Source organism: Pseudochaenichthys georgianus, chromosome 5 (assembly GCF_902827115.2).
Source record: "Pseudochaenichthys georgianus chromosome 5, fPseGeo1.2, whole genome shotgun sequence".
NCBI lineage: Eukaryota > Metazoa > Chordata > Actinopteri > Perciformes > Channichthyidae > Pseudochaenichthys > Pseudochaenichthys georgianus.
In genome coordinates, this window is record NC_047507.1 from 8,138,477 (window position 1) to 8,199,665 (window position 61,189).

At 42.3% G+C, this 61,189-nt stretch overlaps 5 protein-coding genes across 6 annotated transcripts in view; 1 reads left to right on the forward strand and 4 right to left on the reverse strand.

Annotated features, from left to right (window-relative positions):
* tada3l (transcriptional adaptor 3 (NGG1 homolog, yeast)-like) overlaps positions 1-3,510 on the reverse strand; it is a 5,082-nt gene extending 1,572 nt beyond the window's left edge. Inside the window, exons 1-7 of the mRNA XM_034083880.1 lie at positions 3,461-3,510; positions 2,855-3,099; positions 1,348-1,595; positions 1,067-1,172; positions 819-954; positions 463-566; positions 239-345 (exon numbers count right to left, since the gene is read on the reverse strand). Coding sequence (XP_033939771.1) covers positions 239-345; positions 463-566; positions 819-954; positions 1,067-1,172; positions 1,348-1,595; positions 2,855-3,064 — 911 coding nt within the window. The 5' untranslated portion in view covers positions 3,065-3,099; positions 3,461-3,510. The remainder of the gene's footprint in view (positions 1-238; positions 346-462; positions 567-818; positions 955-1,066; positions 1,173-1,347; positions 1,596-2,854; positions 3,100-3,460) is intronic.
* Positions 3,511-3,975: 465 nt separating this feature from the next.
* Positions 3,976-6,614, forward strand: LOC117447208 (actin-related protein 2/3 complex subunit 4-like). The gene is made up of 6 exons (XM_034083881.1): positions 3,976-4,083; positions 4,725-4,843; positions 5,241-5,352; positions 5,460-5,555; positions 5,820-5,990; positions 6,105-6,614. Exons 1-6 carry the CDS (start codon positions 4,081-4,083, stop codon positions 6,108-6,110), a joined length of 507 nt encoding a protein of 168 aa, XP_033939772.1. The 5' UTR covers positions 3,976-4,080; the 3' UTR covers positions 6,111-6,614.
* A 2,929-nt stretch (positions 6,615-9,543) lies between these two features.
* Positions 9,544-21,777, reverse strand: LOC117447205 (6-phosphofructo-2-kinase/fructose-2,6-bisphosphatase 4-like). 2 transcript variants are annotated; one of them, XM_034083879.2, is made up of 14 exons: positions 21,583-21,777; positions 16,528-16,644; positions 16,343-16,439; positions 16,195-16,261; positions 16,023-16,097; positions 15,586-15,642; positions 15,375-15,496; positions 14,814-15,021; positions 14,594-14,740; positions 14,397-14,501; positions 13,255-13,384; positions 12,503-12,565; positions 12,313-12,377; positions 9,544-10,253 (listed from the first exon to the last, which is right to left on the reverse strand). In XM_034083879.2, the coding sequence occupies exons 1-14, from the start codon at positions 21,632-21,634 to the stop codon at positions 10,194-10,196; spliced, it is 1,365 nt and encodes a 454-aa protein (XP_033939770.1). In that variant the 5' UTR covers positions 21,635-21,777; the 3' UTR covers positions 9,544-10,193. The 2 variants fall into 2 exon arrangements, with proteins under 2 accessions (XP_033939770.1, XP_033939769.1); XM_034083878.1 differs by lacking the exon at positions 21,583-21,777 and adding an exon at positions 18,183-18,413.
* Positions 21,778-26,465: 4,688 nt separating this feature from the next.
* On the reverse strand, positions 26,466-56,932 carry mapkapk3 (MAPK activated protein kinase 3). The gene is made up of 10 exons (XM_034083055.2): positions 56,248-56,932; positions 42,249-42,388; positions 38,960-39,024; positions 34,540-34,619; positions 34,326-34,452; positions 34,107-34,182; positions 33,853-33,977; positions 32,854-32,939; positions 32,494-32,574; positions 26,466-27,657 (listed from the first exon to the last, which is right to left on the reverse strand). Exons 1-10 carry the CDS (start codon positions 56,497-56,499, stop codon positions 27,502-27,504), a joined length of 1,188 nt encoding a protein of 395 aa, XP_033938946.1. The 5' UTR covers positions 56,500-56,932; the 3' UTR covers positions 26,466-27,501.
* Positions 56,933-57,177: 245 nt separating this feature from the next.
* Positions 57,178-60,573, reverse strand: LOC117446090 (dynein axonemal heavy chain 1-like). The gene is made up of 4 exons (XM_034082090.2): positions 60,414-60,573; positions 59,565-59,771; positions 58,170-58,404; positions 57,178-57,470 (listed from the first exon to the last, which is right to left on the reverse strand). The coding sequence occupies exons 1-4, from the start codon at positions 60,483-60,485 to the stop codon at positions 57,349-57,351; spliced, it is 636 nt and encodes a 211-aa protein (XP_033937981.2). The 5' UTR covers positions 60,486-60,573; the 3' UTR covers positions 57,178-57,348.
* Between the last annotated feature and the right edge of the window lie 616 nt (positions 60,574-61,189).

A 61,189-nucleotide genomic window follows, 5' to 3' on the forward strand; every position in this document is an offset into this window, starting at 1 on the left:
CTTGCTTTAGAACAAAACATGTATTTCACTGTAATGTAATTATATTCCCAGACAAATCTCTACTCAATGGTTAAGACCAAAGTTGTCAATAAGACAGGATAACTTGCATAATAAAGTCCAAACTGTATTTAATATTATAAGGAAGTCTTTAATAAATTGTGTTAAGGATTTGTATTTTAACATATGATCTAGTGAATGACTAATTACCCAAGTTATTTAATGTAAGTGGATTAAATACCTATAGGCTTTTCCTTGGCTCCGAGGAGAAGTCCCAGCTCCGTCATTCGCATCCTTCCCTGAAATGTCGGGTATGGGTGAATCCTCCATGGGGGATATAATGTTCTCCTGGAAAGATAAACAGCAAAAATGCTTAAGTTCTACTGTTTTCACCGTATTTCACATTAATATTCCAGATGCCACTGTGGTTTTATCAGTGAACATGTTTGATCACAGCATACTGACCTCTACGAGAGCCTGGAGCAGACGCTGCGTGAGAGGACCGAAGGGACATCCGTCTTCTGGAGAGTCGTGTTGGGACTCAGACTTTTTCAACAGGGACTCCACATCTACAGCAGTCCAACATGAAGGTGAGCATTAAAGTGGAAACATGCAACTGACATATTTTATGCTGTAGAAAAAAATATCAAACCTAATTTCTGGCATCTAACGTAAAACACATTCCAAAAACAGCTGACTTTGAGACAAGCAAACCAGAAATGGCAAAATCCTAACTGATTTCCGGGTTTAAGGACTCATTCCTGCACCACTCTATGCCACAGACACAATGACCCGTGTGCAGTATTTCTATCCTCCCTCACCTTTAGCATCCAGCTCAGACAGTGGTCCTCCCATGAGACTCTTTTTCTTGTCGTTGGCTCGCGCTCCTTCCCTCTGCTCCTCCAGCAGATCTTCCTGAGCCCACCGCTGAGAGTAGTGTTTCCCCAGAGCTGGGATCTACAGTAAACATACACATACATTTGACTAAACACGATAAAAACATCCAGAAGGTTGGCCATTCCTTGAGAAAAAGTCGGTGACAAAAGGTAGGTGGATTTTGATGTCTTACTTTAAAATACTCAGCCTCATCCTCCGGGGGTTTCAGAAGCTCTTCCAGCAATCGTATCTCTTCATTTGTGATGTCGGCACAATATGGCTCGACTGACGCCCAAAATCTGACATTTCAAAAGAAACATTTCAAACACCTTGCCAGAACAAAACATATTCACACTACCCTAATTATAACTACAGCACACTTATGTTAGAACAGCCTAATAAGATGGATACAGTCTGAAAACACCCTGAGGACCAAAGAGTAAATAGAGATATTATAATAATGTTGTTACTGACCTGTTGGGTGCATCATTTTTGGGCGTGCGGGGAATGTCTTGTGGATCGTCAGTAAATTCATACTCTTGGGCTTTGGCCTGGAGATTTTTGGATTTGGGTCTGCCAGGACCTGGACCCGGAGTGTGACCGCCTTTTCCGTCCAACTTCTGCTTCTTTGGTTTGTGGCGAGTAGAGGCGGCAGGGTCCGGGTCTTTTCCCAGCTTCAGGAACCGCTTGTCTCCCTTCTTGTCCTGCCAGTCTGTGAGGATCTGAGAGGAAACACAGGGGGGGGAGGAGAGGGGGGAAGTGTCATGTTAGGTGTCTTTATTTGGGATGCACAAAGACTACTGATTTGGAATGAAAGTTAAATGAAGAAAGGGGGTTCCAACCTTCTCCTACCCTGAGGTGGGAAAAGTACTTTGATATGTTACTTAAGTAAAAGTACTAATACTACATTTAAAAAGTTATTTGTTACAAGTAAAAGTCCTGCATTTAGAATGCTACTTAAGTAAAACTACAAAAGTATTGACATCAAAATATACTTAAAGTACCAAAAGTAAAAGTACTACTTATGCATAAGCATAATGGCCCCTTTTAGAATCGTAAATATATTGAGTCACTGGGTTATTATTATGATTATTGATGTGTTTTTATCAGTTTGTAAACGTGGATTACATTTGAATAACTTTATATAGTGCTGCTGGATTGGATGTCAAGGTTTATTAAATACATTATTTATATTTTGAATTAGCTGACAATCTAAACCTAAACAGTACACTAGTGACTGCAAATTATAATATTTGATTCTGAAATGTTGTGTAGTAGAAGTATAAAGTAGCATAAACTGAGAATACTCAAGTAACGTACAAGTATCTCATTAGTGCACGTGTCAAACTCAAGGCCCGGGGGCCAAATCAGGCCCTTGGTGGATTTAATTTCGCCGCGCAGGATAATTTCTAATTACTATTCGATCTGGTCCGTCGGTATATTGCACGCACACCTTCACTCAATCCTGAGGGTTTCCTCAGCTCAGAGCCTGAGCCCAAACATTGATGAACTTGCACCCGAGATGAGATGCCAAGTATCTGAACTAGCATCACAGAGCAGCACACTGAGTTTGATGGATGTTTCCTTCTGCACTTTTTCTCTCACGACAACAGGGCATGTTTGGTTTTTTCTTTGAGGGAAATAGTTTTTTTGGAAGCTGCTGTTGGCCTGTGGGAAAATGTAATCATAGACTCCGGAAGCTGCAGATAGAGCCATAAGAAATGAATGCAACTGATTTTTAACGTTTAATGTTGTTTTTATAGGCAATATTTAAGTTTTGTTAGTTCCAGGTTTAATATGTGCAATAAGTTCATTTCAATACGTTTTGCAATAAACATTGAACCAGTCTGGCCCTCGACTAGTACCGATTTATTTTTATTTTGGCCCACTGGGTATTTGAGTTTGACACCCCTGCATTAGTGTATTAGTGTGTACAGTACTTGAGTAAATGTACTTAGTTACTTTGCACCCCTGCTCCCACCTGTCTCTGCTCCTCCAGGGCTCGCAGGCGGCGGCTGGCGGAGGACAGCAGGGTCTCCAGCTCCAGCTGCAGGGTGTCCAGCTCCTCGATGCCGATGCCATCGTCCTCTGACCGGCCGAGCACCGCAGTGTATCGGGGACACACCTTCACATGCTCCACAGGTTTGAAGTCGTAGTATTTCAGTGGGGGACAGTCCTTCAGCTCACTCATGATGCTGCTGTGAGAGCTGCCAGTGTCTCCAGTAACTGATACAAGAACATGTCAGTATGGGTGTATTATCATAATAAAAACACAAGAAGGTGAGACATGCACATTGTGGTACAGTTGTGCTGCTTTAGGTCTATCTATCATCCCACACACGCATGAAACACACACTCACGCACGCACACACACACGCACATAAATGCACGTACACGGAGGTCTGCATCACAGGACGCGAGCTCGCTGGGCCCAACTTACTCTTACATTTTAATAACGGTCGCTATGATTTATTATTTTTGTACAAACACATTTTACATGACTTACTTTTAATATTACAAGTCATAAAGGGAACTAACCCAACAAATATATGTATATATTTGAATGTATAAGAGCAGCGATATTTACCGTCAGTGAATGGCGTCCATGATGGGATAAACCATTGTAACTAGAGGAGGGGTGTGATGTACAGTCAAAATAAAGGTATAGTTTATTATCGATTTAAGAATAATTGTGAGATCAAACAAAGTATATTCATTGCTAAAGTACTTATATACTCACTTATATAGACATACATAATAACAAATATCAAGAATTTGGATGTGGTTGTATGTTAGCTAAATGCCAGAATGGTAGCACCGGAATAAACCATTTTATGTCACGGTGCATACAAATAATTTACGGCTAAATACATCACAGTAAAATGTTACTCGGTACTATCTAGGTTAAAACGCTGTTTTTAACGTATTTTATGTTAAAATTAGTCTAATCCTTTCTGAACCAACGGTCGCTGACAAACGTGATACCTGCTGATAGCGCATAATGGACTCATCGTAGGGTGTACTCCTTTTACATAAAACCATCTCCACCCGGGCGGAGTGATAGGCGCAATCAGCAGCATTTCTGGTGTGTGGAGAAATCACAGATGAAAAACCAGCGCACCTTATTTGAACCAGACGATGTAGTAGGATTTACGGAAGAGGAGTCCCAGGCGTGGCTGAGGAACTTCCGTCTTTTACAGCAGAAAAATGGTAAGTCTATTGCCCTAAATGTCTCTTTATATTCCTTAATTTAGCCATTTATGTCAGCTAACCGTGGTTACACTGAAGGTGAGATTAGCTAGGTGGCTTCGTGTTTCTCTTGGACGGGTTTTGGTGAAATGAGAGGACGGGCATCCTTGACACGGTTTGCCAAAACTAAAGTGATAGAGCTGAGCTGTCTTTCCTCTCGGCCCCTTTTCTCCTATTGCTGCTAGCTGTCATTGATACAGATCTGTCATTATACGGTTGACACCTTGTGTATATGTTCGGTATAGGCAGCGTGAAGTAAATAGACGTAAATCATTTAGATCCGCCGCAATATCTCATTCAGTACCGTTAATGTAAGCGAATGTATTTATGTTTTAATGACCCCCACATCAATGCAAACAGCTTCCATCAGCTTGATGTTGATTATCATCATGTTTTCTTTCTAAAATGTTGTATCTACAAAATGTAAAGATATATGCATGTGTGTTGTAACTGACTGCATGCCTGCATACAGCTCATTTCGCTTCCTGATCAAACATGACCTCACAGTCCGGTTGAGTCACCCACACTGCACTGGGAGGTTTAGCCTGATCTTAATAACAAAAGCACCACCCATCAAGATCTTGTCTTTTATTTCTCCTCAGACAGCGACTCTGCGCCCCTACCTAAACGCAGTGAGGGCCACCCTGCAGGCGGCCGTCTGCCTGGAGAACTTCTCCTCTCAGGTGGTGGAGCGCCACAACAAGCCGGAGGTGGAGGTCAGGTAGGTTTGATGGCATGTCTTTGGAGATTTCAGTCCTACTGCTTATCCCCCTGCATAGCAGTTTCTTAGCCCTTAGGCTGTTTTGCAGATCTTCTACAGCTGTCACACAAGTATGGACTTGTGCAAACTTGCATAAGAACATCTAGGAGGGGGAAGAAAAGACACAAGCATGGGCAAGGCTGTACAATTTTCCAGCGGGGACTTGCTCTGCTTTCTTTGCAGATGTCTCCCAAATGCAATGTAAAGATTAAGACATTTAAAGTCAGTTTTGTGGTTATTTAAAGCACCATGTAAAGTCCCAAGCACAATGCTGACCCTTAGTGTCTAGAAAACACAACCGTTTATAACAGACAGGCCTGGATTTATGTTTAACAGCTGGATTGTGCTGTGTTTACAGGAGCAGTAAGGAGTTGCTACTTCAGCCTGTGGTGATCAGCCGTAATGACAAGGAGAGGGTTCTCATCGAGGGATCCATCAACTCGGTCAGAGTCAGCATTGCTGTCAAGCAGGTGATTTAATAACAGCAGCGTTTATACTCTTTGTCTAACGGCTGTGCACATTTCCTGATTGTATCGGACAACCGGACATGCAGTAATAAAAACCGTCTTCCCTGTAGGCTGATGAGATTGAGAAGATCCTTTGCCACAAGTTCATGCGCTTCATGATGATGAGGGCAGAGAACTTCTTCATTCTGAGGAGGAAAGCCGTCGAGGTAAGAAAAGATAACCGAATTAAAGACAGCGGTGACAAAAGAGGGATGATTATACAGGAAGATTAAAACAAAACGAGGAACAATGTGAACGTTCCAACGTCAAAGGGCGGCCCATGCGCCGATCTCTTGGAATCAATATACCAACTTAAAATGCCTTAATATTTACAATGTGTATTTCCATGATTATAATTACACAAGTGCCATTTGAGGTGTAAAGCAGTTTCTCTCTCTGACTCACTTTCCTCCCTCGCACTGTGATTTCAGGGATATGATATTAGCTTCTTGATTACCAACTTCCACACGGAGCAGATGTACAAACACAAGCTGGTGGACTTTGTCATCCACTTCATGGAGGAGATCGACAAAGAGATCAGCGAGATGAAACTGTCCGTTAACGCCAGGGCTCGTATCGTTGCTGAGGAATTCCTCAAAAACGTAAGAATGTCTCTTGCTAATATTTTCTTTTTGGATACAACAGAAAGACAAATCATGGTAAATGGTGTACAAATGTTCAGTGATGATAACATTGAGAATGATTTGGCTCCACAGTTCTGATGACAGTGTTGGTCCCACGCAAGCCGTGAGAACGCTCCAAAGGGCCAATCAGCACAGGAGTGGAGTGAACAGCCAATCAGCGAGGAGATGAGAGGAACGTGACCAATCCGGAGATGATGACACCCTTTGCACCCGTCTCCAGTATTTCCCTGTACTCATGAATATCAATGACTGTATATAATGAAATATTTACCGGTTTCATTTTACGCCACTTAGAACAAATCCCCAAACAAAGGCGGGTCCTTAAAGTATTAATCCAGTTGATAGTCATGAGTACTGAGGCACTGAAAACGCAGTGTTGCAAATAAAAACGGCCATGTTGTTTTGTATTTTGTGTGTGACTCTGCGTGTTCACCGTCACTGTCGTTTCAAATTTGTCTCCAAAATGTCTCTGTTCAGGAAAGAGTGGCGTTTAGTCGCAGACACGGAGAAAGAGCCGTCTGTAGAGAAGCCAACAAAACACATGTATGAAAATAATGAGATAATAAAGCCAGTTGTTTATAACTTTCTGTGTAAGTGTTGCAGTCTTTCAGGGTAAGCATTTGTACTATACCTAAAAACCATAGACTGTATATATAAAGCTAAAAACAGATGTGCTCTGCTCTGAGGATGAAGTTGTTTTTAGTTTGCACTTCGACCACAGCTCAGCCACACAGCCACTGTATTATTTCAGCTGAGGAAGGGGAAGTTATTCAGCAGACTGTGCAAAAGCATTTTTAGCTGTTCAGCAGTTACGTAACCCAAATGATTTCACTTAAGGTTATAGAAGTGGCAGTTAAAGAGTAAATAATGTCACTTTTATTTCCTCAGAGGTATTTGATGATCTCGCTATATCTCCACACACCCCTGCTGCACAGGGCGTGTACTGCACTAATAACAGATCCTTATTTTATTAAACTCAACCAATGTGAGAATTCAGAGGATGAACGATTCTTTAAGGCTTACCTTTAAATTGCACGTTACAACTGAAGATACGTCACATTAAACAAGGATTGCATCATGTGTAGCTGAAAGATCATTAGCTAAAACAACATGATTAATACTTCACCAGGAGACTATGCTCCAATTGAAACACTGAGTAAGTGCATTGAACAAATCAATGACTGGATGTGTCAGAACTTTCTCCAATTAAACAAAGATAAAACTGAGGTAATGGTTTTTGGAGCCGAGTCAGAACGTATAAAAGTTAGAGCTGAGCTTCAGTGTGCAATGTTCAAAACAACAGAGCCAGAAATCTAGGTGTAGTCATGGACTCTGACCTGAGTTTCAACAGTCACATTAAAACAGTTACTAAATCAGCCTACTATCACCTAAAGAACATATCTAGGATTAAAAGACTAATGTCACAGCAGGATTTGGAAAAACTTGTCCATGCTTTTATCTTCAGTAGACTGGACTACTGCAATGGTGTCTTCACAGGTCTCACTAAAAAATCTATTAGGAAGCTGCAGCTGATTCAGAACGCCGCTGCTCGAGTCCTCACTGACACTAAGAAAGTGGATCACATCACTCCTGTTCTGAAGTCTTTACACTGGCTTCCTGTGTGTCAAAGAATAGATTTCAAAATACTGCTGCTGGTTTATAAAGCACAGAATGGTTTAGGCCCAGAATACATTTCTGACCTCCTGAACCATCCAGATCTCTCAGGTCTTCAGGGACTGGTCAGCTTTCTGTCCCCAGAGTCAGAACTAAACATGGAGAAGCAGCGTTCAGTTATTATGCTCCAAATATCTGGAACAAACTCCCAGAAACCTGCAGGTCCGCTGCAACTCTTACTACTTTTAAATCCAGCAAGAAGACTTTTCTTTTTGTCGCTGCTTTTAATTGAACTATTCATATCTTAAACTGCACTGTAACTTTTATCCATGTATTTTTTCTTTTAATGTTTATTTTATTAGCTTTTCTTTTTTAATGCTTAATGTCTTTCATTTTTTGTAAAGCACTTTGAATTGCCTTGTGTTGAAAAGTGCTATATAAATAGCCTTGCCTCGCCTTGCCTTGCCTTCACCCTTCAGATTGAATTCCTGAGCAACAAAGAATCTGTGATTGATAAATAACGTAACGTAAATAAAGTGCCAGACTTTGTAGCTTGCAAATAAAAACACTGAGGCTCAAACACAAGATATGTTCAGGTTAATCTCCCTCAAATAAAAAAAGAAGGATATAAGGTTTAGTGTGTGTGTGTGTGTGTGTGTGTGTGTGTGTGTGTGTGTGTGTGTGTGTGTGTGTGTGTGTGTGTGTGTGTGTGTGGCAGTGGGGTTGAAGGAGTAGTCGGCACATCACTGACGGTCATCAATAAGGGCAGGTTTTGAACGATGGAGAAGTGAAACGACCACCAGTCCACAGAGAGGCAGGGAGGGGTCAGAGGTGAGGGGGGACGGTGAGCAGGGCGTCTTGAGTCGAACGATGGATGTTCACATTCTGGAGAGAGAGGAAGGACTCAGTGTTAGATTCCTTTTGGATAAACTGGGCTCTGGTTCCCGTCAGAGGGTGAGAAGAGGCAGTAATGAGAAGAATAGAGCTTGTTGAACGGTAAAGCATGGAAACACGTCCCAGCAGGCAGAGAAGCATAGAGGGCCCCTTTAACAGAAAGTTACACGGAGTGTCATCATGGATGGGTAACTGTCGTGCCCAGAACAAGCCCTCCCTCTTTGTAGGAGAGGCGGTGGGTCTTTACATAATTGTGCAGGAGCTCATTGTCTCATAATCCGCCCGTGCATGTCTGACCTGTGGTTTTTGAAATAGATAACTTATTTTTGTGCAAGTACTGTAGCCTGTATTTGCCATATTAGAAAATGAGTAATTAGAAATCTAAATGGGGTCAGTCATGATTTGGCCTCGTTGAAACGTAATGGATGTTTCCGGTTATTTTATTAAAGTGCAGAGCAGCAGACCGGTTTCATATGTAACAGATGCTGACATAACATCAAGCATCCCATGGTGGCAGCTAGTTATATACAAATTACACTTTTAATTCTTATTTTTCCTGATGACACACCATGCAAACATACGGGTCTAACGCTTACTTAATTTTTTAATCACTACAGAATCGTCTTTTTTCTTCTAGAACTAACCCTTTAACCAATGTCCCAGTAACACTAGCTTTAAGCATTTAGCCATCACTCTGAATTGAGGCAGAATACATGTGTGTGACAGAGAGGGTTGTGTTCAGGCTGATGAATGGCAGCACCCAGTGGAGGCTTCGCATATGAATGAATGGAAATCTGAGTCTTCAGTTTGCAGCGTAAGCAGGAAGTGCTGCACTGAACATCTGAGGAGAGCACCAATAGGAAGGAAGTCATCAGTCTTTTGATCTCTAGCAGGATGAGTTACAAAATTACCATCTCAGTACTTTAGCGTAAGATTTACCACTTTCAGAAATAATGGAACACATTTTCTAAAATGAATCACACGAAGAGGGGGTACGAAAACATGACATTATAGAGGAGTTTATTTAGAAACAAACAAGTATCTCCTCTCAGGTCTGATCAGAGATGAACATACTGTAAGAACCTCCACATACAATAAAACAAAGTGTGTCTGTACTTCGTTAGACAACGTTAGACAACCTAAAGACAAACTGGCAATGAGGCCATTTAACTAAAGTGCAAATATTAAAAAAAAGGCACAAATGTTTAGCGTTGTGCAATTACTGACTTACCACAGAAAAACATTGCTAAAAGTTGACATTGTAAAAAATCTGTGAAACAGACTAGATCAATGAGAAACCAAACATCACTAAACACAAAGAGGTGCCGGAGAGTCACTGCTTCACAGTTGGTCAAACGGCATCAGTTAAAAACAAACAAAAACCGTCATCTGCTTTCCATTCACTCTCCAAAAATGGGAGAATGGGCTCGAGACAATATCTGTGTCTTACAATTAATGATCAAACTTAGAAACTGGATTCCAGTCAATTACCATCATCATCATCATCATCATCATCATCATCATCATCATCATCATCATCATCATCATCTTACAGAGAAGAAACCAGGGATTCGATCAGATTGGGTGGAGGAGAAAGCGTTTATGATTCTGAAGGTGACAGTGTGTGGGCTTAAAGGAGGGGGGGGCGCTGCCTCATTGGTGAGCTGGCACTGTTAGCAAAGCCTCCTTTGACATCCGCGACACTGCTACGTTCTGTTTGATAAACAACAAAAACCACAAGGGGGGGGTCAAAACACATGGGAGAGATCACTGCACAGACCGGGCCGTTCAGTACGCAGGCGTGTTTGTGTTTACCGTTTCCTCCGACAATTTGTTTTGCCCGAAAATACTAAATATCCCACAAAGAGGCTTTCGGTATTGGAAAGTTATCGGAAAATCCCAAACTCCACCTGTACATGTGTATCGATTCTCATCATATAACTTTATCCATTAAAAAAGTACATTTCAGTTCATAACATTTTCAGTTTAAATGAGTACTTTCATCGTAGCTTTTTAGCATTACACCCTGTAAGAAACGGTCACATGACACACTAGGAGGCATATTCATCGAAAGGGTGTAAGGGGGAAAATGTGTATCGGTCTTCAAATGAAAGGTTACGTTGTATTTCTGCCTACAATCACTCAAACCCATGTCTAATCTAGAAAACAGCAGACATTTGAGTGTGATGGACATTTACAGGAGCAGTTGCCTAGCAGCCTTTAAACATTAGATTTAAAACAAAAAGAGCTTTGCAAAAAAAAAAAAGGCCATTAAAGATCTTCTGAGTTTTTATTATGATTATCAAAGAGATGCTAAACCATGGTTACAAAAAGTTACGACAATTTCTGTCAGAGGGGAGTTGGTCCCAAAGGTTGGCTTCTGTATTCAAGCTTTAGATACCGTCGATCATCGCATTTTGAAGCAGAGGCTGGTCAGTGTTGGCATGTCCAGCCATGCAGTGGGTGGTTTGTGAACTACCTCTCTGAAAGGTCCCAATGTGTTCACTTTGATGGGCTGTCTTCTGAGTGGTTAAACATCACTAATGGTGTACCACAAGGTTCAGTTTTAGGTCCGCTTTTATTCTCTGAAAATGTCGAAGGAGCAACCTTACATTTGTATGCGGACGATACCGTTATGTACTGTGCAGGTCCCTCGATTAAAGAGGCTGTTGTTAAATTACAGGCTGTTTTTAACATTATTCAGGCTCAGCTCTCTGAACTTAAGCTTCTTTTAAATGTGGATAAAACCAAGGTAATGCTCTTTTCTAAAGCTAAAGCTAAGAATACACCGGAGACTGCTTTGGATATTGTAACTACGCAAGGAATACAACTTGAAGTGGTTACCTGTTACAAATACCTTGGTATCTGGCTTGATGACTGTCTCACTTTTAAACTTCATGTCAATAACCTGCTTAAAAAGCTGAGGGTTAGGCTAGGTTTCTTTTTCAGAAACAAGTCCTGTTTCTCGCTTGAGGCCAGGAAAAGGCTAGTCACTGACCTTTTGACCTGTGTTGGACTATGGTGATTTGTTATATATGAATGCACCTGCCAATTACCTGAGCAAGTTAGATGCTGCGTATCACAGTGCACTGAGATTTGTGACAAGTTGTAAAGCACTTACGCATCACTGTACCCTGTATGCCAAGGCAGGTCTGCCATCACTAACTGTACGGAGGCTCAGTCACTGGTACTTTTTCATTTACAAAGCCATGTTGGATGAACTACCATCTTATATCTGCTCCCTGATCTCTCGGCGAATTGAAAGTACTTATTGCCTGAGATCGCATGCTGTGGTTTTATTAAATGTGCTAGGACTGTCTTAGGGAAGAAAGCTTTTAGATGTGCAGCTCCACTAACTTGGAACAGTCTGCAAAAAGAATGGAAAATTACCAAGCTAGTACCACTACATGTTTTTAAAGCTCGGTTGGATGCTACAAAATCAGATGCTGTTGGTACCTGTACATGTGGATAGATATGTAAATTGTAATCCCTGTACATTTTGCTGTATGATGTCCTTTTGTTGTTCTGTTGTTTATGTTTGTATGTCTTCTTGTGGAACCTACTGCTGCAGGTCTCCCTTGAAAAATAGATCATTGATCTCAATGGGATTTCACCTGGATAAATAAAGGTTTTGAATTGAATTGAATTCACACCCTACAACGAGAGGATTCATGGAGTGAAGAGTGTGTAGGGTTTGGTTTGGAATGGGTCTTCTTACTGTGTGTACCTCTGTGTGTGTGTGTGTGTGTGTGTGTGTGTGTTATATACCCACCTCTGGCCGTTCTCTGTGTGTGTTGACTGATTCCACGTTTAAGCTGATGGACTCCACCTTACAGCCTACAAAGGATGCAGATAAAACATTCATCTACTTAGTTCATGCAGCATAAGAGGGATTTTGTATTCCTGTTAATCAGAGATACATGTATTGTGTGAATTAGAGGCCAACAGGAAAGCGGTCGTACCGTAGGCCACGGGCGTCAGCTTCAGCACGGTGTGCAGCGGGCACTTCAGGTAGGGCAGCTCCTCTGAGGGGGGAGAGACACACGGGTTCAGGACACGACATCTATTCAGTCATATTTGTGGTTTTTCTAGCAAGGACAGGAATGGTTAGAAGAAAGAGATTACTGGTGTTAACAATAAAGCTTGTTACCGTGTGTGGAATACAATATTTTGACTAGGTGTAACTTCTCTGCCTGTTCAACCTCGAGATAATATCATTATCTGATTTGTAATCTTTACTTAAAGGTAGGGTAGGTAAGAATGGAGAACCAGCTCGAGCGCGCTAGAATCTGAAAGTACGCAGCCGCCCCTTCCTTCAGACTTCCTCACAGAGCCCCTCCTCCAACACACACGAACGCGCACATGACCAATGAGGGCACGAGATAAGTCTGTGCCCAGATGGAAGCTGACAGGCAGGTAGGCCATCCAGTTATTTGAGCCGGGCCGGCTCAGATGATTGGTCGTGCTTTTTACAGCGCCACAGCTTCCACAGATGACATTTTGTATGTATTTATTTAGTCTTTCTGAAGTGAATTACCTACCCCACCTTTTACTTTTTTGCAAAATATTCCACCTTTATGTGAATTTACCTTTCTTTCAAGTTTCTTTATCTACTTCAACTTTGTGATTTCCTAACAGCTTATGTGCTTGTTTCTTTGAGTGATTTAATGTTAACGACCCCAGGGCTCCTCTGAGGTGTCGTTGAAGCACTGACCTGCCGTCTTGTCCAGGAAGTAGGCCAGCAGGCAGCGCATGACGGCCTGGTGACAGACCACCAGAACGTTCTCCTGCCGCTCCAGCTCCATGATGACCGGCTCCAGCCGCTGCACCAGGTCCTCGTACGACTGAAGCACAAGACACAAAGGAAAATCTGAGCAAAATGTGATATTAGGATGTAATGATAAGCGATAGAAGGCTCTATCCATATTTCTTCTTATGAAAGAGCCCATTAAAACCCAGAGTTGAATTTAATGATTAAATACAACAGAGAAAGAGCTGTAAATCTGTTGAAACGTAAACAATATTTTTTCTTTCCCACATTCTGCTAAATAATTAATCGAGGTTAAACAGATTGACTTTTAAGCGTGTGGAAAAATCAATACAGGCCGTCTAGACCAGCTCTAACAGGATTCCCCAGAGCATCCCTGCAGCAGCCGCTAATGCCAGCATCCATCTTCCTGTGGTTCATTAGCGGAGAGGTGATGGTACGGACTCAAGGTGAGAACAGACCGGCGGGCATTCAGACACGCAGCAGACAGTAAACGCAGACTAATGCGAAGAGGTCTTTGTTTACTGTAATCCATTAGCAAAGAGTGAGTGGGCAGTATCTGGAAGCACTTTCATAGTTTTTTGTGTGTACATGTACGCTTCTATGAGGGTGTGTTATTCAAATCACAAAGGAGGGCCGTTTTGAGACATTCCAAATTTCAAACAGTGGCCCACTGTCCACCAGCTGCTGCAACGTTCTACGAAAAGTAGGGCTGGAACCAAATAGCTGAAAGCTTCAATCATGCCATACTTCGATCATGGATGTCAACACTCTTTCGGGTGCAGCCATTATTATACAAGTATATACTATTTGAAGGATTAGATTGTGTAGGATTGTTTCCCACTCATCGTAGGATCGCAAAAATAATTCTCAACTCCATAGCCATGTTTAGCACAAAAAAAAAAGCACCACTATTTTTCAACTCATCTTGTAATCGATCTGCGCCATGGAAACGGATTGTTTAAAAATGTGATATTTTGGGCTCATAAAACAACACTTTGAGAAACTGCGATGTTACAGACAAATGATACATTGAGAAGGTATCACACACACACACACACACACACACACACAGAGTTCCCACTGACCTCTCCTTTGGGGTACCGATAGCGGTATTTGTCCTGGTCCCTCAGAGCAAACTCCAGAGGATAGTGATCCTGGATCTCCTCGTACATCATCTCCTCACACACGCCCTACCATGACATCACACACACAGATTACACTTCATTAGCATCGCACACGTCAACAAACAACTGTTCTCAGCGGTCCAGTACCAACCACTCACTGCGTCGATCTCGTTCAGGACCTTCCACTGCTCGTAGGGCACGTTGAGAGCCTCGGCCGTCTGGATGGTCCTCTTCATCTGACTGGTCCACACCTTCAGGTCGCTGATGCCCTGCGTCTCCAGGAACTGGCTCAGCTTCTTCCCAAACTGCAAAACAAAGGTCATATTAAATCACCAAGTTAGCTAAAGACATATCTCTAATTGCAGACGTTTGACGTACTGCTTTCCCTCTCGGTGTGAGGCCCGAGTCTCCTCCGATTCGCCCGGTGACGTTGAGCTCGCTCTCCCCGTGGCGGCACAGGTAGATGGAGCGCGGCGTGATGTGGATGTTCATGAGGTAGTAGACGATCCGGCTCTGGATGTGGTCCAACACCCGGTTCACCATGTACCGCTGACCCACGTCCATGATTTTAATGTAGGAGAGGTCCCTGAGGGGAGAACACGGACACTTTAGATACATTGCTAAGATCTTGCTAATCAAATTGAGATTTTCTTTAAAGAACAAAAAGGGCAACATGATCTGATTCCAGAGAAAAGTTGTGGTTTCTTTACTGTTCTATCAAAGTAAACTGAAGGTCTTTAAGTTGAGGATAAAATAAGACAGCTTATGTTTGGGATACACTAAATACTCACTTTTAAAAAGGCCAAACAACAGCTCGAGCCCCATCATTCAAAATGACAGAATAAACTTGAAAATGGCGAAAATGGCTAGCTAGTGATTCCGATAATGCTTCATAGCTAGGACGTCTAACGACCCTCTCTCCCAGCAGCTTGCCCTCACCTGTCCAGGACTTCATCCAGCGTCTCGTAGGAGTTTTCATAACACTTGATCCTCTTCAGGAAATCCTCTACTGCTTCCTCCGTGTTACAGTTGGTGTAGTCCGGGCTACTTAGCTTCACTTGCTAAAAAAGGAAACGGAGTGGAGTGAGTACAAGACGGACTGAAGCTCCTTTTCCTTTTTGATCAAATGAACAGAAACTCAAACACGTACCACTATGTTCTCCTGTATGACATCTGGGTCTTCGCACACAGACTCCACAAAGAACACCTGAGAGAAGATGATGAGGAGGAACTTAGTGTGGATGTGAATAAAGCAGTACCGTACTTTTCGGACTATAAGCCGCGACTTTTTGTACAGCTAACGGCCACTGGGGAACCTCCTAAGTCTATGGATTTTACAGGTAAAATTAACCACCTTAAACTCTATGGGCTCTATGACCGGTCCGCGCCCGCCACCTCTAAGCGGCAGGAAAAGCTGGAGGCCGGAAAAGAGTGAGACAGGTCGCGCGCCAAAGTAAAAGTGGAACCGAGAGACAGAACGAGAGCAAGACAGACGGACAATTTAGCTGCTGCGGCTCATATGCAGGTGCGCTTTATAGTCCGAAAAGTACGGTATATGTTCTCCCAGAATATGACGCAACACTTTACCTTAAACCCGTTCTGCTCTGCAAACTGGATGATGGTTTCCCTTCTTTCTCTGGTGGTGTTTGTTGCATCAAAAACCTGTTTACAGACGGAACAAAAACGGATACGATAGTTAGCATTGCACCGTGTTTCAACAACACTTTGAACCCAAAACAGAATTAGACATTTGACTTACCGCCACTTGGCCTCCTTCTTCTGTGAGATACTGCCGCACATCGTTCAACGCTGCTGAGGCACACTGTCTGTAAAGATCACAGATATCATCAGTAAATGATTCACATGGTTGGTGACTTATCGAAAGTTCAGGCTGAGGCCACTCTTACCGTCTGATCTTTAACCCCTCCTCGTTGTCTGGACGGAAGAACTCAAAGGACTTGTAGATCTTCACAAAGTCTCTCCTGTACTGCCCCACGTTGAACTCTATGGGAGAAATGGAGACCATCTTTGTCTTAGCTGGTGACACTCACGCTGAATTCGTTTATTATATTCTCTAGAATGAATTGAGTACCTCTGGTGGGAACTCCGATCCAGTTGAGATAGCGGGTCAGCTTCTTGGAGATGTAGGTCTTCCCCCTGGCAGGAAGCCCCACCGTCACTATCAGCGTGGGGCAGTTGGTCATACACACTGGAAAGGAAATGGAGAAAGTGTAAGTCATGTTCTAATCACATAACAGATCCAATCTCAGTGTAAAACGCCCGACTTACAAACATATCAGTTGATCATTTTCAGTTTCAAATGTGCCTGCATTGGTTGTAAAATCTTCCTGGACCCGGTCTGGCACATTATCGACACGTGAAATAAAGAGTAATCTGCCATGAAGTCACATCACACCACCCCGAGTGTCTAATCAGACAGGAGCAGAGGTCACGGTGGCACCAGGCTGAGCAGTTGTGTAACGCTGTCCACATTCAGACGCAGTGTGTGCACAGATGACTGGGTCAGAGAGCGAGATTTTTTTTATGGATACTTCTTTATATGCATTTTCTGGTCAAATAATGTCCACGTTTGTAACACTTCCTGTCTGTAAAAGGCTTGGGAAATGACTTCGGAGGAGGGAATAACACTGTGGCAGGTTTAGTGCATGTATTACATACAATACCAAAAGCACCTTTCACAACTTCATCCATGAGTGTGTAACTGACTTTGACGACCAACTTTACTCCACCCAAAGAGACCATATTAAAGTCTAATTGATTCAAAACATCCTGTGTCAGTCAGTCCACAGCGATGAGCCACTGACTGTACAGAAAGGTGACCGAGGTGAGATAAAACAGCAGCTCCACGGGGGGCAAATCATCCCTCACATGACTGATGGGATACAATTCCTGTTTACCAACAGCTAGCCATGGCACACAGTAACAAAGAGGTGAACTCCCCCAGTGCCAGCCCTTTCTCCTCCATGCGAGCAGCCTTCATCATGTGAACCCTTACATAACTGTGTGAACCAGATGGCTGCGGAAACAGCAAGACATCTGAGGACTGAGGTCACGCTTTAAAGCCAATGAGCTAACACAACACTCGGATGTATGTAGTGGTGGAGAGAGTATTCAACAAAACATGTACACTTTAGGCTTGTTGTGGCCCATCATGGAAGGGAGCACATATTCTTTGAGTAAAAGTAAAAGTACTATTCTGTAAAAATACTCAATTTAAACCAAAAGTACTGCATCAAGAATAGTACTTCAGCAGCACATCTTCACAATAAAATATTTAACAAAAACAATCTTAATTACAATTAAAACATTGTTGTTAACCCACACACGGTTTTAGATACTTAAATATAACGTTGGATGGTTTGATATATATAAAATAAATCACATTTAAACGATTTTCCTAGGTAATGTATGTCAAAATCTGAATTAATAAAGTAACCAGTAAATACATCTGTAAAATAACCTTAGTAAATGTTCCAAAATGTAGTAGAGTACAAGTATAAAGTAGTATAACATGAAAATACTTGGGTAATACGTCAAAAGTTTACTTGATTAACTACTTTTGCATCACTGGATCCATGCTACACGCAGGTGGACCTATTTGCATTAGCAACGTGCATTTAAATGGGAACAACACGGAAACCAATGACCGATATATATATAATTCAACCTCCCCCGCAGAAACTCAGATACCGACGCTAACAGCTGACGCCACGTCTTCATACGCACCCTTTCTTTGAGAAATGTGTTTTTCAGGAAGGCCATTTTTACACGGCATCCATATCTTCTTCAGGGGGTTTTGGGTGAGTTCCCGCGGTTTGGACGGTGTTTTGTCCTCCATGCCGTCTTGAGGCGAGGTGGAGGTGGAGGCTGCCGCGGCGGGAACACGGGGCCTTTTCCCCGAATGCTGCTCTGAGTGTGACCGGTGTTTCATCCGCGCTGCTCTGCGGGATGGAGATGACACGGCTCTCCTCACAGCTGTAGCGGTCACGTGATCGGGGCTCACCAACGGTCGGCCGTAATAACCGCAGCACGGGCGCAGCACAACTTCCGGTTTACCGTAAATGACGACAGCTGTGCTGAGTGCGCAGCGACACTTTTAGCCAATAGTGTAAGTAACCAAGTACATTTACTCAAGTACTGTACTTAATTTCAATTTTTAGATACTTGCACTTTACTTTAGTATTATAATTTGTTGCTACTTTGTATGTCTACCTCACAACAATTCAGAGATGAATCATACTTTGACTCCACTAAATCCTTCAGTTCCTTTACAGATTTTGACTAATTCTTTCACACACACATAGGGGTATTGGGCCGAGCGCGACACCGTACTTCCGGTATCCGCCGTTTTACGCGAGGTGCAAGCAGCCGTACACCGTCTAGGTGTTGCTAAGCTTCCTGTACTGAATATCATAGTCTATTGCCTTAATCAATATCTAGTCAACTCTAAAATACCACATATATGCAATGGCATGATAATATTATTGTGACAAGTGGGGTATTCACCTGGTGTTTCCAGAAATTAGACGTAGATGCAGCCAAAATCGACGAAGACCACTGTCGTTTTTCCATACATCTGCAGGCAGTCTGTAAAGGCAATCCGACAACCCACACAGCTCTAGTTTACGCTGGTAACGACCTCGAGCACACCCCTCAAGTCCAGAGATGTAATCCGAAGACATGCAGCGATTTCTTCGGTCGTTAATTCAGAAAAAAAACCTAGTGCGCTCTGCCTGGCTACGTTAGCTAGCTGTTTATATTTGCACTTCCAGGATATTTGCACCTCCAGGAAAATAGCGTATTTATATATATATATATATATATATATATATATGGCACGTGTTGCATTGTGGGTAGCTCGTGACGTCACTGTGTGAAAGAATAATGTGAAATATCAACAACCCCTTTTACCAACTGTGATAAACACATTAATGCATCAATAATTATAATTAAACATATGATAATTGATTCTGGAATGGGTTAATTTGCATATTGAGTGCTTTTACTACTGGGGTGCCTACACTGTGGTAGTTTTATTTTTACTTAAGAACAATATCTGAGTAGTATATAATATATATACAACAGCGGGGTGGTTGAGAAATGTGCTCGATACTGACAAAGTGATGGTACTTTAATAGAGACACAATGGACATGTCCAAGGCTGCCTGTGTTCTATTTCTTTATTATTTCCTTTGTCTTGTTATTCTAAGATTCTTGTGGGCAGCAGGAGCTAAACCCAGTTGGTAAAGTAACCCATGATCCACCCACACAGGTGTGTCCACTTGTTATGTTGCCTTGTTTCACCTTCCTCACTGTGGGCGTGTAACTTTGTGCTTGGTTCATACTCCTCTTGTCTCTTGCTGTAGGCCTAAAAAGGGAACAATAACACCATAGCCATTGCTTCTTCAACATTCTTGTAAATGGATAAGATAGCAGTAGTGGTGTGAAATACTTTTCACATGATACTGAAGTTGAACCATCTGGATGTAGATTATTTTATCTTTTGTGCTAAATTTGGCTCTGTGATGCTCTTAGATTTATTGTGACAATATACAAATATCTACATTGCCGCTTATGGTACTGAACGTTTCCACAGATAAATCAGCAATCACTAGGGGATACATGTTGAGAACATTTTATTCCTATTTCTATCGAGGGCATTTAAGGTAATCCCAACAAGCATGATCTAAGAGTGTCCATGAGGGGGCAGCATTACTCTCCCTCTGTCTCTGTAGGTGTGTTGACAGACTTGTAAACTACCAGTGTAATAAAAAAAACCTCTAATGCAAACAACTCATTTCTATAAGTGTTCAGATTTGGTGGGAGAAACATGTCAGAGGATTTGTATAAAAGTGTTTCCAATATGTTGTCCAACTCAGGTAAGTGCTTTTCAAATTTAAACAGGAACTCAATGACTTATAATGACCATGGAGATACATCCTCATGTCAACAAAATGATTATTATAAACTTTACAAAGAGATTGCTTTTGCAGAGGTGTGTAGGTTAGATTGAATTACACTGTGCAAGTGTTTCTCATAAGCAAAGATAATATCTGTTTATGTTCCTTATGGACTATCTGACACACTGAGTATATCAAGCTTTAGTCTAGCAACAGGGCCTGTGACCTAGATATGGCAAGATGGACGTTTCTAATTAAATAGCTCTTTCTCTCAAATCCCCTGACTGCTAGTAGACTGTAATATATGTCAGGTGCATCAAGTCCATTTGAAATGTCACAGTAACTCAAGTTGGGGATAGATTTGTGGCTTTTCAGATACAAATCCAATGTTGTTTTAGGCAAACTGAACTAACTGTGAAACATACTTTGTGTTAAAGTTAATCAGGCAACTGTGTTATTTAAAGTAGCTTATCTTATCTGCATAAAGCTTGGATAGGGTTTTAGAGAACAGCAGCAGGCAGTAACTGATATGCACACTGTTTTAAATAAAGGTTAAATGTGGTGTATTGCATTCTTTACATAGGGACATGAACAGGAAGCTGCAGCTCCTCCTCTTTCTCCCAGCTGCTGCCTGGATCTCTGATTGCAGCTAACAGCCTTTAGCCTGCTCCATATAAGTAATTTCCTATGTTATACACTTGGCAGTAAACCAGCATCCACCACACTGAGGGATGTATTCAGCCCAGAAACCAACATTCAGAGCTCAGAAGATAGAAAGCAATCGCAGTGTGAACTGTACAACAACCATAAATACAACAAACAACTAGAAAATGCAACTCTGCAGCAGCATCTCCATCATGATCAGTAGAATACAAACAAATAAAGACCTGAGAGATCGGTTAATGTTACGCGCATTAATGCATATTTGTATGTGTTTTTAAAAATATCGACAGCAGCCTAAACACATCCGCCTGACAGTTCACCATCCTCTGTGTCAAAGCACAAACAAATGAGGCTGGTTGCTACAATAAAAGCAGAGACAGCCGCCTGTTGTTGTTATGTAGGGTAAAGGTGACAGCGCTACACACCGACCGCACATCGGCTCTTGTTTACGTCTCGGAAGGACTTAATGTCCCTTTCTCTGGCTGTCATCCGGTTAAACATGCACGAGCTAAACTCCCATCATGCACGGGTATATTAAAGAGGTTCACATGGACGTGTCTTACCCGCTCTGTCCGGTTGGTGTGTGAGTTTGGTGCCTGATGAGCCTCTCATCATGGGAGTCTGTCTGATGGAGCAGCGCTGCCTGTGAACGTGCGTCCAACTGCTGAGCAACACACTGATGCTGCTCTCACACACGCACCCTATATTAGTGAGTGTGAGTGTGTGTGTGGGACATGGACTGGGAGGAAGCTTACTCCAAAACTGGATGGAGTGAGGTAGCAGACTGTACCTGCCCCTGCCCCCCCCCCCCCCCCCCCCCCACACACACACACACACACACACACACACACACACACACACACACACACACACACACACACACACACACACACACACACACACACACACACACACACACACACACACACACACACACACACACACACACACACACACACACACACACACACACACACACACACACACACACACACACACACACAAGCACACACTGCTGAAAAAAGCCATGACAGGGCTTATGTTGCTTCATGATGACTCGTATGTGCTACATTGTAGGTAACATAAAAGGACATACTGTGTGTACAGCAGAGGTGCAAGAAGTACAGATCCTTAACTTAAGTAAAAGTACAAACATATGGTCTTAACATCCTGAATTCAAATGTTTGCTTCAGATAAATACAAAAGTGTTAGCATCAAAATGTACTTCAAGTAGTACCAAGCATGCAAATGGCTCTTTCATAGAATTGTATTATTATAGAATATTATAATAGATTATCCAACGTTTGTTAAATCAGAGCCAATTTTAGAGATTTTGTACAAATACTGGGTTTATTAGTAGAACAGTACATCATATCATTATATATATATATATATATATATATATCATGTGTTTTTATATATATAACTGTAACGATCAGTGTTACATAATGGTATAGTGGAGTAAAAAGTACAATATGTGACTCTGAAGTAAAGTGAAGTCCAAGTATAAAATAGCACAGTACTTGAGTACATGTACTTAGTTACTTTCCACCACTTAGGACACCCTTTAATTAATTGAATACAGCACACACTGTTAAGGTTACCTCCTATGCACTGTTATACTATTGCATTGCGAAGCTACAGGAACCAAACGGGAAGAGTTTGGAAGTTTTCCAGCAGCAACTTGCAGAACTTGTTTTGCTGCTGTTTACCATCCTTCCTTTGACATGTTTCCTGTTTCCTGTTTCATGTTTAGATGGGTTACACATAGCATCACTATTAAACAGGCTTTACGACTTAAATAAGCAGAAGTAAGAGACTCTTTGATTTCAAATTCAAAGCCAATCTCTACGCATTGATTCAATATAATTAGATTGTGGATCTCTTCATTATTTTCATGCCTAAACTATTACTGGTGCTGTTCGTCAGAAGTTGTTTTTACATCCATTGGGGTGTGGCAGGCAATTACAGGCATACATAAACATTCAGAATATGATCTGTGATTACTGGTGATTCTTCCGACAAGGGACAAAACGCTTCTTCTTTTTTTAATACAACATTCATTTGAGATTTATATATTTATAGACAAATGTATAAGGCAACAAACCATGTAATGAAAGAGGGTGATTTTGTTAATTGAGTGGCACTTAAAGGTGGGGTAGGTAAATTTGAGAAACCGACTCGAGATCGCTAGAATTTGAAAATACACAACCGGAGAAAATCCGGTTGTGCCACTTCCTTATAGAGCCCCTCCTCCAACACACACGAACGCGCACATGACCAATGAGGGCACGAGATACATTTGTGCCCCGATGGAAGGCTGACAGGCAGGTAGGCCATCCAATCCGATTGGTTGTACTTTTTACAGTATCACGGCTTCTACAGATGAAATTTTTTTATGGATATTTTGTCAAAGCACTTCAGATATTCATTGCTATCGGGATGTTAAGAGCATTCCATGGAATATAACAAAAAGTGTATCTCGAGCCGGTTTCTGAAACTTACCTACCCCACCTTTAAGCAGAAAAAAGCATGCTGTTTTAATTAAATAAATTAAGTGTCCTCAAGTGTCTTGCCCAGGGCCCATGCTGACTGCAGTGGGACTCAAACTGGCTATCCCCTGATTCAAAGTTCAGCGCACTATTCCACTGAGTTATACATCTATATTTATCGACAATGTGTTATTGTTATTATCCGGCCTTCTTGCCCGGGTGGAACAAAGATTTGGTGGCCAGGGAAAGCACAGTCTTGGCTTGAGACTATTTCAGTGGTTCGAATGATACCATTATCAGCAGCACGTTGAAGGGATGGCACTCCTTTTGGACCGCAGGCCTGTAGCTGCATATCTGTGCAGGAATAAGACAAACAATCACAAAAGACAGAGAGGAGGAGGACAATAGGGGGTTATTGAGGTCAGAAAACAAAAATAAAATGAACCACGGAGCTCGGACAGGTGACAACGTGGCCTGAGAATGGCTTTAATGATTAAAGGTCAGATGGCTCTCCACTGACACATTCCTCCTTAAAGAGCAGAGAGATCAACCGCGGTTGAAAAATCACAACAGAGCAGACTGGGCTCTGGTTTCAGACAGAGGGTGAAAAGAGGAGCTGCAGCGCAGGCAGTATGAGAAAAATAAAGAGATTTTTGAACATTAAAGCATGGAGACATGTCACAGAGGCACAACATGTGAACTCTGAAAATGTGCATAATAGGGTCCCTTTAAAACAGGGGTCTCAAACTCAAGGCCCGGGGGCCAAATCCGGCCCGCGACTTAATTTTATGTGGCCCGCAAGAGCTTGCAAATAATATAATACGTTTATAATATAATATGCCCATAAACTACATGTCCAACAATGCATCTCGTTTTGTGACATGCGCACTGAAGAGACTTGCAATTATTTGCCCTGGACTTCTGCTTTAAGTTATTATCCTATCTGATAATAATCCAATTCAGAGGCAATAATGTAATATAATACATTATTTTATATATTATATATTTATATAGTTACAACCGGCCCTTTGAGTGCAACCTTTATGCAAATGTGGCCCGCGATGAAATTGAGTTTGACACCCCTGCTTTAAAACATCACCATTTGTCTCTTCTGAATAATGTGGAAAAATCTAACCCAATACTGAACTTTACTTCTGACCTTTGACCTAATAATAAGTATCTCTGGAGTCTGTAAATCCCTGGAGGAGGAGGATCAGTGATTGTTGTGAGGAAAAACACAAGCAGGAAGCAGACACTGACACTGTTTTGTCCACATCAAACAAGTTTTACAGATGCTGTAATCATGACTGTGCTTGTCTTGGCAAGAGGCCTGCCTGCAAAGGAAAAGTACCATTGCCTCCAAACGAGGAAGTCATTTGCAACACCCTGTAAAATTCCACCCTCAAAATACACCCTGTATTTTCGTCATTTTAGGGGCAAGGCCATTTGGCCTTTGGTGTCACACATTTTTTCAGGGCGCAAAGGGCACATGCCAGGGCACAAAGGCCATTGAGGAAAAATTAGGATTTGGAGCTTACAAATAAATAACTTCACTTTCTAATGACAAAAAACAAATCACTTTTTTAATATCAATAATCGTATCATCATATAGGCCAAGCCTCCTTAGTATTACGTATATAAAATGAAATACTTTACTTTGAATAATTAGTGTTTGGTATGTTTTCCATCTACTACTACTCCCATTCAAAAATCCGAAATGAAATCTAAAAATCAAAAATTCTATTAATATGTAACAAATATATTCCATTTCAGAGCAGGAGAAACCGCCTTCAAGGGTCAAACTCTGCACATACATCATTCAGCAGTGCACAGTGAAGCTCCAACATCCAACTGTATGAACAAGCAATACTTTGAAATACAAAAGTGTGTGTGTGTGTGTGTGTGTCTCTTTAATCAACTCCTCACAGCTCCTCATATCTGTTCAGAAACTAGACAAAAGGTAAACAACTACAAACCACAGACTGTCTGTGTCATGACGAATACAGTCGCTGCTTTAATTCTGTCTTTAGGACGTTGTTGTGAGTTTGGACGGAGCAGCTACAACGTTAGTTTAGCCTGATCGATCCAATCTCCATTCACAAAACGTGCATTTTAAAAGGTTTTGCATGCCGTCTTGTCTGCACACTTGTCAAAGCATTAAATATGGTTTTTACTAACCGTTATCAGTATTTAGTTACTTCGGCATCATTTTGAAACGTGTATTACAATTAAATCACGGTAACATAGGTTATAGTGGTCGTAGTTAGCACAGTATTTACATGGATATAAGCCCCGCCCCCTCTCCAGCGCGTCCTGTTTGAATGACAGGAGTAAACACAGCTGACAGCCGCGGTGAAACTCCAGCGGTTAGAGCGATGAGAATATTCGCATCGCGTCCGTTGTGAACGCAGCATAATGCAGTTCAGAAACCTGTTCTGACGCTTTTAAAGCAACTGTTAACAGTGCGAGGGGCCCAAAGGCCATGGTGGCCGGAGGACGTACAATTATTTGTGGGCCATGGCCGCCGTGAAAATCCCACCCTGCCTGTATAATTATAATTATCTTATTCAACAACTGTTATACTTCAAGTGCATGGAGCACAACACAGCTGAGAGGACTGGCTCTAGTTGGATGTCATGCAATCCTGGCTCCCATATTTACAGCCAGGAAAGCCTGGTTGTGTTTATGATAAGCTTGCCCTCACCCATCACCTAAATACTGCAGGGGTAAGCGTGTGATCAAAGTGGGGTAAAGGTACTCGCCATATCATCTAAACATAATAATGTTGACCTTTTCCAGTCAGGTGGCCGCGTCCCAAACAACTACTTCACTGCTGCTATTATTAGCGGCCTCACAAAGCCTGAAAGGACGAATACAAAAACAAAGCTCCAAGGTCCTGGGAAAAATAACACAAAGCTTTACTTTATAAAGTTTTATTTACAACAGTGTGGACAAATCATATCTCTACGGGGGGGGGGGGGGGGTTCAATGTGAAGTGAAACTGTAATACATGGACGCATTTACACATCCCACATAAGACCTTTCTCAAGAGAAAATGACACAACTCGTACATGTTACAATCCATTACCCCACTGCTGCTTGCATTAGGCTCTGTGGCCGCATGCAGACAGGAAGCAGACCGATTGTTTACTTATTGCTCCATTAGTGGGGACACACTGGTGATCCACAGCAGTGACGCTGAGTCGGACCAGGGTAAAGCAAGTTTAGTTGTTAGTATCCTGGCTCCAAATTGGTTTAAAGACTACTGAAAACTGACATAGGTCAACTGCACCTTGACAAATGTCATAAAGTGTTTGTAGAATTTAAAATGGTTTAGCCTATTTGAAGTTAATGTACTCGCAGGATTCTTGCTGTTCTGAATTTGTATCCTTATGATTAATTGTAACTGGCTTTGGATAAAAGCGTCATAATAAAGGTCATGTAATGTGATGAGTAAAATGAACAGCTTGCATCCAAAAATACTCTCTTAAGTTCAAATGAATGGAGACGTTGCTTTTTTCCGTCAGCAGAAGAGAAACTGGCCACAGTGCACGTAAAGTGAGTTCTGGTTTCAGTCTGTCCACACTCGCTTTGTCTGTCTGTGTTTGGTTTGTACACTAGTGCATGATTACAAAGGAGACCTCAAATAGGCAACAAAGCATTCAAAGACACAAAACACGGTCACCACAAATACTCATGTCTGCACACTAACAGTCTAAAAACCACGTACATAAAAATGAAACAGAAAGAACCACACTTTCTTCCACTGACAGTAGAAACACGTCTTATCACAACCTGATATGTCTTATTAATGTCCAGCTCTGACTTGTTCCTATGTTTCTCCTTATTTTAGAGAACCGTTTCTCATCATCCAGTCTCTCAAGAGTCCCTGACTTCAAATGATTTTCTCCTGCAAAAATCCACCTCTCCTCTTCCTCTGAGCTGCTTCTCGTCTTCACTTCCTGTTCCGCCCGGACAGTCCTCAGAGTCTCACTGACTCTGGCACACCGTGGACCCGCCTTTGGCTCCAGCGGCAGCCTTCTTGCGTCTCTTGTTGAGCAGCGGGTTGCTGGAGGTGTCCAGGTCTTTGATCTTCACCTGGTCGTAGTCCACACGCATGGTGGCTAAAGCGCTGGTCATCTCTTCCTGTGAGGGGCAGAGCAGAGGGGTGAGAGTTCAGTGACAACTACAACAGTTCAGTGAAAACTACAACAGTTCAGTTCCTGCAGCAGGCACACTGTATAACCACCATGGCCCCCGGTAGAGGCCTACACCAACATTGACTGTAATATCATTGATATGCAGTACATAATGTGCAATAAATATACACATTATGTACAATTTACAAAAACAAAAAAAATCTTTCAACACTTTTTTTATATGTTCACTTTCTTTTTCAAATAATGCTACTTTATTTTCTACCATGGTGTACTTATTTGTTTGTACTCTTAATCATTGTATATAACTTTTTTTTAATATGCATTTGATCTGCTGCTGTAGCGCAGTACATTTCCCTGCTGTGGGACAAGTTATTCTGAAACTGACAACAATACATACTCGGTTAGGACCCACCCAGAGCTCTGAGATCATCGAGACAGACTCATCGTTCCCTGGATCAGATCCAAACACGTAGCTATTAGCTCTCTGCTCCGTGGATCTCTAATAAACTTCCAGAACATCTGAGGTGTGCCGCAACCCTGAGTTCCTTTTAAACCTTTCTATTAACCGATGCTTTTAACAACATTTGGTATTATACTTCGGCACCGCTTTTATTTTTTAACTATCTTAATTGTTTTTTAAGAATTGCCTTCTTTACAGTTGTTTTGTTTTTGTTTCTCTTGTGCTTTCATGCTTATGTAAAGTACTTTAATTTCGCAATAAATGTTTTATATTAATAAACAGAATTAATTATATATATCCTTTATTTAACCAGGTAAAAAGTCTCATTGAGATTATATTCTCTATAACTATAAACTATACACAACATCATTTTATATTGAAGGTAGCCGTCTGAGTCCTATTCTTAACCTTTTTTTTGTGATTGACATTGTGTTTGGTTTCAAGTTTCAAGGCTTTCATTGTCATGTGTATGTAAAAAATGTATGTAAAAATGTGTATAAATAATTATTAGTTTATAAATTACGATTTACAATAGGTTGTGAATTTTATCTTTTTTTGAGATTGTTTCCTTTTAATATTTTTGAGTAACGTTTCTAGTGGGAACACTTTCCTGTTGCACATCGTTTTCTACTTCCTTCCTACTTCCCCGGCCGTTTCTCAATCTCGAGGATTCTGGCTTCCAAGCCAATATTTCAAGGATGCTGCGTCATCGAGTGCCGCCGTAGGACTGTTCCAATCTCCAGCATACTTGGAATTCCACCGAGGCCGCGTCCTTGGTTTGGGGGAAATTTCGAGGCTGCACATGGGTAGACTTCGCGTCCTTAAAATCCCCACAATGCTTTGCGAACGGACCAATTTCAAAAACCCTTGCGGAGAATGGCTGAACCGACGCAGCACACATTTAAATGTAAGTATGTAGTGGCGTAGGACATGTGTTGGTAAATATGTTACTTTGTTGCATTTGTTACCACCAAAAATGTGTTCCGTGAAAGTAAAGCAAGTTCATAATTAGATAGACATCGTGAGGTATTTATTTTCGGTACAGTTTATGTTGAAACCGTTAGAGAGAGTGGAACACTTGTTAGCCTGTTCCATTCTCCTTCTTTTTCCGAAGCCGTGGCTTGGAAGCATACTTGCTTAGTTTCTGAAGGAAGTGACTTGGAAGTATGCGACTACCAAGCCAGCATCATCGCGATTGAGAAACACCCCGTGGCTTGGAAGTATACTTGCTTCGTTTATGAAGGAAGTGGCTTGGAAGTACGCGACTACCAAGCCAGCATCCTCGCGATTGAGAAGTGAAGTGAGCACTGCTGAGGATGTGCAACGCGGATGTAAAGGACATTGTGTGTTTGTTCTCAGAATAAATGCCAGAAAACACACTCAGATGCTTCGCTGTCGTTTTCTGATCGATAGCGAGTCGCTTACGGTTGTGACCCGTTACACGTACACAGCTACAGTGTATTTATGACTTAGATCAACAAGCTCCTCCAACAGTGCAACACAATAACACAATATGTTTCAACTAGTGCAAATAGCAGTCGTGCCGCATTTCTTGAAATATTTGCTTTTCTGAGACTTCACTACCTCTCTCAGTTTTAGTTTATAAATATGTACCTGGTGCCAGCAGCCAGTTAGCTTAGCATTACGAATGCAGTCAACAGCTAGCCTCTCAAAAGTAATAAAACCTGCCCGCCATTATTTGTTAAATCTCACTAATTACCTTGTTACATCGTATCTTATATCATATTTCACAGTCTTCCCAAAATGTCGAAGCACTTCTTAAAAGGCTGTTCAATTGTAAGCAGTGATGAAAACAAAAAAAGGTGGACATTGTAAAGAGAAACCTGTCCGAGAACATGTTTACGAGTCGGTGAAAGGCCAAGTCATCGCTGGGGCTGGGTAACAATCCCGGAAATGTAAACCCTCAAACTCTTCATCCTTCATTGCTCAGGATTTGCAGATCTCTTGATCTCTACTCGCTGCATAACGCTTTCTGCTCTTGGAGAAGTGGTTGTTTAGAGTGCAATCATTTTTTACGCAACGTAGCATTGCCTGTTGTAGAAGTGAACAAGTGTCCTTCCATACTTTATCTCCTCAAACTTGCGCAGTCAGCGTGACTTAAAGAGAGCAGGCAGTGCTTTTGTTCCTTGAACACATTTCTTTGAGCAAGTCATAGAAACAGAGTTCGGAGAGAAATGCCAAAGGGCAGCGGAGATCCTTTGTGTTTAGGTGTGTGTGTCAAATGTAAACTTGTGTGTGTTTGTGTGTGTTATTAGTTCAGACTATACTGTGAGTTCTGCTTCTCCCTGGTGGCCATCGAGGGTTTATCAAGATGTTGATACAATAAACAACCTCTCCAGTTTGAAACATTTCTATTAGTTTAAAGTAGGGATGCTCCGATCGCCAATTTCGGGGCCGATCGCCGGAATCAGTATCGGCCGATCCGATCGAGTGGGCGGGGCCTAAATGGAAGATTTAAACATCACGTTAAATCTTCCATTTAAAGTGATGTTTAAAACTCAGTTAATGCTCGTTCACTGGAGCTTCCACAAACAACAATCAACTTCATTATTACATTCAAATTAAGTACATTATTCAAGTTTACATTCACTTTGGATAATAACACGGGAGAGATGAGCGGAAGCGCTCTCTTTTCCTCTCTCTCTCCCCCTCCCTCTCTCCCCCCTCTCTCTCCCCCCTCTCTCTCTCCCCTCTCTCCCTCTCCGGACAGCCTGTCAGTATCTCATGCAGCTCACTGATCCAGTAATGAGTGACCCGACAGTGAAGAATACATATTTATAATGACTAGTTTAGCTTGTTCCAGAGGTAGATAAAATAGCTAAGTGTGTTATAACTCTTGAGTGTTCCGCTCACCGGTCCAGCGGGCGGAGCTGCAGGATTTCTGCTTCACACACGTTGCATACCGCTATTTTACTGTCTTTTTCGGACACCTTAAAATAATGCCAGACCGGTGAAGCCATTTTGGCGAGCTTGTTTTGCCGCACACAGAGAAATGTGTCATGTATTTTACGTCATCTGATCGGCTCTCGCGATCGGCATGTTTAGAGAGCACCGATCGATCGGTAGAGAGTGAGTATCGGCCGATCGGAGCATCCCTAGTTTAAAGGTCACCTATCATGCTATTTTTAGGCAATAGCATAGGTCTCAGATATATACAAATATATAAAAAACATGTCTATGAAGTGTTTTGCTCGAAATACCAAACAGATCACCCATTCTAGCCATGCCTCATATCCCTCTGTTTCACTTCCTGTTTCAAAAGTGCTAGTTTGGGGTATAAAGCTTTACAAATTGATGAAAACGCCATATCATGGATTATTTCTGAAACAGTCTGGAGCTCAAAGGCTTTCTCTCTTGCCGGTTATACCACAAGGTGAGTTCCTTTTTACTTCCTGCTTCTTCACACACATGCTCTCCAGGACAGGTTAGCTCTGAGTGTTAGCGATGCTAATGTAAACACAGACCATATTACGCCCAAAACAGTCGGGCATTGTTTCTGATAGGGCCGTGGGTGTACAGCCAGCCTACATTTCCAATATTACTTCATATCGGACGCAAATCTGGATCAGCTCTGTTGTAGTCCCGTTTTTAGAGATTTGGGTACGGAGGAAAAGAGAGAGGGTTTTATTTTCTGACGCTGCGTGAGTTCCCCGACACACCGGGGACACATTTATGTATAAAAGACATGAAAAAGTGCATTTTGCATGATAGGTCCCTTTTAGATGAAGGGTGTAAAACAGTTTAAATAATTCCCCCTGGCTGTGTAGAAGCTAGTTATCATTAAAGGGGCACTCTGCTGGCTTTACACATGAAATTGTGTGATAACTCAATTCTAAATAAGTTGAAAATTCTAATAAAATAATAATAACTGAATAATAAATGATAATCTTAAAATATATAAACATACATTATAAACGTTGACTTCAGGGAGGTGGGAGTTTTGTAAAGGCTGAGAAAATGGACCCTCATGATGTCACAGTGATGTCTCAGGTGTTTACACTTGGAGACTTTTAACAGAAAGCAATACAAACTGAGCGAGATGCATATGGATGGGTATTTACTATACACTGTATATGGTATTTACCAAGCTTACATGAAAATATGCTTTTGAGTTGCATTATGGGAAACGTAGTATCCAGAACTTCCAGAGGTGTGTCCCTCACTGGAGTCTAAAGTCAGGATATCTCGGCCTCTGCGCTCTTAATTTTGAACATTTGTAATACAAACACTTACATTTGACATGAGTAATATTTATATATGTGGCAGAAAAAGCTTTGACAGCCCTGCAGTAACAGGTTGTAATGTGAACATGTGACCAGAGGGGGGCAGTGTTGTTCTGACCTTCACATCCTCCCACAGCTCTCTGTCTTCAGTCAGCACCCGGGTGGTGTGGAGGGGGGTGGAGGGCACCACCATGGACTTCTGCAAACATACACACACACACGCACACGCACACGCACACACACACACACGACACGCGCACACACACACACACACACACACACACACACACCACACACACAACACACACACACACACACCACACACACCACACACACACACACACACACACACACACCACACACACACCACACACACACACACACACACACGAGGATATGAGCAACAGATGCACAGACAAACAGGAAGCAGTACAGGAAGTATACAATGTCTGTCGGTACTTGCGAAACATATACTTACATTAATCCAGGGGTGGTTCATGAACTGAGTGATGGTCATTCGCTCGTTGGGGTCTGTCTTCAGAAGCTTCTGTATCAAATCTTTGGCTGGAAGAAAAGCAAAGGCAATGTAAAGATAATAACATATAAGAAGCAAAACACCTATGCACGTCTGGTGTTCCGTGCTTCCCTGGGGGACAGACTGTCCTCCATTTTAGGACAAAGAGAGAGAGACAAACTCCCTCTGGAGGCAACTTTGGGATTTGAGACTTTGCAGACCATTTACATGCACACAAACCTTAGCAACGCACTACAGGAAAGGGAAAACCCCCAAAGTATAATATGGCCCCTTTAAGTTATTCTTAAGAAGGAAAACAAGAAGGAGAGGAACTACACCCGCAGGTCATCAAACATAGACCATAGTTTACATAAATCACAGTTAAAACATGTTCTGTTTAAAGAGACTGCACTTAGGTAACGATGCATGGCGTTTAAAGAGATGATGTAAGATGTAAACTGAGGCTAACAGCAAGGCAATGTTTCCTCCAGCTGTAACTGATCCAAACAGAGGTTTTCTACATTACAGGGTCATCCACACATTCAGTGGATCTGTATCACCGGCTTCACAATGAGACCAAGGTCCACACTGAGAGTCAGCCGTTCTCACGTCAGGCAGCGATTTAATACCGGCTTACACGGGGAAAGGGCCAGTTGGTAAAAGTTAGGAAAAGTTACCTATTGAAATATTTTGAGTTGAATTAAGATGACGCATCGGTTGTCACTGACATCTTTGTGAGATGATAGCATAACATGTTGACCTAATAGCTATGGAATACTACACGTTTCATAAACATGTAGTTAAATATGTTATTATTCTATACATAGCCGGTTGGTTTTTTTAAGGATTTTTTATGAAAATCTGCATTTTAAGGGTTATAAATAGGTGGGAAAACTACTTCAACTACAAAAGTGTCAGTGTTGAGGGACTGGTTTTAGTGTTTTTTAACGGGGAGTATCTCACCTTCCTGGGACACCTCGGCCCACTCTGGGTTGGGGAACTCGTACTGCCCCATCCTGATCCTCTTCTTCATCCCTGGAGAGATGGCCTGGCCTGTGTTGGAGTAAAATGGAGGGAAGCCACACAACCTACAGAGACAAAATAGACCTTTCAAAAACATTCACATGCACTTATTTAAGTATCAACTTAACATATTGCATGATATAAAAAACATCACATCCACCCTCTCTTCCACCCAACCCACAGCCAGTACTCACAGGATGTACATGATGACGCCCACAGACCACATGTCACATGACTTGTCATATTTCTCCGGACCCAAAACCTCAGGAGCTTATCATGAATGACAACACACAGAAAAGGAAGCAAGTTATAAATGATAAAAGCTGCTAAGACACTATATTCAACCCGTTTATACTCCCACATGATACTGTTTCAAGCCTTTCTTTAGAACATAGGCGCATAAAGCTACTTACCCACATAGTAGGGCGTGTAACAGGGGGTCTGTAGGGGGTTGTGTAGTGTCGTCTCCTTAGCAAATCCAAAGTCTGTTAACTTGAGGATCCCCTTTTTATTTGTATTGGTGTACAGCAGGTTCTCTGGCTTGATAGGAGGAAGGAAAACAACAACATATGACACAATGGCCCTTAAACACCCGAAACGGATATTCAAGCTTTGATGTTTCCGCACCTTGATGTCTCTGTGTGCGATCTCAATGCTGTGAAGATATTCAATGGCCGTGCCGATGTCCCTCATAATCTCAGAAGCCTCTGGGAGAAAAAAAGACAACACACACACACACACTCTCAAACCAGAAGCATCAACAGTATCATACAACGGATAAAACAGATCATTTAGGGAACAAACATTTCTCAAAACAGTTTCCTATTCTGTACTTCCCTGTGTCATGTTTTCCAAGACTTATATGTTAAAGCTTAAAGTTAGCGCTGAGCTTCAGTCTGCAATGTTCAAAACAACAGAGCCAGAAATCTAGGTGCAGTCATGGACTCTGACCTGAGTTTCAACAGTCACATTAAAACAGTTACTAAATCAGCCTACTATCACCTAAAGAACATATCTAGGATTAAAAGACTAATGTCACAGCAGGATTTGGAAAAACGTGTCCATGCTTTTATCTTCAGTAGACTGGACTACTGCAATGGTGTCTTCACAGGTCTCACTAAAAAATATATTAGGAAGCTGCAGCTGATTCAGAACGCCGCTGCTCGAGTCCTCACTGACACTAAGAAAGTGGATCACATCACTCCTGTTCTGAAGTCTTTACACTGGCTTCCTGTGTGTCAAAGGATAGATTTCAAAATACTGCTGCTGGTTTATAAAGCACTGAATGGTTTAGGCCCAGAATAGATTTCTGACCTCCTGAACCATCAGATCTCTCAGGTCTTCAGGGACTGGTCAGCTTTCTGTCCCCAGAGTCAGAACTAAACATGGAGAAGCAGCGTTCAGTTATTATGCTCCAAATATCTGGAACAAACTCCCAGAAACCTGCAGGTCCGCTGCAACTCTGACTACTTTTAAATCCAGCAAGAAGACTTTTCTTTTTGTCGCTGCTTTTAATTGAACTATTCATATCTTAAACTGCACTGTAACTTTTATCCATGTATTTTTTCTTTTAATGTTTATTTTATTGTCTTTTCTTTTCAATGACTGATTTTAAATAGTGGTGCACGATAATTATCGGTCCAATATTAGAAATTATGACGTCATCCCGATAAAAGTATTAATAGCCCCGATAATATACAATATATTTTTTGGGTGAAAAAAAAGAAAAGAATACTGCGGTGTGGGTGGATTGGGATGAGGGGCGCTTGTTTTTCACTCGGCTCCTCCCGTTTTGCCAGTACTGTGGTATTAGTGGTTTAGGAAGAGGGGAGTTCTTCACAAATCCAGCGCTCCCTAACTCGTGCCTGGCTGTGACGTAAATGGCGTGCGGCCGTGAAGCCAGGACAGTAAACAAACATGTCGCCGGTAGTATGGGACTATTTCAAAGTTTCAGAGTTAGATAGTTCGCTTGCTATTTGTATTAACAGATGCAATGCAGAAGTTCCACGAGGAGGGAAAAGGCAACGAGCTATAATACTTCCAACCTGATGAGTCACCTGAAACATCGCCATGGCTACGATGGTGTGTTAAAAGCGTACGAAGACGCCTGCGCTGCTAAACTAGCGGCGAATCCAAAGCCAGCTGCAAAGGCACCGGGGCTTTTACCTATCGACGAGGTTTTTGAAAAAGGCAAGAACTTTATTTGGTGGTTTGTTACTGGACTTCTGTGCTAGTCATGGATTGGCCATATCAAACACCATGTTCGAACATAAGGATGCTCATAAGTGTACGTGGTACCAGAGCACCCTAGGCAGAAGGTCCATGATCGATTTCGTTATCGTATCATCGGACCTGAGGCCGTATGTTTTGGACACTCGGGTAAAGAGAGGGGCGGAGTTGTCAACTGATCACCATCTGGTGGTGAGTTGGGTCGAGTGGCGGGGGAAGCCTCTGGATAGACCTGGTAAGCCCAAACGTGTAGTTCGGGTGAACTGGGAACGTCTGGAGGAGGCCCAAGTTCAGGAGGCCTTCAACTCACACCTCCGGCGGAGCTTTTCGGGCATTCCTGTGGAGGTTGGGGACATTGAACCAGAGTGGTCGGTGTTCAAAGCCTCTATTGCCGAAGCCGCGGTGGGGAGCTGTGGTCTCAAGGTCTTAGGTGCCTCAAGGGGCGGTAACCCTCGAACCTCCTGGTGGACACCGGTGGTCAGGGAAGCCGTCCGACTGAAGAAGGAGGCCTTCAGGGATTTGTTATCCCGGGGGACTCCCGAAGCAGTTGCAAGGTACCGACAGGCCCGAAGGGCAGCAGCCTCATCCGTGGCCGAGGCAAAGCAGCGGGTGTGGGAGAAGTTCGGAGAAGACATGGAGAAGGACTTTCGGGCGGCACCAAAGTTGTTCTGGAAAACTGTCCGACACCTCAGGAGGGGGAAGCAGGGAACCATCCAAGCTGTGTACAGTAAGGATGGGACGTTGTTGACCTCAACTGATGGAGTGTTGGGACGTTGGAAGGAACACTTTGAGGAACTCCTGAACCCGACAACTCCGCCCTCTATGTTAGAGGCAGAGCTGGAGTATGACGGGGGATCAACGCCAATCTCCCGGGGGGAGGTCACTGAGGTCGTCAAACAACTCCACAGTGGCAAAGCCCCGGGGGTGGATGAGATCCGCCCGGAAATGCTGAAGGCTCTGGGTGTTGAGGGACTGTCATGGTTGACACGTCTCATCAACGTTGCGTGGAAGTCGGAAACGGTACCGAAGGAGTGGCAGACCGGGGTGGTGGTCCCCCTTTTCAAAAAGGGGGATCAGAGGGTGTGTGCCAATTACAGAGGCATCACACTACTCAGCCTCCCCGGGAAAGTTTACTCCAAGGTACTCGAAAGGAGGGTCAGGCCGATTGTCGAACCTCAGATTGAGGAGGAACAATGCGGATTCCGTCCTGGTCGTGGAACGACGGATCAGCTTTTTACTCTCGCAAGGATCCTGGAGGGGGCCTGGGAGTACGCTTATCCGGTCTACATGTGTTTTGTAGACTTGGAGAAGGCGTATGACCGGGTTCCCAGGGAGTTACTGTGGGAGGTGCTGCGGGAGTACGGGGTGAGGGGGTCTCTACTCAGGGCCATCCAATCTCTGTACTCCCAAAGCGAGAGCTGTGTCCGGGTCCTCGGCAGTAAGTCGGACCCATTTCCGGTGAGGGTTGGCCTCCGCCAGGGCTGCGCTTTGTCACCAATCCTGTTTGTAATATACATGGATCGGATTTCGAGGCGTAGTCGTGGGGGGGGGGGTCTGCAGTTTGGTGGACTAAGGATTGCACCACTGCTTTTTGCAGATGATGTGGTTCTGATGGCTTCATCGGTCTGCGACCTTCAGCACTCACTGGATCGGTTCGCAACCGAGTGTGAAGCGGCTGGGATGAGGATCAGCACCTCCAAATCTGAGGCCATGGTTCTCAGCAGGAAACCGATGGACTGTCCACTCCAAGTAGGGAATGAGTCCTTACCCCAAGTGAAGGAGTTCAAGTATCTCGGGGTCTTGTTCTCGAGTGAGGGATCAATGGAGCGTGAGATGGGCCGGAGAATCGGAGCAGCGGGAGCGGTATTGCAGTCGCTTTACCGCACCGTTGTGACGAAAAGGGAGCTGAGCCGGAAGGCAAAGCTCTCTGTCTACCGGGCCATTTTCGTTCCTACCCTCACCTATGGTCAGTCATGACCGAAAGAACGAGATCGCGGATACAAGCGGCCGAGATGGGTTTCCTCCGCCGGGTGGCTGGTGTCTCCCTTAGAGATAAGGTGAGAAGTTCGGTCATCAGGGAGGGACTCGGAGTTGAGCCGCTCCTCCTTCGCGTCGAAAGAAGCCAGTTGAGGTGGTTCGGGCACCTAGTTAGGATGCCACCTGGGCGCCTCCCTAGGGAGGTGTTCCAGGCACGTCCAGCTGGGAAGAGACCAAGGGGTAGACCTAGGACCAGGTGGAGGGATTATATCTCTTCGCTGGCCTGGGAGCGCCTTGGGATCCCCCAGTCAGAGCTGGTTGATGTCGCCAGGGAAAAGAAAGTTTGGGGCTCTCTGCTGGAACTGCTACCCCCGCGACCCGACCACGGATAAGCGGGAGAAGATGGATGGATGGATGGATGGATGGAAGAACTTTATTTAAGCAAAATAAATATGGTCACTTTGAAGAGTCAAAACTGTTCTTGGCTTTGCTTTGTTCATAGTAGTAACGCTCATGTCATTTGCTCACTACTAGTCTTTTTTTTACCACCAGGTGTGCAAAAATTACAGGTACATTTAATATATATATAGTATATTATTATTGGTTATCGGTCTTGAGAAGCAGGAAGTTATCGGTATCGGTTTAAAAAAAAACAATATCGTGCATCCCTAATTTTAAATGCCATTTTCTTAATGTCTTTCGTTTTTTGTAAAGCACTTTGAATTGCCTCGTGTTGAAAGGTGCTATATAAATAACTTGCCTTGCCTATATCACTCTTTCTGGAAATCATGATGGTTTTTCCTCTCTCACTTCCTGTGACACACAGTTAATCAGTCCTCACCTTTCTCAGTGAAGGCCTGGTCTCCTCTGGCCTGGATTCTGTTGAACAGCTCTCCTCCCTCCATACTGGACACACACAATGTACATATGACAATCTATAACATAATGTTTCCTGAAATTACATATAGAATACATTTACATCAGCGTTACCAATATATTATTTAAACACTTGGTACATACATATAAGAAACCCATATATGTTGAGTGTATCCCACATTTGAATCAGAAAGGAATCAGAGCTGGAGTAAAGGAATTAAAGGGGCTTTATCATACTCCTTTCCAGGATTGTATTTTGCGTTTCTACTGTTAGATAAAAACACGTGTGTACAGCTTTACAATGTGAGCCACTGAGTTGGATTTCAGTGGAAGTCTGACACTTTCACCTAAAGCTCTCAGTTCCTTTCAAAGACAAACGACGAAGTGACAGAGTTTCTAAAGAATATTGAGAGCAGAGGAAAACCGGATCAAAAGGAGGAAGAAGGGAAAGTTACCAACGTCTTCTTTCTGAAAAGAACCTACAGGGTTTACAGTATGTGAAATGAAACAGCGCTGCCATTGTTTAACAGTGATAGTACTAATATTTGTCTCTTTCTGGTTTATCAAGAAGATAATACATTTGACAAAATACTATATACTCTAGCAGTCTAGCTGATGATTGATAAGGCCTATAATCTAATTCTTTATAAATTCGGATAAATATACACATATATATATATCCGTTTTAGAAGACTTGTTGATTAAAACATAATTCAAAGGAAACTCAGATCAAACGACCATCAATGAAAACTCCTCCTCCTCCTCCTCCTCCTCCTCCTCCTCCTCAGAAAAAGTGTTTGTTTCCATCATGGTTGAATGAGAGTGAGTGAGTGTGAAGTAAGAGCGTACTTTTTGTGGTTCAGATGAACAGATAACTAAGAGAGAAATGTGTGTGTGTGTGTGTGTGTGTGTGTGTGTGTGTGTGTGTGTGTGTGTGTGTGTGTGTGTGTGACACTACACTGCAATCCTCCTCTGACCCGGGCTCACACAGGAAGAGTCAAACATAAACGCACACCCACACACAAGGTCACTACATACAGTACAACACAAACAGTGGCTCTGTAAATAAATGTGATGATGAGAACCAGTAATTCCCTTAAATAGACACACACACACACACACACACACACACACACACACACACACACACACACACACACACACACACACACACACACACACACACACACACACACACACACACACACACACACACACACACACACACACACACACACCATGTATACATCACTTTAGGGGACATTACATTGACTTACATGCATTTCCTGGAGACTTATCCTAACCTTAACCAGAACCAACACATGCCTAACCCTAACCCTTACCCTAAACCTTACCCTAAACCTTACCCTTACCAAGTCTTCACCCTAAAATGAATAATCCCCCTCATGGAGACCTCCAATTTGTCCCCATAAGGGAGGCGAGTCCCCACACGTGACTGTAAAACAGATTTAGGTCCCCACAAGTATAGTAATGCTAGGCCACACACACACACACACACACACACACACACACACACACACACACACACACACACACACACACACACACACACACACACACACACACACACACACACACACACACACACACACACACACACACACACACACACACACACACACACACACACACACACACACACACACACACACACACACACACACACACACACACACACACACAAAGTGGTCTAGGAAGATGTCTTCACTTTGTCTCGCCTGAGTCTCAGGTTAAATGACCTTTAGCATTTCCTCAGTGGCACAACGTGTACTAGCTTGAAGCTGTATGTTGTGTGAACACACACGGGCACGATAGATCCCATCATATACGTTCAGGATATTGCTTTAGTTCAGGCGTCGGCAACCCGCGGCTCGATACAGAAAGCCCTCCGCTCTGGCTCCCTTGAGTTTAGACATACATAAGAAGGAAATTAAATAAAAGTATTTGTAGGACTATTTAAATGTTGTTGCACGGTTGAAAATGTTTCGTATCTTGTATTTTGCGGTGATACTGTGACACATAAATAAAAAACAAAATGGTTTTAATTAGGTCAACTAACATATGCGTCACATCCTGCTACGGTCTCGCACCAGCGCCTTTTCTTGGAGGCGAATAACCTGACGCCCGGCTCGATGAGCGAACTCGGAGGAACACAGAGGGTTTCTACGTGGTTAGGGTTATCTGCTTTCACAGCAAGCGATGCTGCTTACCGGTATGTTTGACATGTAGAGAGAAGTTGTCAAAGGTGCTGCAGCCTTTACGTATCGAGGAACAACACGGGAGAGGAAGACAGCTGACGATCTTCAGTCATAATTCAATCAGTAAACTAATTTCATTTCATTGTGCAGAGGGCTCCCCAAGTGCTGTGTTGATTCATTTTAAAGTAGGCCTGTGTATTTCTTTTTAATTCTTTAAGTTCTTTGTTTCTTATTAGAGGTAAACAGTTTTATAATGTAATAAATAATAAATGCAAAAAAACCTGTAGTTTTTGTCTATGATATAACAATAAATACAACTTTATAAGCTCTCAAATATGTTGGGTGCCTCCAGACAAAACACATAGTTGGAAAAGGGGGCGAAATGGCTCTTTTGGTCAGAAAGGTTGCAAACCGCTGCTTTAGTTGTCTTTAAAATGCCATTTATTTGGCTGAGAGACATATACATGTTGATAGTAATGAACAGCTTTAGCTTTGAATGTATATAATGATACCTGTTTGATTCAAACATCATGAAAACTGTGGTGAATTATGGAGATGGCAGTATCTCGTTGAAATAAATATTTGGCGTCTGTATTTATTTATGGAAAAGCAAATAATAATAATAATAATACATTTATTTTGGGGGCACCTTTCATAACACCCAAGGACACCTTACAGGGTTACAGATTTACAATTTACATTTACAATTTTACCTTACAAATTAAAACAGTGGATTTAAGTGGAAACCTGTGGAATCGGAGCAGAACTTCCCCTGTAAACCCACATCACCCTCATTAACATCGAGTGACAACGAGCTGTGCATTATGGGAAATTGTAGTCACTGTAAGGTCTGTTGCCAGTTTTGAGCCTGATATCAAATAGCAGGAGTCCTCCTTAGTGTCCACTTTAAAACATAAGAAACACAAACTTCATGCAATATGTTTTTAGGAACAGACATCAGAAGGACATTCCCAGTGTTTGAAAGGATCCACTTAAGTAAGGGTGTGTAATCGTGTGTGTTCATGTGAGCCCTACCACTCCATGATGATGAGCAGGCACTTCTTCCCATGATGCATGTTCTCATACAGGCTGAGGATACGGACGATGTACGGCCCTCCGGACACCCTCCAGTGGAGCTCCACCTCTCGCCTGGCTTTGGGGCTGTCGTACAGGATCTGGGACAGAGAGATAATGAATACAACATGACGGGACTGATGAGCTCAATACTTTGGTTTCTATTTCTAATTTAGTTTCGTTTAGTAGTTTTCCATCTTTGAGTGGAACCACATCGCGTTTATATCATCATGCTATCGGTAGTGTTATCCAAGTTCATGATCAATGTAAAGATATTTAAGTTTATTTATTTCCACAAGTTAAGCTTTTGGTCTTACGTCGTCATAGAAACATATGACTCACTTTACGCATCAACATCGAGTACAAAATGTAAGGAGGGAGCCATGCCTGCTTCATGAATGGAAGAGGACCAGCGCCTCAAGAAAGCAGTCATATCATCCGGTGAGGTCTCTAACATTTATAAATGATTATCTAGGGCTGCCCCGAATACCTATTCTCCTGTCCAGCTGTCCTGGGAGCATGCCTTGATATGTCTCTGTCTGCTTTGCAATGGAACTCCATTTGGAGGTCAGCTATGTTCTCTTCTCAATGTGTAAGATTCAGCGTACATCACCCCTGTTACAAAATCCAAGATGGACAATACCGTTGATCCAGTCAGATCAATAAAGAAGCTTATAATACTTAAATCATTATTTGCAATTGACTCCTGAGTGATCCACCACATGACAGGCGAGGACAAACCTGTAGACCTTCAGGCCACCTGGACACGATGTGACAGGATGTGTGTTTGAAAAAGCAGATGCACACACGCACACACACACGCACACACACACACACACACACACACACACACACACACACACACACACACACACACACACACACACACACACACACACACACACACACACACACACACACACACACACACACACACACACACACACACACACACACACAGCAGGTGGCGGATCTTGACATAGCACACGTCTTCAGTCATGGAGTATTTTTGGATGTGACAGAGATGGAGTGATCTCCTGCTGCTCACCAGGGCTGGGCCGGGAGTACATAACACACAGAGGGACTGAGTCACTGACATATGACACACACACACACACACACACACACACACACACACACACACACACACACACACACACACACACACACACACACACACACACACACACACACACACACACACACACACACACACACACACACACACACACACACACACACACACACACGATTGCCTTTATTATACCATTTTAATCCAATAGGGTGTAAAAGACATGCCATTCAGCTCAGACTGTGTGTGTTTTCGCTCGCCATCGCCAAAGAGGAAGTGAGCGCCGAGTGTTTCGGAGCAGCCGGGTTTTGAAAGTAGAAGTTGAGGGTTTCCCGGTGACACTAGTTTGATCTACCATTATGTGTGAAGCAAAGCCGTGGGCAGGTGTGTTTCTGCTGTGACCTTAATCAGAGCATGCGGCTTGACGGCTGATGTTCTTGATTTCCTGCAGTTAACCAGAACTGGCCACAATAAAAGAGGACTGTGATGGATTAAACACACATATAAAACAATATGGGAGCTATAGAGATGATGAGAAGAACGAGATAATTAATGGACTATTTTTTATGTTAGGCAATATCACAATGACTTAAACACATCCAGCTATAAACCAATCAACCACATCCTCACACTCCGTAACCAATCAGATCTCTTTCCATAACACACACTTCGACCCACACGTTGACCTGATACATCCAGCTGAGTTAAATAGAAACCACACACACACACACACACACACACACACACACACACACACACACACACACACACACACACACACACACACACACACACACACACACACACACACACACACACACACACACACACACACACACACACACACACACACACACACACACACACACACACACACACACACAGTCTTATGGCTCCACCATGTTGACAGTCTATTAAATATTACTCTCTCAGAGCGCCACACTGTATGTCTTGATAAAAAGGTCTACCAATAAAGCGCTGCTCATAACGTCTACAGCAAAGTGGTCTAGGAAGTGTTATACAGTTCATCATTGAGAGTTGATATACTTTTCCTCATGATGGCTGTTTACACAAATCATAGCTGCTTTTCTAACATGTAGACCAATTTAAGATTTAAAACTGAGATTAGTTCAGCTCACTGCTATTTCAAAGTCTATTTGTAACTCTAAGTCTATTTTAAATTCTGTGGTCTACTTAGTACTGATGTCTTCTTGTAATAGCAACATTTAGTAGTTACAATTGTGATGTTGTTGAAAGGTCATGAACTATAACGAAAAGCAGTTTATAAAACCCAAATCCCCAAAAAGCATAATAGGGCCCCTTTAAACTGACGTAAAGCCACAGAGAGGGATCCCCACTTATTCCACTTCGTCCTGAGAACATGAACATCACACATGTGGCTGCTTGGTCAGGGTTTTATAATGACTTTGATTCGTTCTCCGGGCATCTTGTTTCAGGGTGTGTGCAGGAGTCCTGAAGTCACATGTAAGACCTTTTAAGACCTTTTTTAAGACCCTTTCCGTACATTTTAAGACCTCAACGCCACTTGGAGTTTTAACCGGTTACCTTGGCGACACACTTCACCTCACATTGACTATATACAGTATTGAGTGTCCTTCCTCCTTATCTTCCAACCATTTGGACGCAGACTTGCATTTCCCCATAACGACGTTGTTTAACAACCGGCGCAAACGGACCTTCGTGCTATCAAGCAGTGAGCGTGCGATGTCCTGTTCAGATGACGTCCAATCCAACGGGATGCCATAAATAAACTACACAGAATCACACTACACACCTACGCAATGATTACATTCAGGCAGACTGTAGAATACAACCTCTTTGGACCATTTAGATACTTACTGGAAACAAGCTACAAAATGTAATACCTTGGGAAAATGCCGTGTAATACTTTTTAATAGCCTTAATTTTCGCTAAATTGATTGACTTTTAATACTTTTTAAGACCCCGCGGACCCCCTGTGTGAATGTCTGCGCTAAATTTCATGGCAATAAGTCCTGACGTTGTTGAGATATTCGGGGTCTGGCCAAAGTATTGGAGTGACCAACAAATGCCATTCCTGCATCCACACAGCTCGCAGGAAGACTTTAAGAAGCAAGGAAGAAGTTATATAATAATTAGGGCTGTCAAACGATTAAAAATTGTAATCAGATTAATCACAGCTTAAAAATTAATTAATCATGATTAATCACCTTTCGAACTATGTCCAAAATATGTCATTTATTTATGTATATTGTTGTGGGAATGGAAAGATAAATGAAAGAAGGCGGATATATCCATTTAACATACAGTATCTATGTTTATTATAACATTTTTCTGCGTGCCAAAATGAAAGACAGCCCACACACCTATCAATCATCAAACCGTGGGGTCTTAATTCATTACGTGTTGATTTCTATCAACGGGGGAGTACTTCAGGAAAGTCGACAGAGGGGGGGGCTAGTGGAGTACTTCGTGACCACAGAGTGTGAACGTTGTGATCAGCTGTTTTAGCGCAGTTCTCCAGTGAAGGGGGGAGTCTCCCTCCGCAGCCGGTTGGCGTAGTTTTGGCACAGTTCCGTTGTACAGACCGACGTTAACAGCAGCCCTGACTGTGCACACGGAGACCGACTCTGTCGTCCGGTGATCTAACCGCCTTCTGGAGCTTCACAAGTACGTCGGTACGCAAATGCGCTTTGTGACACAAGTGACGGTACGCATTTCAGATTAGGCACATACCCTGCGTACCAGTTATTATGTGCACCCCTGTACCAGAGCCATATTATTACTATTATATGGCTCTGCCCTGTACTACAGCAAAAGTATTCTGCGTCGGGACTTCCTGCAACAACACCACGCCGTTATCAAAGATGTTCTATTGAGAAGACGATCACTACGTGACAAAAGTTTTCAAAACCGTGGCTACTGAAATCAATCTTACTAACTGCTGTCTGTGCAATTTACTCCGCGAGTTGGCAGACTTTATTTTGCTTACTTTAACATCATTGTTCATGGTGGGGCTAAGCCATTTCTTGGTATGGCTGTAGCCTACCCCAGCCATACCCTGGCGCTGCCACTAATGGCACGTATGGGGTGGGCCATTCTGCACATGAGTTAAATGCGTTAAATATTTTAACGCAATTAATTCAAAAAATTAATTACCGCCGTTAACGCGATAATTTTGACAGCACTAATAATAATGTGTCATTGTTTGCACGTTTATAATACAATTCTAAAAAACGTTAAAGCCCCAAAGATCAAACACCTCCCCAAATACACAACTGGACTTTTCCTTAACATCACAGGGAAACTGAAGGGTACTGTAAACACAACCGTATGAGTAGCATGCCCAGTGAATGTTCCCACAATGCAATACAAACATTAACATCTGCGCACTTACTTAACATCCGAGTATTAAGATTCACATCTATCTCTCATAAGATCCTTCCTGTCGACATGTATATATTATGTGCTTACCTTTTTGGCTTTTGTATGCAATTAAGATTTGCACTTAATTGTTATTTTAGGTTTCTAAAATGGCCCTTTGTATTGCAACAGCAGCTCATCAATAACCCTGGAGATATAAAGTGCTACCTTATCTTACGCCCCTCTGTGTTGTGCAAGCCGAACAGACAGCAGTGACGGACCCCAACTCAACATTTTTGAATGATTTAAAGATCTTCAACGACAGAGGAACTCGTTTGAATTCATTCAAAACCACCTCATAGATATATTCAACTTATCGTCATTACACAGTCAGGTAGCATGTAACGGAACGGTTTCTCTGCATTTGACCCATCCTAGTGTTAGGAGCAGTGGGCTGCCATTATGTACGGCGCCCGGGGAGCAGTAATAATAATATATTTTATTTCTATAGCGCTTTTCTGAACCCAAAGACGCTTTACATTTGGGAGGGAGGGTAGACAAACAAAGACAAAGCCAAAAAGAAACAAAACAAAACAGAAAAGTCAGGAGGAAGTTGATTGAGAGGGGGGGGGCTTATGGATACAGAGTTGAAGAGGTGGGTTTTGAGGCGGGACTGGAACAAGGTGAGGGGCTCAGACTCACGGAGATATTGGGGGAGAGAGTTCCAGAGCTTTGGAGTTTGGCCTTGGGGATGGAAAGCAAACCGGCTGAGGTGGATCTGAGGGGCCGGGGTGGTTGGTAGAGGGTGCCAGATGGTGGAGGGCTTTGAAAGTGAGGACCAGCAGTGTGGGGAACGGTGCCTTGCTCAGGGACACCTCGGTAGCACTTGGTCTTTCCGGGACTTGAACTGGTGACCTTCCAGTTGCCAAGCCAAGTCCCTATCGACTTCGCCACCACCGCCCTCATGGGGCTTCAGTTGTGCGGCCGGCTTCTTGCATGCTCTCAGATACAGAGCTTAACACAGTGAGCAGCTAAAGAGAGTCAATGGAGACTCACAAACATAAACCTCTGGGACGGATTAACTTGTTTAACTGCATCAGTTCCCTGGAGTGAGCCAGTGCGAGATTTAAACTGCAGTTTTTTTCTTCACACAAGATCTCTTTCATGGATTGTCTGAACAAACCAAGGAGACAGATTAGGTCCTAAAACCGTGGCATTTCAAGACCAATTTCACTTGGGCGGGCCGTGCTGGGGCCAGTTACATAATGTGTGGGAAAAAAGATCAACATTTCTATTGTATAAGTTCAGTATAACTCATAGCGCCCAAAAAAATAACACATTCCCTCATTTTGTTTCTAAAGTTACAGCACAGTATTCGCTGCAACGATACAACATGCACCGTCATGGGCCTTCTTTTGATGGGAGCCACAAGGGGGTCCGAGCTCAGTGTTACAGAGGCACCGACCCCTGTTGGCCGGCCTCTAGACCCGCCCATGTCTCAGATGAAACCCAGATGTGCCCACAAAAGCGCTGAAGGTAATATGTTGCCTAAGGTAGTCTGTACAGCTTTCCATGCGCTAAGCTGGAAGGCCCTTCAGGCTGAAATGGAACAATCAGCAGCCACACACTGTACGTGCTTCCAATGGTATTAACGCTTAGGGGAGGGGGGAGGATGTTCAAGAGGACAGCCGTGAACTCTCGCAGGTCCTTGTCCAAGTTTGAAGAGTCCTGGTGACTGTAAGTGAATTACAGGATGAGGATGGCTTCCCTCCAGCGCTGCTGCAGCAAAGTGGATTAAAGCTCCACCATCCATTACGCTTAGCGCTCAGAGACACACTTAATTAAAAAGCCCCCCCCCACCTCCACATCAAACACTCTTGATTATTTCCTTTGTGCTTTCCTTTTCCTTGTGATAAAAAGTAAGGGGAAAGGGCAATAAAAACTCTATCATGTGACACTTATTACCGTACGATACAACTCACAAGCAACACAAGAGCGACTGGCATCCTGAGTGCTTCCTTTGTCGTCTCTCAGTCCTTTTAACAGAGCCTTCAGAGAGCCAAAGGTGTTCAGACGCACAGAGTGTTGGTGGGTGTGTGGTGCTCTCTCCAAGCCGGGGTCCCCCTGACCTGCTGCTAGCTTTCTGTGGTGGGAGCTGAAGTCTGTCCGCCACCAGGCTTCAGTCAATATGACTCCGCGGACAAAAGCCTTTGCACAGATTAACCCACACGTTCTCGTAATAGCCAACCAAAATTTTCTACGACAACTAACAGTTATTTGTGATGATACATTTATCAGTAAAGATCTCCATCCCAGTTTCTCAAAGTTCTGACGGCTTTAAATGTCTTGTTTTATCCGTCCACAATCCAAAGACATTCAGTTAAATATGATATTTAAAAGAAACGCAGGTAATCTCCATATTTGAGAGTTTGGAAACAACATTTTCTGAAATGTTTGCATTAAAAATAGTTTAGTTACCTAATCGATGCAGCATTATCTGACATAACAAATAAATAACTATCAGATTAAAGTTAGCAAGTGGCAAAAATTAAAAATGTTGTCACACTTTTTCATCCTCTCTGATCTCATTTCGGAACCACTCGGCCCCACATGGTGCTGTAGAGGTAGTCTTTAAACTTGTGAAATAATCTAAATTTGGAAGACGTTAAAGGTGGGTAGGTAAGTTTCAGAAACCGGCTCGAGATACACTTTGTTATATTCCATGGAATGCTCTTAACATCCCGATAGCAATGAATATCTGAAGTGCTTTGACAAAAAATCCATAAACAAATGTCATCTGTAGAAGCCGTAATACTGTAAAAAGTACATGGCCTACCTGCCTGTCAGCCTTCCATCGGGGCACAAACTTATCTCGTGCCCTCATTGGTCATGTGCGCGTTCGTGTGTGTTGGAGGAGGGGCTCTATAAGGAAGTGGCAGATTTTCTCCGGTTGTGTATTTTCAAATTCTAGCGATCTCGAGCCGGTTTCTCAAACGTACCTACCCCACCTTTAATTTAACAAGGGGGTGTGTTGGAGAGAAACTCCCTCTGACGTGAACAGCTGCACCGCCCTCAATCGTAAGGCTTTACAGAGCGTGGTGAAAACTGCAACATCAGGACGGAGCTGCCATCCATGGAGGACCTCTACTCCCAGCGGCTCAGGAAGAAAGCCCTCCGGATTATCAAAGACCCCCATCACCCCAGCCACAAACTGTTCAGTCTGCTGGCGTCTGGCAGGCGTTACCGCAGCATCCGGACTAAAGCCACCAGACTCAGGGACAGTTTCATCCCACAGGCCATAAGACTCTTAAACACCTGAACTGTTGAAACAACATCCCTAACATTCATCTGCTACTTAGTAATTATTTATCTATTTATCTAATATATCATTCCAATAGCTTGCATATAGACTCTTTACACTATTTCTAAACTATTTTTCTTTTTGTATTTACTTTTTTAATAATTACTTTTTATATTTTATATTTTTCTGTTGTTCTGTGTTATTGTGTCGCACTGTTGGAGAAGCCTGTGACCTAAGATTTTCATCGACATAACTACTCTGCAGTAGGGCTGCTCAATTAATCATATTTTAATCGCAATTACGATTTTGGCTTGCAACGATTATGAAAACAACATAATCGAAATAAAACGATTATTTATTTTAATTAATTTTGTTTTTATTGGTTTTTCAGTTGAATAATAAAGTTCAGGGTAATCAACTGTTAAAAACATACTGTTCAATTTTTTTTTCAATAAATGGATGTTTTCAAAGTAAATGGATAATCGTTTTTTAATAATCGTGATATCAATTATTGACCCAAATAGTCGAGATTATGATTTTTGTCATAATCGAGCTGCCCTACTCTGTAGCTATGTTCGTATGACAAATAAAGAACCTTGAACTTTGGGATGTTAGCCTTTGCAGACCATTTACAAAACCTATATAACACACTACAGGAAAAGGAAAAACCCCAAAAGCATAATAGGGCGCCTTTAAGGTGTCAGGTCAACGAAAATGACATCAAGTACTCTATTCCTCTTGGCATTTATACATTTTTTGAGTTCCCCTTTACTGTGGCTATTTCCTTCACTCGTTTTCACATCCTCTGTTTCTCTTTCTCATCCCCCGGCCTGCCGCTCTGCTGCTGCTGCTGCCTGCTTTGACAGCTCAGATCCGGATGGATTACTGTAAGCCAATTAATCTGTCGGAGTCTGTGCCCCAGTAGTGACAGCCTGACGACCCCTGCGTGTGTGCCCCTACCCGTGTACGAAGGCATGCCCTAGTTTCCACATGCTCCCTGAACATGGTGTCAAAAGTCCCCTTGAAGCAGCCAAACATATCATGGCATATGGCTGGGGGACTGTGTGCCCTTAACCTGCATCTGATCCAGTGATAGGCTGAGATCCCACATATCACATTCAGCCTGTCCACATGTAGAGCAAGTACACTACATGTACACTACATGATGAGCAGGTGCATATGCAGAGCCTTGAATACCTGTCATTCAAAATATAAACACAAGCAGTATTAGAGTAGGTCAGTGCACTGTCACTGGTAGACTATTCAAAGATGTTTTGTTTGTCACGATGACAAGCTTCAGTTTAAGTTTGAGTCCAGTGTTCATGTGATAGAAACCTGACCTCACTAAGGGTCAACGTGTTTAAATCCTTGCTACACAGTAAAGCCCCTTTTCAGCTCTACGATCCAAACACATAACCACATAATGACACCATAATGCTTCCGTATCAAGCTGACGCTAATAACATAGGACACAATTACATTTGTAGAATAAAAATACAACACTAATCATTTATCCGTGTGTTGTCAGTTCTTGGTCTAAATCACAACAGATTGATAACAAAAAAGTTAATACTTTAAATGCTCTGGATGTTAATCCAAGCTGACTGACTAGTTTGCACGTTAAAAACCCTGCTGAAAAAACCAGCATAGACCAGCTTAAGATGGATGCTGGGCTATGCTGGTGAAGCTGGTATTTATGCTGGTCTACCCGCAGTCTTACTGGCGAAACTGAAACAGACACAGACAGACAGAGAGGGCGGGACACGGGGGAACGGCAGTGGTTGAAACAAAGCGATATAAAACATGGTTTTGACTGGCACTAACGCAGCGTCCACACGGCGGCGTGCGTTGTCGCTTGCCGGTGGGCGTGTCTGAAACTCGACTAACAACCAATCACATGAATCTCCCGCCCCGGACACACAAGCACACGGTTTGATTGGCTAGAGCTTGTACTGGGATATGATTTGATTGGCTGACGCTTCCGTCGAAGCTTCAAAATGTGAACTTTTCTCAACTTTTGAAGCGAGCAACGCGAAGCGACGGAACCACAATGCAGTTCGGCAAAGCGTGACGTCACCCCATTCAATGTGAATGGGAAGAAGCATTGAAGCTTCAACGCGCGCCGCCGTGTGGACGGGCCGTAGCAGTGTACGTTAATTTAGCAATTTAATGAAGCTTAGCGCAAGTTCAGGCAGGAAGACCTATCACTCCGTATTGCACGTCATGGCAATACTCGCTCCCTTCACTAGATGAGAGAGCGCCACTCCTTAGCCAACCTATCACTTCCCTCCATTCACAAGCCTAATCATCGCACCTGTTAATCCCTCTATATCTGCTCTCCCCTTTCCTATCAGCTGTCTTCCAGGCGTCAACGCGCAACCCTCCTCCACCCCTTCGCCTCCTGCTTCCAACTCAGAGCCAAGATTAACCTCCTCCCTTCCAACCGGACCTAACCACTTATCACCACCACCAGTGTCTAGACCCGGGGGGGTTCATCGGAAACGGTTCTTTCCCTTCCCGAATGATGTCCTATAAAACCTGGACCTAATCGCCAAAACACCATTTCATTCACTTGTTATAAACTGTCATCATTATGTTTCATTTATATAATGTGACCGATAATAAACATGTATTCCATACATCACGTCTCTCCTGATTGAAATGCTTTACTGCTGAATAAACTCTATATTGCTAGTGATTTTATTAAAACTATGATTTGCAATCTTTTTGATTCCAATTCCAATTAATAATCTTTTTGTTATAATTGTAAAAAAACATCAGCAATCAATAAAACAAATCCTCCAACACAAAATAGAAGACATCTGGATCTATTATATTTCTTTGTATACAACAGCATCTATTGGGACTGCTGAGTCTACCTTTTGTAGTCGGCCTCTCAGAATGCTTAGCATTTCTTTGTCTCTTAACACTCTTATAATAATTAGTTTTTTCATTGTTGGTATTGTTTTGTTCTTTATTTTTGTTGTGAGAATCACTTTGCAATTGTGTACGTGCTATATAAATAGTTATACTAATATTATCGTTGTTACCATCATTACTATTATTAATAATGTTTTCTTTGTTTTATTTATTCATCGCTGCAGAAAGGATCGTGCCAGCCCACATCAAACACCTGATCAAGAACTTGTGAATCTTCAGGCAGAAAATATGAAAACACCTGTTCAAAGTTCCAGTTTCCTGAACATGGAACCATGCCTGTCCTCTGTTCCACATGTCTTCAGTCAGTGCTGGACCCTATGACTCTGTTCCACATGTCTTCAGTCAGTGCTGGACCCTATGACTCTGTTCCACATGTCTTCAGTCAGTGCTGGACCCTATGACTCTGTTCCACATGTCTTCAGTCAGTGCTGGACCCTATGACTCTGTTCCACATGTCTTCAGTCAGTGCTGGACCCTATGACTCTGTTCCACATGTCTTCAGTCAGTGCTGGACCCTATGACTCTGTTCCACATGTCTTCAGTCAGTGCTGGACCCTATGACTCTGTTCCACATGTCTTCAGTCAGTGCTGGACCCTATGACTCTGTTCCACATGTCTTCAGTCAGTGCTGGACCCCATGACTCTGTTCCACATGTCTTCAGTCAGTGCTGGACCCTATGACTCGGACACTAGTTCTACCAAGGCCGAGGAGTGGAGTTATCTTTGTATTTAGGCTGCAAGTCGACACAGGTGATCAAATGCTGATGCTAATGATGATCCGATTCATTTGATATTGATTGTCTGCCAATACCGAATCCTGATCCGATTCTTCTATTTCCCAATACAGCTGCACGTGTACACTAGCTCTATTTGTTTTTGCCATTGTAATTCACCATAAGCAATTGTTGACTGTAACGTCTATGCCAACCACATGTTAACGTAAAATGTCAAGTTTTCTTTTTACAGTGTACTTATATCTGTACATTTCTTTTCAGTTTGCTTCAAGAAGTGGCTTCAGCAGACAGAAGTGCAGGCCAGATTGGGAAAGGCTGGACGCTACACAACGGGAAACATTATGGACATGAACAAGGAAAAACAAAAAACACTTTCTTTGTTGCCTTTTTCTAATCATACATAGTGTTACTGTTTTTGTTACCATTTAAATATTGAATTCTATTTATTACTTTTATTTTAAATCGAATGCACCTGTTTTATATAATATATTTATTTTGATGTATAGGTTGATTTGCAGGTTGGTTGTTCTTTGTATAATTAGTGTATTGTTACTGTGTATTTTATTATATTAACTAGCTATTTATTAAATTAAAATACTGTTATGAACACTATACAATGTCTTTATTTTGGTAGATACCAGAATACATGACACAATGAATCTTGGTAATATATTTATGTTCTCTGGTTTAAATAATCATACCAATGTATGCTGGTCACCTAAAGTGTCCAAAACCCCTCTAAACCAGCCAACCGATCTACTGGCTGGTCACCTGTTTTTTTCAGCAGGGTATAGTAAAAATACTTCAAGTCTAAGGACACGTTTAATGACAGGCAGTGGTGGAAGAAGTAGCTATTATCATTACTTTATACAGGGCTGCCAACATTTTGAGTTCAGCTTGGAGTGAGATTTTTTTTGGTGAACCGAAAAAAGAAATGTTCATGTGTACAGTGTTACAAAAGTATTGAACATGTACAAACTAGGGTTTCCCATTAATGTACTGGGCGCTACAGTGGAATACGCACATACACAGTGTACCCGCGACTCTTACAATGAAGGCTCGATAATCAGCTCACAGCATATAAAATAGCATATAGGTGTAAGCAGAGGTAAAGTGCTATTTTATAAGTCGGGGGGGGGGGGTTCACCTCCTCTAGGGGGGTCCGGGGGCATGCTCCCCGGGGAGATTTTTTTTTTTTGGAAATAATGAAGTTAAATGCATCAACCTGGTGCACTTTGAGAGCAAAATGAAGTTATGGTAAACAGATTATCTTTTTCTTTATGGATATTTTACAAATCACTCACCTTTTAAACTGTATTCTTGTTTTACTGTTATATAGTATTTCATAACTGTTTTTCATTTATTCTCATAAATGGTGACCAAAACGTTTGAGACCCACTGAGATAACTAGACTTAAGTTAACTATCTAAACACTCAGAGTCCCTTACCTCACTGAGCTGTAGTTATCTCTCTCAGTCTGACAGCAGAGAGCTCTCCTTCTCCTTGTTTTAGAAACAGCTTTTAATATCGTTAGCGCAGCTAGCTAACCAGATGCTAACAACAACAAAGCAAATAGTGAGTTTGGTAGAAATATACTGTATAATAGTAAAGTTATTTAAGATGATGCCATATTTATTGAAGATTTTACATTATAAATATTCCCCAAAATTATTCAAAAGCATATTCTTCCAAACTCCTTGCTGTAGTATGACACATAGGAGACTATTGATGTGTGTAGTGAGTTTGGTAGTAATAAGCTGTATAATAGTGATTGAATATGATTGTATTCTCTTTTTTCGGAGTTGCACTTTGCAGACGGTCCCTGAGCACTCGTTTCTTCTGCGGCTGCAGATAGAGACCAATGTAATGTGTCCAGCTTGGAGGACGGCGCGTATTGGCTTTTTTTTTTTTTTAAATCAAAATGTGATGGTAGTTCGTTGTCAACCTTACCACGCTACTTAGGAGACGTCATTTGTGTCTGAATAACGTTTTGTTCATGAGTTATTGATCCGTGAAATCAGAATCTCCCATATCGTTCCAACTTTACTGAACTAGGCTATATAGGCTGCTGGGTATCTTGTGAATTGACTGAAGGTATAACTAAAGTTACAGTATGTGTGTTTAATATAGTTCATATCATTAATCCAAACCTGCCTAATGACTAGTAACTATATGTATTAAATAAATTAAGTGGAGGGTTAGGGTTAAGTACCAATTACCTCTAAGATGTGGTGGGAGTAATAATAATAATAATAGATTAATTTTGTTAGCGCTTTTACAGGTGCTCAAAGACGCTTTAGTGTTTATGTTATGATACATTGCAGTAGGCTACTTGATTAAATGTACTTAATTACTTTACACTACTGCAAGTATACTTTTCCAGTAGGCTATAATGATTTGGAAAACACACACAATGCTCATAGGTTTTAAATTATGCTACATAACTTTAACTTTTATGATTAAAGTACTAACTGTGCTGAAAGTGATCTGAGTGGGGTCTATCCTCTAGCCTACTCCCTGTTTATAACAAGTGTCAGGTGACCTCGGTACCTTCAATGCGCACTTCTCTCCCGTCTTCTTGTTGAAACACTGAAGGACTTTTCCATTGATTCCTAATCCCAGAACCTGAGTGGAGATTTTATAATCGTCTGTCACCGCGTGCCGCTTTATGTCCACTTTGGGGTGAACGGGCATGGGGAAGTGAGTGGACTCAGCGTCGGGGGGGAAGGCGAGGGAGTCCTGCTCTGCCTCAGCCTTTGGCGCTTCCACTGGCTTCTCCTCTTCGTTTCCATTTTGGAGCATGTTCCGACACCGGCTTGTTGTTACCGGCGGTGCTCCGGGGAGGAAAGCGTGAGTAATTCACCAAAGAAATGCGATGACGGCTGAGCGGAGTCCTGGAGCGTCCTGTTGTGCTGCACCGCGGCCAGGGATGGACCCACGCAAACTCCACTGTATCTACAAAAAGCTTTAAAACCAATTTCAACTACACAATACTGTTTCTCTCTCTGAACTGATATACCCGCCTTTTTTTTCTTTAAAAAAAACTATGCTGTCAACCGGTCCCGCCTGTCTCTTCAGAGAAATCCAGATATTTCAAATAACTTGAATGTCATAGAAATATAATCGAGGCTTCAGTCTTTGAGCAGTGGTGAAGATATTCTGCTGATCTCAGCTGCCCGTTGATCTGGAGTCCTCCAGTTGTGTTCACATGGCCAGCCACTGTCACTGTTTGTTTAAGCACCACCCTCCGACTGTTAAGTCATATTTCTCAACCTGCCCAGAGTGGAAGTCTTAAAGGAGCACGACGGGTATTCAGTTCAGTGAGCACTGTGGAGACCAGCAGGGAAAAGCTCAGTTTGGCTTATAATGAGAGTAAAGGAGGCGAGATTTAGAACAAAACGTACCGATGGAGGATGTACTGTATGGTCCAGGAATCTTTTAGCCAAGTGACTCAAAGTAAATACTCTTACATAACAATATATATATATATATACATTTAATGGCATTGTGAAAACAGTTTATGACAGAGCTCATTTTAATGACAAAGTGCAAAGTGTCTGTTTGACAATAACTGCAATTATAATTGTAGTGGGCCGTGAAACAATACCGTTTTTTACCGGGGTTTTTGTGTATGAATACGAGTGTGTGTATTCAGTAGTCCAGTGCACAGATGAGGGCGACTCCCCGTTTGATCCAGTGTCTCTGACTCTGATCTGTCGGCACCTCCACTGCCATCACATAGTTGGTGGAATGGCCGGTGGTCGACAGAGTCCCTACAAAAGCACACAAGCAGTTTCAGACATAAGGACATTTACATGAAGAGTTTTTCCATCCCAGCACTGAGTGTAGGGGTTTCTGGGCCGTCTGAAGTGAGAGCACAAGGTGTTGGCTACGTGCTGCGGGTGGAAAATACAGAGCAGCACTTTCAGACGCTTCGTGAAACAAGACACTAACTGGAGTCTATTTTGGGTGAGTAATAAAACCACCAAAAAGGAGATGCACACAAACACTAGAGTGAGCTGCCCAAAACCTATAGACACTCTGAAAAACACGGAGAAAGGATTCATGATGTATTTCCTTTGCTAAAAAAACACATTTAATATATCAACTTGTTACCCATGCGTTATATAATCTTACAATAGTAAATGTAGTCAGTTCCTCAACCTGTTAAGTACGGAAAAGCTGCCTCCTCCCTTTCAGATTTTGATAGGAACAGATTATGGGTTACATAATAATAAAAAGGTAATTCCTGGACTTAAAATTCTCGGCCGATCCACTTTGAAATAAAAAAGTGAGAGTTATATAGAGAATACATTTAGATCAGGGGAAAATGTAATTAAGACAATAATTCGACACCCCGCCCCCCCCCCCAACCCTTATGTCATAGTTCTGTTTTGTTTGTTTGTGTGTGTAAATAATATACAATACATTTGAAATGATAATGTAGTCTAGATGATCCTGTGTGTACTGACCGGCCCGTGTGAGGGTCTTATAGATGGGGCAGATGTAGACCCCCGAGGTGGGGGCTTTGCGGTTGGGTTCGGGGATCAGCCTGATCAGAACCATCTCTGTGTAGAGCTCCTTGGGCCTGCATTCAGTGATTTGACCCGCTTCACTATCCCAGCGAGCGCCCTCTACGAAGAGGCCGTGGATGTAGCAGCCTGTGTCTGGCTTCTCTGTTATCTCTGACGCCAACTTCTCTATCACCTGAAGGGAAGAAGGGATGACAAAAGAGATGCACTAACGTATATCAGGGGCATTGTAGGTGGGGGGCCATTGAGCTTTATTCTCACAAATGTATGACAAGAGAATATTCATGTTTATTTTCTCATAAAAAACGATTGTAATTTGAGTTTTTTGTCGTATTATTACCCCATCCAAGCTCTGTCATTTTAATTTGTTTTAACCTAGGAGTGTCCTTAAAGTATATACCATCGTAACAGTCAGCAAAAAATAAATAAATATATTTAGAAATATTATGAAATTGACAATACGATGATATTCAAACACGGTCAGTTTAGAGTGGGAAAGCGTAATCCATTAGAATCAGAACATTGCATTTACCCCGGGGGAAATCGGGTCTTGTTACAGTTGCTCCATTTTAACCCTTAGATGCACGAGTGACTGACTGAGTGGCTACACTCTTCCATAAGTGGGTCAAAAAGGACCCATGTTAGAATAATATGTGTTTGTATGCCATTTTTGTTATTTTGGTTAAGAAAAATCACTTGTATAATGTTTAGTATTATATTTTAGTTCACACTAGAAATATTTTATATTAAATATTTCACTATTCTTTTTTTTACATTTTGAAAAAAACCGTTTCCCCAGAGGATTCCATAGAAAATGCATGCAGGTCATTTTGGACCCACTTATGGAAGCTTGGGGTAGTAATACAAAAACTACAATTTCTTAAAATGTAGATTAAAATGTTGAATGGCATGATATCCAAAACACGTTTTTTGAGGAACAGCTGGAATATGAAATGATGACATTTTTTAATTGCAAAGATACTTCAAGAAAACCACCTCACCGGGTCAGAAAAATACCCACTTATGCATCTCAGGGTTAAAATGAAATAAAAATAAAAGATACATGAAAATTGAAAAATAAACATAAGAAGTTTAAGTAAGAATGTGCAAAAAAATATATGAAAAAACGTAAAAAAAAGATCAAATTAAATAAAACCGTATACAAATATTTATATAAACAAAAACAGTTGAGTAAAAATGTGCAAATTGTTTAACAGTATATAGTATATTAAGATTTGGTGTGTTTGTATATATGATATATTACTGCTGTAAACATTGCTGTAGTTTAGCTAGTAGTGAAACAATAGTTGTCAGACAAACATCTTACTGTCTGACCTCAAAGTCAAATCCAATTGTGTCGATGGAGATGCCAGAGCGGCGGGCGTAGTTCTGGAGCGTTCCTGTGAGGAAAGCCTGCGGGAAGAAGAAGCCGCTAATCCAGAAAACAGGTGGAATTCCATCACAGATCCATTTCTGCAGGAAATTGATCCTCTGAATCAGGTCTGACACCCAGGAGGCCAGAGGCTTCAGGGACGGGTAGGCCTGGAGGGAGGGAGACACACGGCCCGTCAAAGAACGCCATGTGTATTCTTAGAAAGCAGAGCCGGGAATTATTAGAGCAGGACAGAAATGTCAGCAGAAGTTCATCTGATTCCCTGTTCACTGAAATCACTCCCACGTGATTAAGTGTCACCCCCAACTGTACGACACACGCAGATGGATGTCGTAATATTATTTCAGTTAAAGGCCCATTGCTGTAATCTGTGCACGTGCAATACCTTCAAAACATCTAACACCTTTATCTTGACTCAGTGTGTGTCCCTTTAAAGTTATCCATATTGACTACAGAGTTGCTTAATTTATAAAAACATCCCATCCATTGAAAGTGTGTCTGAGAAAACTATAGATTTGCTTACGATTTTGAAAGGTGATGACTTTAAATATCTTTGATGTTGACTCTCATTGAGCCATTCCTTTTGGGGGGGGGGGGGGGGGGGGGGGGGGGTTCTGTTGTGTCTTTATTTTTGTAATAAATTGATTATTGGCGAAAACTATTTCATTATGTATGAAAAGAAATTAATAAAAACGTAAAGAACAAAAAAAAACATCCCATCCAAACCAAGTGAGATCAAGAAGGTCAATAACCCGTGTGTGTGTGTGTGTGTGCGTGCGTGTGTGTCTTGCCTTGGCTTTCCACATATCGGGCACCACGTTGATGAACAGGCTGCTGGCCATGAGCTCCAGTTCGGACGACATCACCACCAAACCTTTCAGAGCCTTCACGATGTCTCCGAGACTCTGAGAGATGACCGCCAGCAGATTGTTGTATCTGAAAAAACACAAAGTTATCAAAGTACAACTGATTTAAACTGGCTATACCCGATTCAGTCCAATCAGTTATTCAAGTGTCATCCATCCACAATATTATCGCAATTATTAGTTAAATGGAGTTATGCAAAGACAAATACATAAACACTTCCAAGTCTTACGGGGGAGTAAAAGTGTAAAATAAATATCTAGGGAATTGACCCTGTAAATAATGTTCAACCTGTTGTTACACCCTGGTATAACTTAAATTATGTTCTGCTGATACATCTGACAGATATACTTACAAATCTAAGTAGCAAACTTATCATTTCTAACAACCGATGGAGTTGACAATAGTAAGACTCATTTCTTGATAAGTCCTAAGAAGTTGGAAACATGTTCAGACCTTGTTTATAGCACTAGGAAAACAACACCTAAATACAAATACTTTGACTATCCCATTCTATAAAAAGGAACAAGGCTTATTTGTGAAAGGCTGATAAGATCTTTGACCATGACTCAGCGAGTTCAATGCCGGCTTGAGGCATTACTCTCTGCCTCTACTCTCTTCCCGAGCTCACACCCAGGTGAATAAGAATAAGAGCTGTTATTATTACAGTATGATTACACAGCTGTGTGTGAGGAGAGGAGAG

What these genes read in the sequence shown, in the direction of transcription:
- mapkapk3 (XM_034083055.2), bottom strand. Translation starts at nt 56,499, where the DNA reads ATGCTCCAAAATGGAAACGAAGAGGAGAAGCCAGTGGAAGCGCCAAAG. An exon ending in CTGCTCATCATCATGGAGTG is followed by an intron (nt 39,025 to 42,248) that starts GTAGGGCTCACA and finishes GTGTGTGTCCAG; the next exon opens with TATGGAGGGAGGAGAGCTGT. An exon ending in AGCTGTGGGAGGATGTGAAG is followed by an intron (nt 27,658 to 32,493) that starts GTCAGAACAACA and finishes TGCCCCTCACAG; the next exon opens with GAAGAGATGACCAGCGCTTT.
- LOC117447205 (XM_034083878.1), bottom strand. Translation starts at nt 18,387, where the DNA reads ATGAAACACCGGTCACACTCAGAGCAGCATTCGGGGAAAAGGCCCCGT. An exon ending in GAGGGGTTAAAGATCAGACG is followed by an intron (nt 16,262 to 16,342) that starts GTAAGAGTGGCC and finishes TGATCTTTACAG; the next exon opens with ACAGTGTGCCTCAGCAGCGT. An exon ending in TCACACCGAGAGGGAAAGCA is followed by an intron (nt 14,741 to 14,813) that starts GTACGTCAAACG and finishes TTTGTTTTGCAG; the next exon opens with TTTGGGAAGAAGCTGAGCCA.
- LOC117446090 (XM_034082090.2), bottom strand. Translation starts at nt 60,485, where the DNA reads ATGTCGTCCGAACTGGAGCTCATGGCCAGCAGCCTGTTCATCAACGTG. An exon ending in CCGATATGTGGAAAGCCAAG is followed by an intron (nt 59,772 to 60,413) that starts GCAAGACACACA and finishes CCCTCCCTCCAG; the next exon opens with GCCTACCCGTCCCTGAAGCC. An exon ending in TAAGACCCTCACACGGGCCG is followed by an intron (nt 57,471 to 58,169) that starts GTCAGTACACAC and finishes GTGCTTTTGTAG; the next exon opens with GGACTCTGTCGACCACCGGC.
- LOC117447208 (XM_034083881.1), top strand. An exon ending in AAGCCGGAGGTGGAGGTCAG is followed by an intron (nt 4,844 to 5,240) that starts GTAGGTTTGATG and finishes CTGTGTTTACAG; the next exon opens with GAGCAGTAAGGAGTTGCTAC. An exon ending in TGAGGAGGAAAGCCGTCGAG is followed by an intron (nt 5,556 to 5,819) that starts GTAAGAAAAGAT and finishes CTGTGATTTCAG; the next exon opens with GGATATGATATTAGCTTCTT.